This window comes from Musca autumnalis, unplaced genomic scaffold (genome assembly GCF_047663935.1).
Source record: "Musca autumnalis isolate F117 unplaced genomic scaffold, ASM4766393v1 scaffold_1, whole genome shotgun sequence".
Lineage (NCBI taxonomy): Eukaryota > Metazoa > Arthropoda > Insecta > Diptera > Muscidae > Musca > Musca autumnalis.
In genome coordinates, this window is record NW_027411644.1 from 101,861,265 (window position 1) to 101,933,353 (window position 72,089).

At 35.7% G+C, this 72,089-nt stretch overlaps 4 protein-coding genes across 4 annotated transcripts; all 4 read left to right on the forward strand.

The window, feature by feature from the left end:
* Nucleotides 1-17,771: 17,771 nt before the first annotated feature.
* Nucleotides 17,772-28,241, forward strand: LOC141403776 (uncharacterized). The gene is made up of 2 exons (XM_073986733.1): nt 17,772-18,884; nt 27,867-28,241. The coding sequence occupies exons 1-2, from the start codon at nt 17,855-17,857 to the stop codon at nt 28,049-28,051; spliced, it is 1,215 nt and encodes a 404-aa protein (XP_073842834.1). The 5' UTR covers nt 17,772-17,854; the 3' UTR covers nt 28,052-28,241.
* A 16,586-nt stretch (nt 28,242-44,827) lies between these two features.
* On the forward strand, nt 44,828-46,340 carry LOC141403763 (uncharacterized). Its single transcript, XM_073986691.1, has 2 exons — nt 44,828-45,987; nt 46,051-46,340. The coding sequence occupies exons 1-2, from the start codon at nt 44,949-44,951 to the stop codon at nt 46,242-46,244; spliced, it is 1,233 nt and encodes a 410-aa protein (XP_073842792.1). The 5' UTR covers nt 44,828-44,948; the 3' UTR covers nt 46,245-46,340.
* On the forward strand, nt 46,300-47,612 carry LOC141403768 (uncharacterized). The gene is made up of 2 exons (XM_073986705.1): nt 46,300-47,340; nt 47,402-47,612. The coding sequence occupies exons 1-2, from the start codon at nt 46,302-46,304 to the stop codon at nt 47,593-47,595; spliced, it is 1,233 nt and encodes a 410-aa protein (XP_073842806.1). The 5' UTR covers nt 46,300-46,301; the 3' UTR covers nt 47,596-47,612.
* Nucleotides 47,613-69,309: 21,697 nt separating this feature from the next.
* On the forward strand, nt 69,310-70,765 carry LOC141403771 (uncharacterized). The gene is made up of 2 exons (XM_073986719.1): nt 69,310-70,422; nt 70,485-70,765. The coding sequence occupies exons 1-2, from the start codon at nt 69,387-69,389 to the stop codon at nt 70,676-70,678; spliced, it is 1,230 nt and encodes a 409-aa protein (XP_073842820.1). The 5' UTR covers nt 69,310-69,386; the 3' UTR covers nt 70,679-70,765.
* Nucleotides 70,766-72,089: the final 1,324 nt, after the last annotated feature.

Below are 72,089 nucleotides of genomic sequence, written 5' to 3' on the forward strand. Positions count from 1 at the left end.
AAAGGATGCAAAAGAAAGAACTAAGCAACGAGCCAGGACATGAATCAGCGGCAGCAGCAACAAGTGACCAGAATTCTTCAAGTTTATCTCCTGAGGAAGATGATTCCACTAAAAGTACCAACACATCGTATGTGCCATCGTAAATTCGTTCCAGACGATAACTTATATTTAATATTGCATATGAGCCCTTCATTCACATAAATGTCCAGTGGCAACTTAAGGGCAGCTGTTTTCTCCATCCACCTTCTTATAATGTATATCTTATATACCTGATAAAGCTATAGCTATCGATACGTTGCCTTCTTATTTAAATACTTGCTTTCCAATAAGACCAAAGTTTCGCTATGCATAACACCTGGTATTTCCATTGATTTGTAACATATTTAAGAAAGTGGGAGTGGTCGGGTCTTATGGTTAGTAAACTTTACATATATATCGCATTTAAAAAATAGGAGACAGGGTATAATCAACACCTCCGAAATTTAACTTAATGTATAGCCTTTAGGAATCCAAGGGCCATCCCTGTACATCATCTGAAAATTTCATGGAAAGAAGTTTTGAAGATATAACATATATAAAAAAATGGGCGTGGTCGGCCACCATTGTCTATCGATCGGATGGTAAAAGTTCGGAGCGGTGTGGTTCGGAAGGTGGAAGTTAGAAGCAGTGTGAATCGGATGGTGGAAGTCCGCAACAGGGTGGTTCGGAAGGTGCAAGTTCGAAGCAGAGTGAATCAGAGGGTGGAAGTTCGGAGCAGTGTGGTTCGGAGCGGTGTAGATCGGAAGGCGGAAGTTCGGGCGGGATGGTTCGGTGGGTGGAAGCTCGGAGCGGGGTGGCTTGGAGGGTGCAAGTCCGCAGCAGTTTGGTTCGGAGCGCGGTGGTTCAGAGGGTAATATTTCGGAAGAATTAATTCAATCGTTCATTTCAGTTTAGCTCAAATAGCGTTTTTTATTAAATCAGACATAGAGGAGGTACCCCGACCCTCCGAAATTCAACAGAATACCATCAAACTGAAGCAAGTGTTTATGTATAGGTGAAAAAACAACAACCACATGATGTTTATCAGTCGTGTTTTGCTCATGTACACTGTGAATGAGGGAGAATGGTAAAAGCAAAACAACTCAGTGGGCGCCCGCAGTATACAGATGGGCGACCCTGGTCTATACGGAACATACAAACAAACAAACATACTAACATACACACATTGTTAGACACACATTGTCTTTTGTATATTAGACTAGCAAAATGCCCGCTACTTCGTACGCGGAAAATGAATAAACTACAAATAAACACTATTTAATATGAATGTTCACGTTCGTGAAACGCCGTTAATTTCGGACGAGCGGGCGGCGGGACCGATCTGGTAACCCTGTGTCGAAGGATCTATTTTAATATGGCAACACCCTTTGAAGATGTCACTGGTAGCAGTTTTTGTTGTAATAATTGAAGTTACAAATATAGTTGATTTCGGTCTTTTAGCGCGAAGACGCTGTTGATTAAAATTATTAAGTAATAGTTGAATTTCGTTGTTCGAGCGCGTAGTTGTTTTTGGCGCTATTGCATTAATAAATTGAATTTAAATATTGGAAAATTTTGGTTAATTAATAATTCGATTAAATTAAAATAATTTTAAGTTTAATATAAATAAACATTTTCCGGTTTTCTTGTGGATTTTCTATAATAATAAAAGGAAAGTGTTTTATTTACACCCGATATAGTTCGGTAAATAAAAAGTGTTTTCGTTTTGTCACTATTTCTTTTGCAAGTATTGTGCCTTTTTTCCTATCTTCGTTGGCTCCAGTTTTGCTCCCCGGTTGCCGCTCTTTTTTGTTGTGGGATTTTGCCCAATTTGTTTCGTATCTAAACATTGTCCTTCGAGCCGGATAAGGAGCAAGAGGAGCAAATTTGGCTTATTTTGGAGAAAAGGTATTTATTTGCATTAATTTTAATATAAATTTCATTCGTTTTATTGAAATTTTATTAAAATTAATTAAATATTAATTTGCATTAAAATTGCATTGTTGGCCGACCACCTAATACTTCTGATACGTGGTTGGTAACGCGGTTCAACTGATCGTCGTTTTGAGAGAAAAGCACTAACAACTATCACTGTTGTGATTCTTCTTCCTATTCGCTCTTTGTTTAGTTTGTTTTGGTATTTTATTCCATTGGGAATTTAATTGGAAAAATAATAATTTGTATTTAATAATAAAAACAATCGGACAAGTGGATTGAAGAAAAATTGTTATAAAAATATTGTGAAAATTTTATAAATATTTGTGGTGGTCGCTGTTGTGAAAAAAAGTGGAAATAAATTAGTTGAAAGTTTATGCGATTTTGGCATCTCATAGTTGTTGTTATAGTGGACAGACAATTTTAATAAATACGATCAGCGACTAATTCGTATTTTTGTGGAGCGTTCAAGTCACATTTTTTTTAAAGGAAAATTAAATTGCTTCAGTGCAAATAAAATTGTTTTCGTGCAATATCAAAACTACAGGTGTTTTGAATATTTTTAATTGCCAATATTTTCGATCATCCTACCTTGACAAGTTAAAAAGGAGACTTATAATAAGAAGATTTGTCATATTTCTTCCACGGATTATAACTTTTTGGAGTGCAGTTCTATCTTTTTATTGATTAGCGTGTGGCAGATGTTAGTTTAAAGCGTAGATTGGCAGTTTTACGTTCGCGTTTTCTTTGGTTTGTGAATTTTGCGTTTTGTTGTTACCAATTACATTTTTACTGTTAACAGATAAACACTAACAACTAACGTTGGTCTCCTTTTTGTTAGTTGGTTGTGTGTTTTGTTCTTTTTTTCCTTCTTACTATTATTTTTGCAAATCATTTTTATTATTTTATTAAATTAAAATATTTTTAAAAGTGAACAAGCAGAATTGAGGAAAAACGCAAAATAAAAACAATTTGTGACAGTAATCGCTAATGTTGTTGGTAAATAGCGAATATTTGGAATTGAAAACAGACGGACGAACATTTCTTTACATCTGTTATAATTCGTTTTATTCTTTGGTGCCAAATTTTGATCATCATAATTATAAAAAGTGTGTGACTGCTACCTAACTAAAAATATAGCAATTCAGTGCATATTTTTCATTTAATCCAAATAGCAGTTTTTTTTGTGTTTTTTGGATCCAAGTTGTGCAATATAAGTGAAAAGGAGACTTGTCGTAAAAAGGCGACTCCTCCTCTACTTAATAGCAACTTATTCTGGTTGTTGAAGATTCAAAGTTCCTTTGGATTTTCTGGTTTTAGGCAACTATTGACTTGCAAAGACATTTTACGATAAATAGAATTTATTTATTTGCATTTAGTTGCTTTTAAAAATTGTTTTTGTCATTCTATCGGAATTTGAAATTTCATTGAAGCAAAATGTCACAGCCAAAAATTTTCTTGAAATTTAAAAAGCTTGCCGCTCTATTCCTAGATTTTGAGCAGGAATATACTGCCATTCTTCCTAGTAACCATACGTTGTTCACAATAGAACTGAGAAAGGAAGAATTTAAGGGACTTTGGCAGAAAGTTAAGGCAGCTTATGAACAGTTGTGTGTTGAGTGTGACGGAACAGATGAAGAAACGGAAGCGTCAGCACTGTTTAGGCAATGTAGAGAAGCCTACATCGTATGCGCCGCCCAAATGGGTGAGTTATCGCAGACATTTTCAAACCAATCCGCTCTGACGTCCACACAACTCACAACTAACCAGGCAACAGACTCGTTGAAAAATATAACTTCCGGTCATCATTTGCGCTTACCGCCATGTACTACGGAGATATTCTATGGTGACTATCTCTCTTGGCCGTCCTTTAGGGACATGTTCTCTGCGGTGTATATTGACTGCAAATATATCACCCCCGTTGAAAAGTTATTTTATTTGCGCCAAAGTACGCAGGGTGAAGCCTTGGAAATAGTAAAGAAATCTCCACTCACTAATAATGGTTTTCAAAATGCTTGGGCGAACCTTAAAGACAGGTATGAAAATAGACGAATATTGGTAAACAGCCAGTTAAAAATACTTTTTAGTCTGGAATCCGTTAAAAATGAGTCGGCAGAAGGAATCAAACGTTTGCAAAGAGATATAAATAATTGTATTACTGCCCTAAAATTACATGAGATTAACATAGACAGTTGGGACCCAATATTCGTATTTTTGTGTTCCACTAAACTTCCAGTAAATACCTTGTCGCTGTGGGAACAAACCGTTAGTAATAAGACTGAGATTCCCAAATGGTCAGATTTGGATGATTTTTTAACCGCAAGGTTTCAATCATTAGAAACCGTGTATGATTTGAAAAATATACAGCCATCACATGTTGATGATTGCATTAATGCGCCTTCCTCAAGTGGAAGTATGGACCATTATGGCTCAAAGGTGAAAAAACGGTCTTGTTTTGTTTGTTCAGAAGATCACATTTTGAAATATTGTCCAACATTTTTGAAAATGAGCCAGAAAGAGAAATTTAGAGCTGTTAAAAGGAACAGTTTGTGTATAAGATGTTTTAGTAGTAATCATTTACTTAAGGATTGTCTAAGTAACTCTAGCTGCTCCAAATGCCATGGAAAACATCACACTATGTTGCATCGGGAATCACAGTCGAATTCGGATTCCAATGATGACGTGGATGTTAGGCCAAGTACAAGTCAGCAGGCAAGGGTACAGAATTGTTTTGCTAATACTCGAAGCCAAGTTTTATTGGGAACTGCCATTGTTAATATTGACGTTAATGGTGTTTTATTTTCGGCTAGAGCATTGATCGACTCTGGGTCTCAAGCAACTTTCATTTCGGAGAGGTTGCAGCGAAAACTGAAGTTGCCAGTTGAAAAGATAAATGCAAGGATTTCAGGCTTAAATAATGCTTCTGCAGGGTCATCGGTTCAGCAATGTAAATTCGTTTTAAAATCTCCACATTTGGAGAATATGGCAATTCGAGTTTCTGGTTTAGTTTTGCCGCATTTAACTGATAAGCTGCCAGGTTATTCTATAGTCGTACCAGATTCATTTTCGTTGGGTAATTTACCGTTGGCAGACCCAAAGTTCGGAAAAAGTAGCGAGGTCGATATTTTGATTGGAGGTGATATATATCCCCAAATTTTGTTGGATGGAGTTAAGAGAAATGTTTTAGAGTCACTGGTGGCCCAGGAAACTATTTTTGGTTGGGTGCTAACGGGACCAATTACCGAGTCGAATTCGCTGGCGTCCTGTTGCACTTTCGTAGATAAAATTCGTACATACAGTCCACAAATCAAGAGTTTCGAAGAAGAACGTTGTATATGGTTGCCAGATTTACGATCAGTTGATAAATTGCCGACTTTAAAGGGAAAGGGACTTAGTTCGTCCGTACCCCTATCGTTGAAAGGACAAAGATTGTCCTACTCATGTACCGTGCTAAAAGGACCTCGTTCGTCCAAGGCCTTTGTAGATAATGGACCTCGATCGTCCAAAGTTACATCGAATAATTATTCGAAAGTTGTGTCTCAAAATGGACCTAGTTCGTCCAATGAGAAAACTAAAAGTGGACCTAGTTCGTCCAATGGTACTGCTATAGGTGGACCTTGTTCGTCCAATCCTATATTGAATCGAAGTCTTAGAATGGAACCAGTTTTACCGAAGGTCGGCGTCGTGATGGGACCTACCAATTACAGAAGGAAGCCTGTTAAGAATGAAGACAAGAAGAACAGTATGATGCCAATGAATGGACCCTGCGTCAGAAGGTTGCATTGAGGTCCAATACGGAATCTTGCTGGTTGCTGAATGTATAAATTGATATTGGTAATCGTGGCGAAGAGCCACATCATTTATTTTAATTTCTTTGTTTTTTTTTTTTTTCTTTTTGTTCGAGTCGTTTCAGAATTTGTGATTCCGAAAGACTGAACGGGGGCCGGGATGTTCACGTTCGTGAAACGCCGTTAATTTCGGACGAGCGGGCGGCGGGACCGATCTGGTAACCCTGTGTCGAAGGATCTATTTTAATATGGCAACACCCTTTGAAGATGTCACTGGTAGCAGTTTTTGTTGTAATAATTGAAGTTACAAATATAGTTGATTTCGGTCTTTTAGCGCGAAGACGCTGTTGATTAAAATTATTAAGTAATAGTTGAATTTCGTTGTTCGAGCGCGTAGTTGTTTTTGGCGCTATTGCATTAATAAATTGAATTTAAATATTGGAAAATTTTTGTTAATTAATAATTCGATTAAATTAAAATAATTTTAAGTTTTATATAAATAAACATTTTCCGGTTTTCTTGTGGATTTTCTATAATAATAAAAGGAAAGTGTTTTATTTACACCCGATATAGTTCGGTAAATAAAAAGTGTTTTCGTTTTGTCACTATTTCTTTTGCAAGTGTTGTGCCTTTTTTCCTATCTTCGTTGGCTCCAGTTTTGCTCCCCGGTTGCCGCTCTTTTTTGTTGTGGGATTTTGCCCAATTTGTTTCGTATCTAAACAATGAAAATAGTGAATACTGAAAATTTTGATGAACTAACCCTATTCATTTAAGTACTGTTCGTACAACTTTTGTTCGAATTTCCAAAAAAAACCTTATCGCACTCCTACACATCAACAACGACCCACATTTTAAATTTCAGATTTATTATTTTACCCGTTTGCTAAATACGGCACAGCATTTAATTCCCCTTTAATTCGAATTTCCAAAACTGCGACATACAGTATCGGCCAAAACTAAAGCACCCCTCAGTAAATTTTTTTGAAATGATAATTTTTTTATGAAAACTGAATTTAAATTTATTTTTTATTTTTCTTTTAATTTATTTATATCTTTATAATTGAAAAATACAAAAATAAGGAGATCAGAATTTAATAAATAAAAGTTAAAATTCAAAAAACATTTTAGGTTGCAAATATAAGCGGACAAAACTAAAGCACCCCCCCATTTGAGGTACAGCAAAAACTATAGAAATCAATATTTCATTGTTTATCCTCTATTCTAGATGACACAATCACATCTTTTAGGCATAAAGGATACTCAATTATTAATTATTGCAGGCGAAATAATCGGTTTTCGGAAAATTTAGCTTAAATCCTCAAAATACTGAAAATCGGAAGTTACCGTTATATGGGGGCTACACCCAAACGTGGACCCAGGTCCACGATTTTTGATGGATATGTTTTGTGACCACTAAGAACCCTAAGTACCAAATTACAGCTAATTTAGTAGGAAAATAAATATCCGAAATACCGAAGATCGGAAGGTACCGCTATAAGGGGGCTATACCAAAACATTAGCCGATATTGTTCATATTCATCTAAAAATGATGCTATACCTCACCTCTCTCTCCATCAAACTGACAATTGCGGCAAGTAAACTCGCCTAATGTAAATTGGGACTTACTAAAACAATTGATAGATTTGTGTATCCTCTCTTCTATACGCTCTCTAAAGTGTATCTTTTATTTCCCCTTTTTTCCATATCCAATTTTCCTATATACTCAAAATCTGCAGTGTGACCATGTACTTTTATATGCTGTGCTAATGCAGTGCCTTCTTTTCCTTTCGTGATAATTTAGCCTTATGCTAAGCATTCGTTTTGTCGTTCCAAAATTTATCGTACACTTACGGTACCCATTTCCACAACCACATCCATATCTCAACCCTATACAACAACAGCGACTATAATACCAAATTTCCGAATTGCAAATCTATTTATATACCATACTAGCTGAACCCGGTGCGCTTTGCTACCCCGAGTAAGATAAAATGTAATCAAATGATATAGTTATATTAAATTTTTTAATAATTTAACGTATAAATATAGGAGATATGAAGGCGTTCTCTACCTATTCAGGGCTGTTATCGAGCTACTGTGGTATTTTTGTATGTTTCAGGAGGTAACACTCCTCCTAAAGCTTTTTCGACTATGAGTATTCCTACGTTGGTTATATACTCCTACACTATTAATTTCTCTTTATTTCGACAGATTGGATTTAGATCTATCTAATTGAATTAAATTAAGAATAGAGCCAGTTTTGAGAACCTTAAATGGGAATTGTTTTTTGCAGGTCATATACTTATTAACCTATTGTGATACCTTAAATTACACTTGTATTTACAATTTTTAATCCAACAATGCTTTAGATATATCATAATGAAATATCCCTCATAAGAAATCCTTCAAAGATATGATATTTAATAGATGTAACCCTGGTCAATTCCTTCCCAAATATAAGTACTCGGACATACGTAACAAAAACATGAAATCGACCGAAAATATATATATGAGAGCTATATTCCGATATGAACCGATCTCAATATAATTTGGCACATTTATTTGTAGACCAAATTCCGTTACACATATCAAATGTCATTGAAATTGGACATACATACATGGCGTGTTTGGTGCATAAAATACAGGAAATCAGTCGGAAATATATATGGGAGCTATATTCAAATCTGAATCGATTTCGATATAATTTGTCCCATTTATTTCTAGAACAAATTCCTTCACGCATTCCAAATTTCAGCGAAATTGGACATATATAGCGTGTTTGGTGCATCAAATACAGAAAACCGGCCGAAAACATATATGGGAGCTATATCCAAATCTGAACCGATCTCGATATAATTTGCCATCTTCATTTTTAGAACAAATTCCGTCAGACCAGGGTTTAAAAGCCAGCATCTAAAAACATTAGCATTAGCTGTACACTTCAACTGCTACACAATAATCACACACACGGCTAAATAAGCAACTGAACGCATATTTATTTTTGTACATTTTTGCTTATTTCGTTTTTTACGTCTAATCTTTTTTTCGTTAGGCATAATCGACAACCACGCTACATATTTAGCGGCTTCACCAAAAATTCACATGTCCTTTGAACGAAAAAGTGGAATTAATTATATCGTGATTTTGAATGCATTACACTGATAACCCTGATCTCAAAAACAATTGTTTGCTGAAAACATGGCTAAGCCGTTGAAACTTTGTTGCTTATTCTCTTTTCTGATATGTGTTGATCATGTGTGCTGCAAAATATGAGTATGCGTCTCCGATGCTTTTTTATTACAGCGACAATATCGAATAGCATCAGCATCCCTAACAATATTTTTGTGAAATTTGTTGCTACATGTTGCCGTTGTTCATTGTTGCTAAACATATTTCGAAGAAATTTTAGCAGGCAAAGCTGCAAATATTCGGTGCTTTTGCTAATATGGCGTTAGCATTTTAAACCCTGCGTCAGACATTCCAAATTTTAGCGAAATTGGACATATATAGAGTGTTTGATGCATCAAATACAGAAAATCGGCCGAAAATATATATAGCAGCAATATAAAATTCTGAACCGATTTCGAAAAATTTGGCACATTTATGTCTAGACCAAATTCCGTCACACATTCCAAATTTCATTGAAATTGGACATACATAGTCTGTTTGGTGCATCAAATACGGGAAATCGGCCTAAAATATATATGGGAGCTATATCCAAATCTGAACCGATTTCGATATAATTTGGTACATTTATGTCTAGGCCAAATTCCGTTGCACATTCCAAATTCGAAATTGGACATATATAGCGTGGTTGGTGCATAAAATACAGGAAATCGGCCGAAAATATATATGGGAGCTATACCCAAATCTGAACCGATTTCTATAAAATTTGGCACGTTTACTTCTAGACCACGTTCTGTAACACATTCTAAATTTCAGCGAATTTGGACATATATAGCGTGTTTTGTGCATCAATTACGGGAAATCGGCCGAAAATATATATGGGAGCTATATCCAAATCTCAACCAATTTCGATATAATTTGGTACATATATTTTTAGACCAAGTTCCGCCACAGATTAAAAATTTTATTGAAATTGGACATTAATAGCGTGGTTGGTGCATAAAATATGGAAATCGGATGAAAATATATGTATGTGGGAGCTATATCCAAATCTGAACCGATTTGAATATAATTTGGTAAATTCATTTCTACATCAAATTCCGTCATACATACAAACTTTGGAGTTTGTATTTGTAACAGTTCTAAAGATATTTGCATACAAAATCTAAATTTTTTGGAGGTACCTCCGGTTTTGATGCTATATCTCCAGATCAACACGGAATTTAAAAAAAAAATTATATAGCCTATTTTCATTCCAGGCAATGTAGCAATGTACCCTAACAATTTCGGGAAGATCTGTTCAGCGGTTTTTGCGTCTAAAAGGCACAAACAAACAAACAAACCAACAAACGTACAAACAAATTTCTATTTTATATATAGATTAAAATATTTGATTTTTAACCCCAAAAAATAATCTTCGTAGAGCACAGTCTTTGTGCAATAATTTTGATGTGAGCATGGGCTGAACGACCTGACTGACTCTCGATTAAATCTATCAATATTAAATGTTTGTAATTAAAAAAAACACAGATTCTCAAATGAAGAGTTTGAACGTTTCATTTCAATACAAAAATTTATCAAATATACAGTGACTGTCACTGAAAATGATGCAACATTAAATAAAAAATTTAATCGTTGAAACTTCGAAACGAGTTGAGATCTTTTAACAATTGAAAATATAATTTTGTAGGCTGAAAACTTGTCTTTATGATGGCATAGAAAAATATTTCATTTACAGTCCAAAAAATGGGAATTTTTTAAATGAGCACTGAAAATGATACACCACAATAATCAATATATAATTTCCAAATTGTTGACTTTTTATGCAATTTTTTAATTCGTAGTTAGTGTCCCTTTGTTGGCAATTTGGCTAGAAATTTCTAGTTTTTGAAGTTATTTTTCAAGAAATGACAATGAAATGAAATCTTTTAATTAATTCTCTTTCGAGTTGAGCTATTAGACCTAAGAGATACATTGCCGAAGTCCCACGCATCCAACCATTACGCGGGTGGTTAAGCCGACCTTCAGGCGTATTAGATGTTATTTCGTGGCAGACGAAGGCAAAGCTTGGTAACTAGTATATATTAGTGTTGGGCAATCTCGTTCATTGAGCGGATCGATCTTTTTCATTCCGTTCACCAAAAAGATCCGGGTCTTTTACTTCGTTCGTTGGTTCTTTTTCGTTCAACAATACATTTGACTGTATTATTATACCCTACACCACTATGTGGTAAGGGGTATTATGTGTTAGTGCATTTGTATGTAACATACAAAAGGAAGCGAGATAGACCCATAGTTCCTTCTAGGGATATACATAGAATCACTTTCTGAGTCGATTTATGCATGTCCGTCCGTCCGTCCGTCCGTCCGTTCGCAACATACAGGTCGCATTTGTTGACCGATTTCGCTAAAAATTGGGGAATACCATTTTTTTAGCCGTCGGAAGATCAAGTTCGAAGATGGGCTATATCGGTCCAAGTTTTGGTATAGCCCCCATATATATTTTCGGCCGATTTCACGTATTTTCTGTAACACACACGCTATATATGTCCGATTTCGATGAAATTTGGAATGTGTGACTGAATTTGGTCTAAAAATAAATGTGCCAAATTATATCGAAATCGGTTCAGATTTGGATATAGCTCCTATATATATGTTCGCCCGATTTCACGTATGCGATGTACCAATCCGATTTTAATGAAATTTGGAATGTTTGACTGAATTTGGTATAGAAATAAGTGTGCCAAATTATATAGAAATCGGTTCAGATTTGGATATAGCTCCCATATATATTTTCGGCCGATTTCACGTATTTTCTGTACCAAACACGATTTCACGTATTTTCTGTACCAAACACGCTATATATTTCCGATTTCGATGAAATTTGGAATGTGTGACTGAATTCAGTCTAGAAATAAATGTGCCAATTTATATCGAAATCGGTTCAGATTTGGATATAGCTCCCATATATATGTTCGCCCGATTTCACGTATGCGATGTACCAATCACGCTATATACGTCCAATTTTAATGAAATTTGGAATGTTTGACTGAATTTGGTATAGAAATAACTGTGCCAAATTATATAGAAATCGGTTCAGATTTGGATATAGCTCCCATATATATTTTCGGCCGATTTCACGTATTTTCTGTACCAAACACGCTATATATTTCCGATTTCGATGAAATTTGGAATGTGTGACTGAATTCAGTCTAGAAATAAATGTGCCAAATTATATCGAAATCGGTTCAGATTTGGATATAGCACCCATATATATTTTCGGCCGATTTCGCGTATTTGCTGCTCCAAACACGCTATATAAGTCCGATTTCAATGATATTTGGAATGTGTGACTGAATTCGGTCTGGAAATAAATGTGCCAAATTATATCAAAATCGGTTTAGAACTGGATATAGCTCCGATTTATATTTTACATATTCACAGTGGTGTAGGGTATCATATAGTCGGCCCCGCCCGACTTTGATCCTTTCCTTACTGGTTTTCTTTTGAAGTCGTTCGTTCTCTGCTGCATATGACTCCGTCGTTCTTTTCACCGAATCGTTCTTTTGAAAATGTTCGTTCACGAATGACACATTGTGTGCTAATGGGGGTGGTTTTGTTTCTGAACGCAGTGGTGGTGGTTTTGATATGAAAGAACCAGATGAACGATTGATGCAAAAGAAAGATATGACAGAGAGATGTGCTACTGAATGAGGTGAGTTACTGAGCGAGAGTAACTCTCTGAATCATTGTTTGTTTTGTGTGGAAATTTGTGCTGCTTTCGCTAACGCAGAGTTTGTTTAGAGTTTGACTGCAAAACCAATGCTGCTAATTTTGTAAGCAGCAATGACTCGTCCATCGGGGATCTAAATGAACGAAATAAAATAATGAGCTGGAAACGGATCCGTTCGTTCTTTTCACGGAATCGTTCCTTTGAGCCGGTTCGTTCATGAACGACGCAACTCTAGTATATATATCGCACTTTATTAGATAAATGCATATGCGAAATTATGTCAGTTAATTGTAACTCCAAACTTTTCCTTTTTGGTAATCCCAAGCAAACCCCCCCACCCCCCCACCCCAAAACAAAAAAAAAAAAAAACAAAAAACAACTATGAAAAATCATTAACGGTTAGAGTACGTACAAACAATTTAACGATATATGGAAAGTCCTGTATCAGTCAGGCTTGCTCCATATTAGACTAGTCTTTAAGGGCTTTGCCCTGATAGAGGAAAAAATAGGGTATAGAACAAAATGTTTGCAGATTTGTTTGAAAATAGTTATTATAACCATTGTTCGTAATCATGTTTACTTTTACAAAAACAAAAATTTATTTCACGTTGCATCATTTTCAGTGACAGTCACTGTACATATTCACTACACTTGATTATCTGTTACACATTTTTATTTTTCATAAAAAATTCACACTGCCTTCGAGCAGACATGCCAGCGACAACAACAAGGTGACTTCATTCATGTAATTAGTCAAAAAATTCAGTCTAGACTTCTATTTCAAGTTCAACAGGTGTTTGCGTGTCTACTTTTTCACATACAAATTTGAATAACCGCTATAACATAGACGAGGGTATACTCGGTTTGTCTTTTCGTTTGTAACAACAAGAAAGAACTTGTATATTTTTTTCCTGCGAAACATATTTCTATTTTCGATTTTATAACAGAGGTTAATTTCCAAAAATGTAGCCTATTAGAGCGAAGATCATTGTAATATTAATTTTAATTAATTTCTTGTTGGAGTCGAACTTAATGAACGAAAGTTTTTGCAAGTGAAAATGGAAAGCCGAAGATTCGAACACACACAACCACCATTATGTGACCGGTTTCGCTGTTGGTAGCAGCTCATCAGACATATCGGCTGTTGAGTGGCTTCTCTGTCATTGAACTTTTCATTTCTCAAATGCAAGTTTTTTTTTTTTTTGCAGTGATGAGCTTTTTTATCATTCAACCTGTATGACTTCCACGACAAACGCTTTTAACTCAGCCTTCGGAAGTTATGACTTTGGCTTCGAACACAAATATAAACATTTAAATTAATTAATAATTCTCTGACTAAATGGTCTGGAACAGACCATTTAATTTAGTTTAATGAGACAAAAGTTAACGACAAAATCATAATTCGATAAGTGAAAATGTTTATTCTTATTTAGAACGAATATTTTTGGTAACGATCAAAATAAATAATAAATCGTGTTGATCATCGACTTTATTTGGCAAGTCATCATTTCTTTTGGGGTCTGATCATCTCCAATTATCATCCCCAGCTTCGTCGAACTAACCGTAAGGTCAGCAGAGTTAGCCTGACAATCGAAGCATAAGCAGAAAGAAGAGCTAGACCATTTGAACTCTCGAACTTTGGGAAAAGAACGATAGGTTCACCAACCACCATATTTGTTTTTAGCAAATAATTTGGGTAAGATAACGATCATAATAAAGCTGTCTCTTTTGAATTTCTTATTCGTCATTTTGCATTTTAACTTTTACCGATTTTTGTCGGTAAGGGAAAAAAGTTATAGAATTGCACAACGGGTATCGTTTGCATTTTGTGTGTTGCAGAACTGCAGAATAAGGTAATTCTCTCGTTTCCTTTGCCTTTTCCAAAATTGTAGCTTCGATTTCCCAATCCAACATGACATCTCCAAATCACGAATTGGAACAGTTAATTGGTAAGTAATAAGCCTAATGGTAGACCAGAAGATATTCACGTGGCTTCAAGGTTTTTGCAGGGTTGCGAGATTTTAATAGTTTCGTCTTCGTATTAAACTTTCCATCAGAAATTTGTCGGTATAGGACACGCCTTCATATAGGCCACATAGAACGGTCCCTCCCGATTTTCGGTATTTTGAAGTTTGTGGCCTCAATATCGCACCGAAATGGCTGAAATTTGGTATTTAGTCTTCGATGGGGGTATAAAATATAGCAAAAGAGAATTATGAGTATAGGTCAACGTTTTCGTGTAGCCCCCATAGAAGGGTACCTACGGATTTTCGGTATTTTGAAGGTTGTGACCTCAATATCTAACTAAAATGTCTTCATTGGGGGTATAAAACTTTCCACCTGGAATTTGTCGTCTTGATATAATATAATTGTTCCACAAAAATTCCAGGCGGGGCAAGGGAGACTTCTCTCAGATCAATGAGTGCACCCCGATTCATATTAGCTCAATAATATGGGTCGTACCGTTTTTCGCCGAGTCCGAATGGCGTGTCCTATGACACAACTTGTAGAGAAGTTTTACAAGGCTGAAATACTCAGGAAATGCCGCCAACATTACTGAGTTGTATTTTGCCACCGTTGAAAATTTGATGTTGCCTAGCCGGGGAATCGAACGCACGACCTTCTGCGTGCAAGGCGGGTGTGGATACCATTGCACCACGGTGGCACCCACGCCACGTTGTGGCTTCAATAATATAATAATAATTGTTCCACAAACATCCCAGATGGGACAAGGGAGACTTCTCTCATATCAATGAGTTCACCCCGATTCATATTAGCTCAATGATATGGGACCTACTGTTTATCTTCGGGTCCGAACGGCGTGTCTTAAGGCACTAATTGAAGAGAAGTTTTACGTGGCTGAAATGCACAGAAAATGCCGCCAACATTACTGAAGGGTATTTTGCCACCATTGAAAATTTTATGTTGCCTGGCCGGGGAATTGAACCAACGACCTTCAGCGTGCAAGGCGGGTGTGCGTACCATTGAACCATGGTGGCTTCAATATCCCACCGAAATTGCAGAAATTTGTTATTAAGTATTCGTTGGGGTTTGAGTCCATTTTGTGTCAGATTATTCAAAAGGAACAAGAGGCATTTGGTATTCAGTCTTTGCTAGGGGTACAGACCATTACAACATCCTTTGCAAAAATTCCATTATAGGTCCAAGCTTTTGTTTAGCTCCAATGTAACCATACTACCCGATTTGAGGTATTTTTAAATTTTTCTTTAACCCCAATTTCTGGAATTTTGAAGTATTTATCGATGTTTTCAGCCCAAATGTAATTAGTAGACTGCGGAATCCTATGCAAATGCATGTATGGTTAGGATGGTCGTAGAGAAAATCTGATTAGACAGAAACTCGTTTTATTACAAAATAGAACGAATTAGGCCCAGACATTTTTGCATATCGTGCATATTTCGACATATTTTGACATATCTGCATAAAATGAACATATGCAAAACCATATGCAAAAATACATTCAAGGATTTGTGGTCTAAATATCCCACCGAAATGGCTGAAATTAGGTATTAAGTCTTCGTTAGGGGTATGCAACTTTACAACTGAAATCTGTCCGCATAGATCCGCGTCTTGATATAGTCCCCATAGAACGGTACCTACCGATATTCGGTATTTTGAAAGTTGTAGCCTCAACATCCCACCGAAATGCCTGAAAACTGGTATTTAGTCTTCGTTAGGCGTATAACACATTCCACCTGAAGTTTGTCGGCATAGGTCCACGTCTTCATATAGCCCCCATAGAATGGTACCTCCCGATTTTCGGTATTTTGAAGGTTGTGACCTCAATATCGACCCGAAATGAATGAAATTTGGTATTTAGTCTTCGTTAGGCGTATAAAACATTCCACCTGAAGTTTGTCGGCATAGGTCCACGTCTTCATATAGCCCCCATAGAATGGTACCTCCCGATTTTCGGTATTTTGAGTTGTGACCTCAATATCCGACCGAAATGAATGAAATTTGGCATTTTGTCTTCGTTGTAGGTATAAAACTTTCCACCTGAAATTTGTCGGTATAGGTCCACGTCTTCATAAAGCCCCCATAGAACGGTACCTCCAGATTTCTGTTATTTTGAGGGCTTTGCCCTCAATATCCCTCCGAAATGGCTGACATTTCGTATTAAGCCTTCTTTGGTGGTGTAAAACTTTCCACTTGAAATTTATCGTTATAGGTCCACGTCTTCATATAGCCCCCATAGAATGGTACCTCGAGATTTTCGGTATTTTGAAGGTTGTGGCCTCAATATCAAACCGAAATGACTGAAATTTGGCATTTTGTCTTCGTTGTGGGTATAAAACTTTTCACCTGAAATTTGTCGGTATAGGTCCACGTCTTCATATAGCCCCCATAGAACGGTACCTCCGGATTTCTGGTATTTTGGAGGTTGTGCCCTCAATATCCCTCCGAAATGGCTGAAATTTCGTATTAAGTCTTCCTTGGGGGTAAACAACTTTCCACCTAAAATTTGTCGGTTTAGGTTCAGGCCTTCATATAGCCCCCATAGAACGATACCTCCCGATTTTCGGTATTTTGAAAGTTGTGGCTGTGATTATACATTTCTCTATTTTATTTACCTGTCTGAAGACAATTTTAAACAGAAAAATTTTACACACAAACATTTTTGTACCTATTATTCAAATATTTGTTGCATAAGAAAATATGTAAAATGCATAAATTTTGCATATGCAAAAATTTATGCATTTTGCATAATTTTGCATATGTCATATGTTTCGATTGCAATGTAATCAGAAGCCAGTCCCAAAATTTGACATGAATCGGACTAAAAATAGGAGTTGCATAAAATTCCGCTGTCTAGTAATTAGGCACGAAGGGTTCACAATTTCGGAATAGCCCCTATATAACGGTTCGGATAAAGCTTTCATATATACAATATATATATTTCCGATTTCATCTTTTTGATGAGCTACAAACCCCATGTCTGTCAAATTATGCTATTATTATCATTATCATATTCAACATTATATTTTTCAAATATTTAATAGTAATGCCTTGCTTCTTTACCTACATTGTGCTAAAGTGTGTATACAATTCGACGTAACCAAATTTAGAGTATGCACAACCTTAAATTTCTCAATTTTTAAACAGATTTGTTTTACGTTTATCAAAAATTAAATACAACGCCAAATTTAATGAAACCCTGTCGTTGAAGTCGACCTGATGTTAGTTAACTTTGAAACGTCTCGGAAAACAGAACAACGAAAACGTCGCCAACATGTCTCAGATACCGGATTGGATAACGAGTGAAATATTTGAAAATGTACTACGAGAAACAGTGGCAAATTATAAAGAAATTAAATCATTTCGTGTCTTTAATGCCTTGGGTCCTGGCGAGAATTATGTTGCCATTGCCTTGAAAGTGGAAATTGAAGTGCTGCTGGACGACGATACTACACACACGCAAAATTATTTCTTAAAAGTGGCCCATGATACGGAATTGTATCATACTTTGATGTACAAATGGAATGTTTTCAATAAGGAAACCGAAGTGTATCGTGTTTTTATACCAGATTTTGAGGAGATGTATCGTGAAGCTGGTGTGGATATAAGATTTGGACCTAAGGCGTATGTTCTACCGGTTGACGAAGAATATTTGCTGCTAGAAGATATAAGTTTGATAGGTTTTAAAAATGCCAATCGTCAAAATTGCCTAGACATGCAGCACTGTAAGCTGGCCTTGAAAAAATTGGCCCAATGGCATGCTGCCTCTGCTGTTAGAGTTGAACGCCAGGGACCCTATAATGAGATTTATCTAAAAGGTTCCATTAATCCAGACGGCGAACCTTTAATACGTTCCATGTCAACGGCTGGCATAAAAAATGTCGTAAAAGTTGCCCAAAATCTGGAAAATAAACATATCTACTATGAGAAGTTGGAATCTTTGAGTGAAGAATTTCCTGAATTTTTACTGGGCAATGTTGAATACCCCAATCCGAATGAATTTAATGTCTTAAATCACGGTGATTTTTGGTGTAATAATATCATGTTTCAATATGATGATGCCAACGAAATACAAGATGTCTATCTGGTTGATTATCAAATGGCTCGATATGCCTCTCCTGGAGATGATTTGATTTATTTCCTCTTCACCTCGGTTCAGTTGGATATAAAAGTTGCCTGCTATGATGAACTTGTGAAGTACTACCACGATCATTTAATTGAAAATTTGAAATTATTGAAATATTCAAAACAGTTGCCATCATTGGCCGGTGTACATAAAATGATAATGGAATCGAAAGCGTATGGTATGTATAATGTAATTATATTTAAATTATAATTTCCCCACTAGTATACGTTTTGTTATACCCTCCACCATAGAATGGAGGGTATATTAAGTTTGTCATTCCGTTTGTAACACATCGAACTAATCATTTGCGACCCTATAAAGTTTATATATTCTTGATCAGGATAAAATTCTAAAACGATCTAGCCATGTCCGTCTGTCCGTCCGTCTGTCCGTCTGTTGTAATCACTCTAGCATCCGCAATAATTGAGATAGAGTGCTGAAATTTTGCACCCGAGGGTCTTTTTTCCATAGGCAGGTCAAGTTCGAAGATGGACTATATCGGTCCACTATTTGGTATAGCCCCCATATAACGGTACCTCCGGATTTGAGGTATTTTGACGTTCTGCGCCACATTTGCAGACCGAATTAGCTATAATTTGGCACTTGGGGTTCCTAGTGATCAACAAACTTATACCCCAAAGGATATGGACATAGGTCCATGTTTTGGTATAGTCCCCATATAATGGTACCTCCCGATTTTCGGTATTTTGAGAATTTTAGCCACAATTTTTAAGCGAACTATCTGCAATTTGACATTGGAGGTTCTCAGTGGTCATGAAACGTCTCCACCAAACATCGTCAACATAGGTCAATGTTTTGGTATGGCCCCTTATAACCGTACCTCCCGATTTTCGGTACTTTGAGCATTTTAGTTACAATTTTTAACCGAACTAGCTGTAATTTGACATTTGAGGTTCTCAGTGGTCATGAAACATCTCCATGAAACATCGTCAACATAGGTCCATGTTTTGGTGTAGCCCCCCTATATCGGTACCTCCCGATTTTCGGTATTTTGAGAATTTTAGCTACAATTTTAAACCGAACAAGCTGTAATTTGTCATTTGAGGTTACCAGTGGTCATGAAATATCTCCACCAAACATCGTCAACATAGGTCCATGTTTTGGTATAGCCCCCATATAACGGTACCTCCCGATTTTCGGTATTTTGAGAATTTTAGCCACCATTTGTAACCGAACTATGTGCAATTTGACATTTGAGGTTCACAGTGGTCATGAAACGTCTCCACCAAACATCGTCAACATAGGTCAATGTTTTGGTATGGCCCCCTTATAACCGTACCTCCCGATTTTCGGTACTTTGAGCATTTTAGTTACAATTTTTAACCGAACTAGCTGTAATTTGACATTTGAGGTTCTCAGTGGTCATGAAACATCTCCACGAAACATCGTCAACATAGGTCCATGTTTTGGTATAGCCCCCATATATCGGTACCTCCCGATTTTCGGTATTTTGAGAATTTTAGCTACAATTTGTAACCGAAATAGCTGTAACATGACATTTGAAGTTCTCAGTGGTCATAAAACATCTCCAACGAAAAATCGTCAACATAGGTCTTTGTTTTGGTATAGCCCCCCTATAACGGTATCTCCCGATTTTCGGTATTTTGAGAATTTTAGCTGCAATTTTTAACCGAACTAGCTGTAATGATCGGTATTTTGAGAATTTTAGCTACAATTTTGTCTATTCAAAAATAGTCGTCAATATAGGTCCATGTTTTGGTATATATCCCCCCCATATAAATATACCTCCCGATTTTCGGGAATTTTCAGTGGTCACGAAATTTCTTCACTAAAATTCATCAATATGGGTCCATTTTTGATATGGCTCAATTTGACTCTTGAAGTTCCCTGCAACTATAAAACTTTTCCGCCAAAAAAAATTTAAAGATAGGTTGACTCTTTGATGTAGCCCCCTTGGTGGTACCTTTCACCTAGCTAAACACATTTTTATACCCTACACCACAATGTGGAAAGGGTATTATAAGTTTGTTTTGGAAAAAATTCATGTAACGCCGCGAAATATTCGTCGGAGACCCCCAATGTGGTATACCAATCTTCATATCTCGGCGAGATAAAGCGATTTTGAGATGTGTGTCCGTCCGTCCGTCCGTCCGTCCGTCCGTGTGTCCGTCTGTCCATTATAAATTGTAATCAAACTCCAGGCCGCAATTATGGACCGATCGTCACGAAACTTGGCATGGAGGTCGGTTTCACATCAGAATAGATCGCTATTTTAATTGGTGATGATCGTGAAATATTTAGCGGGTGAAATGGACCAAAAACATTATTTTTATCCGATTTTGTAGCTGCTCTGTAGGTCGTAGTAATAGTCCGATCGCCTCGAAATTTTAAATAAGGTAAGAGTATATGACAAAGAAGAAGCTTGCAATTTGAGATAGTGATCAGATAATATTTAGAGGGTTAAATGGACCACAACTTTTGTGTGAAAATTGTGAAAAGTTTTAATACACAGCTTATATCTTTTTTCCTGGAAAAGACATTGCGGGCAAGTAAGCTATACTTGGAAGAGGAACGCTTGACCTTTCCATTGATGCCAATAACGTTGATTTACGTGCTCAGATAACAGAGCTACAGCCTAATATATCCAGTTTTTTGCTTGAAGTGTAATCAAAAACACACCAGATGTCGCAATTATAGCTCAATAGTCACGAAATTTTGCACGAGGTAAGGGTTTCGGTCGAAGAAGATGCCTACGATTTTGGATGATGATCCGATATTATTTAGCGGGTGAAATGGACCATTACTTTTTTATAAAATATATACAAATTTCATTTTTGCTCCATATTTTAATTCCTGGAGGGCATATACCGGAAAAGTAGCCTACATATGGAAAAATAATTACTGATATTTCCCCTGATGCAAATTGCAATAATGTGTCTCCTAGATAACGGGCCTACTGCCTAATATATAATGGGTTTTGTGTAGAGAACCACAATTTCCTCTCATACTACAAATTGTCTCAATCATGACAGAGAAATTTTAAGTTCAGTTGTCCAATTGAATTTTTATACAAATATTGCAGCATGGGATCGCTTCGCCCCCTATTTTATACCTTTAGCCATTAGGTTAATACAAAATATACAAAATATGACCAAAGATGTCCCCATCGAAAAAATGATTTCAGACCCCAAGTATGTTTGGACGAAATTTGTTTCATACAATTTGGAGTCGATTTAGCCCTGTCCGTTCATCTGTCTGTCTTACTGTCTATCTGGCTGGTGCGCACGATAACTCCCGAACGGATCTACCGATTCGAACCAAATTTTGCACTTCGTATTTTTTGCCCAGACTTAGTTTAATTTCCTTCAGGCACCTCCCCCACAAAAGTTAAAACATTTTCTGAAAAATTGTGTGAACGATAACTGTCGAAGTGCGAAATCGATTTGGTCCAAACTTTTCATATATTATTATTCCTTCCAGATATAGATCGGGTAAGACTATATCGGTCCACACCTTCGAGTACCTCCCACACAAAATTTGGAAAAGTGAAATTGAGGAGTCCTATCGAATCGTTTTGATTTTTTTAGCAGATTGTCCTTGCGGCCCCCTTTACGATGGAACAATTGCAATGGCAAGTCCATACCTCCAGAGATTATGGCCGAAAAGGTCCAAGAAACACCGAAAAACAAGCAAGAAACCTAACTAAAATGGCAAATCCGCAAGATAACTCTCAAGGGGATTTTCTGATTGGTCCAAATTTTGCACATCCTATTATTTCATTAAGTAATGTATCAGGTTGGAATATGGACTATATCGGTCCCGTCCTTCGAGTACCACCTACACAAAATTTGGGAAAGTACAGTTTGAGGATCAGTCTCGAATCTATTTGAATTGTTTGAAGAAGGTTCTTTTCACGGCACCTAACGCAACGGTACAATTTTTCCGGAGTAAGTCCATACTTCCTGAGTGAATGGTCCAAAATTTCCAAAAATAATTCTGAATCTATGTCAAAAATCAGAAGATAGCTTACTACAATTAATTTGGTATAGCCTTACATTACGATACCTACAAAATACAAAATATATATATTTTTTATACGGCATAATTATTGTGTTTGCTTCCTTTTTGGTCAGATGCTGAAGGTACATACATATATCACCGTTAGCGGAGCTGACTTATACTATCTTACTTGGTGTGTAATTGAATATGAATAATCTTGGGATTTATACATTTTGAATTTCTATTCCTTATTAGCTATTTCAATCGGTATAAAATATGTATATAACCACAATGAACTATTTTAGAAATGCCCTGAAAATCACGAAACTGCGTGCATTACCAAGCATATGTGAGGACGATAGGTCTTTAAAAACCCACAATCAATGTGAAATTTCCAATTTTGGCATATTGTTAGAAATGAAATATAATTTATATAATTGTTCCACAAATATCACAGTAGGGACAAGAGAGGCTTATCTTATACCAATGGATTCATGTTTTGTAATTGATATGTGACGTATTTTTTATCGCCAAATCCAAAAAATGCCACTTGTAGAGAAGTTTTTCATTTCTGAAATACTCAGGAAATATCGGCAGCATTAAAAAGGGGTATTATGCCACCGTTGAAAATTTGATGTGGCCAGGCATGGGAATCATACCCGGACATTCAGCGTGCAGAGTGGTTGCACATAGCTAATTCCTAGAGGTTGTGGTGTAGGGTATCACATGGTCGGCCCCGTCCGACTATAGCCTTTGCTTACTTGTTTTAGATTAGATTAGATAACACTGTGCAACAAAATGGATGTGAAAGTCTGGGGCACGGAAAATTCCTCTTGGGGAAGAAAGGCCTTGGTGAGTATATTATGAACCCCGAAGGACAGATCCGCCGTGAGTCGAACTTCCAAGTTAAGGCGTGATGAAATTTTTGTTAGAGACCCTGTGGGCCATCAGGAATTAGCGTTATATCTTTGTTCACTGTTGCTTAAGTGCTCTACAAAAACAACAAACAAAGATATAATGCTAATTGATGATGGCTTACAGGGTCTCTTGCAAAAACTTCATCACGCTATAACGCGGAAGTTCGACTCACGGCGCATCTCTCCTTCGGGGTTTTTAATATACACACACCAAGGGCTTTCATCTCCACAAGGAATTATCTCTGCCCCCACATTTGTGTTCACAGTGTAATTTAAGCAATGGTGGGAGGAAGTAGGAGTCTATCCATTGTCGAAAAGTTGTTCCACTTAAAATTGTGAAAGGACCCTAGTTATTGCATTTTAATTAAGACTATTTTATGGTGGAGGGTATAAAAAGTTCGGCCCGGCCGAACTTAACGACTTTTTACTTGTTATAGTTCACATGGGTCATATCTTATTATACCCTCCACTATAGTAACGCATTGAAATAACCATTCCGTCCCTGTAAAGTAGATATACATATATGTATACTCTTGATTAGGGAAAAATTCTAAGTGGTCTATGCGTGCCCGTCCATCTGTGGTAATTGATATAGTTCGCTGCAATTTTTGGAAAGATATGTCTTTTGTTTGCAGACATGTCAAGTTCGAAGCTATATCGGTCGTTTAGGTACATTTTCAGACCGAATTAGCTATAATTTGCATTTAGGGTTCACAGGGATTATGCACTAAAAATTGTGGTCATAGGTCAACGTTTTGGTATATCCCTCATCTAACGATACTGGTCGATTTCAGGTATTCGGACGTTTTTAGTTACATATTCAGACCGAATTTTATAATTTGGTATTTGGGGTTCCCAGTGATACAGAAACTTCTCCACCAAAAATCGTGGACATATCCAGGGATTGGGAAAGCCCCCATATAACTAATTAGCTGCAATATGACATTTGGGGTTCTTAGTAGTCAGTCCCCTAAAATGTTTGCATATATGTCATGTTTTGGTATGCCCCCATATAACGATACCAACCGATTTCAGTTATGTGAAAGATTTTATGTACATTATTTGTATGAATTTGATCCAATATGGAATTTAGGGTTCGAGGTACCCAAAAAAAACTTCTCCACCTAAAAGTGTAGACATGAGTTTACGTTTCGGTATAGCCCACTTATAATGGTAGCAACCGATTTCAGGCATTTCGATATTATTATCTACATTTTCGGCATAAATTGGCTTTAATTTGCCATTTCGGATTCCGAGTGGTCAACAAAATTCTCCATTACAAATTGTGGATATAGGTCCACGTTTTAGTAAAGCCCCTATATACCAGTACTGTCTGATTTCAGGTATTTTTAAGTTTTAAACTACATTTTTGGTTTAAGTTGGCTGTAATTTAGTATTTAGGGTTCGTAGTGATCAAAAATGTTTTTGCCAAAAGTTATGGACACCAAATTGCAAAATTTTAGCTTACCGATTTATCTAAAATTAGGTTCCCAGGGGCCAAAAAACTTATCCACCAAAAATTCTGGGCATTTGCATTTTTGTAACAGAAACAAAAATAAATTTGTCCATATAAGTTCAGAATATTTCAAGGTGTAAACATTTCGGCCCTCACAAACTTAACTCCGTTTTTACCAGTTTTTATGCTTACACCACACTGTGGTAAAAGGTATTATGTCACTGTGGCAAAAAACAAGCAAGTTCATTTTGAGGATATACTTAGAATTACTTTCTGAGTCGATTTATGCATGTCCGTCCGTCTGTCCATGTATTTTTGTTCGCAACATGCAAGTCGCATTTATTATCCGATTCGGCTTAACATTGGAGAGGACCATTTTTGGGATCATTGGGTGAAAATCGGTTTAGATTTGGATATAGCTCCCATAACTACATATTTTCGACCGATTTAATGTATTTGACGCACCAAACACCTTATATATGTCCGAAGAACTTTGGAACGTGAGGCGGAATTTGGTAAAAAAGCAGGTATTATATTGAAATCGGTTCTATATTGATCCATTATATTAGAATATTGGTGGCGTTTTTATTGGGATAGCTGTTGCAATTTTGTTTGTTATGGTTTTAGACCCCAAGTATGTTTGGACGAAATGTGTTTCAGATAGTTTGGAGTCGATTGAGCAATGTCCGTCCGTCTGTCTGGCTGGAGCGCACGATAACTCTGGAATTGATCAACCGATTCGGTCCAAAATTTGGCTTTCGTAATATGTTGTCAAAACTTAGTTTAAGTTCGAAGATGGGCTATATCGGTCCACTCCTTCCGGTACCTCCCCCCAAAAGTTCGAAATGTTCGGAAAATTTGTGCGCACCATAATTCTTGAAGGGAGGACCCGATTCGATCCAAACTTTGCACATTGTGAAATTTCTACCAGACTTAAATGAGGTTCCAATATTGACTCAATCGGTCCAGCCCTTCGGGTACCTCCTACACAAAATTTCGGATAAGTTCGCTTTAAGACCTGCTCTTGAATCACTTTGATTTTTGTTGAAGCAACTTGCATTCACTGACCTCCTTTACGATGGTACAAGTTTTTTCAGGGGCAAGTAAATACTACCAAAAGTTGTAAAAACCCTTATGGCACCATTTGTAGTGGCTGGAGCGCACTTTAGAACTCGAACTGGTCAACCGATTTGGTCGGAAGTTTGGCCTTCGACATATTTTGTCTAAACTTAGTTTCAGTTCGAAGATGGGCAATACCGGTCCACAACTTCCAGTACTTCCCCCAAAAATTTCGAAAAATGTCACTAAAATAGTATGCACGATTTTAGTGAAATTTTTTAAATTTTGAACTTAGTAACCAATTTGGTCCAAACTTTGGATCTTCTAATATTTTGTCTAAATTTAGTTTAACTTCCAAAAATGGTCCATATTGTTCTAGCTTCGGAACCAACAAAGTTGTAATCAGCTACTTGTTGTCATTTGATTCACCATTTTATTAGCTTTCTAATGATATACATATACGGTTAAAATCGGTTTCAATATCAGAATATCCGGTTCAAAAATTTAGATAACCGGTTCTATCCTCCAATCAAATTTGTTATTAACGTGTCCGTCATTACAAGAGCTATTTATGGTAATTATTTCAGAAGCACCACAAACCAATAACGAATATGCATAAAAACAAAGCATAGTTTTCTGAACAAAAACCGGGTAAATTTCAAAAAGGACCATGAAATCGGGGAAATATCGATTGGTCATCAATGAGAACCGTACCTAAAATCTTCTGAACAACATTTTTGTAGAATATTTGGATGCTGTAAAATCTCGTCTTGTGGTACTTTCACTACGGTTCAGGAAATAAAGGACGAACAGGACGTGAAAGAAATTGAGTTAGAGGGATGAAATATTCTACAAAAAGATTCACCATCCGATTTGACTGAAGATATGTAATGTCAGAATGAAGCTACAATAACGCTTTAGAGAGATATAAAGCCATTTTCTCAAATATCAAGGGCCCAAAATTGAACCATTAATCACGCAATATCTCGGAAACTTGACCTATGGTGAAAATTTCCTTTTGGGTTCTTACTACAATCACCAAAGGCTTTCATCTCCAAAAAGAATTTTCTATCCACTGACTTTGAGTCCCATTTTGTAGCACAGTGTCATTTATCGATATTTTCCGAAAAATTTGCAACTTCTCAAGGCCATAACTTCCTGAAGGAGCGTTCCAATGCTTTTGCGATATACTAAAGAGTTCTTTATTATTGTCTTGGCTACAATTGTTGTCTTTGTGTTGGATCGAAAATCTCAGTGGTTTGGTTGTTATATGCCAAAATATGCAAAAATCCTTGAAAAAAAAAACTTCAAGTCAAAATCCGGGGGCTCGATTTTCACCGTAGACATATGGTATAGTTGACTTTTTTGCTCAGTACAATCCCAAGAATCAGAAACTCCAGGCGCCCGATAACACTTTTTTCCTTCCAAACAAATCGCCCCGGCCTACTTAGGGTATATCTCTGTCGCCAAAGCCGACTAATACTTTTTTACTTGTTTAATTTACAGCTCATATCTTTTAATTCACCAGCATGTATACGATTATTCATCATGAATCGGACAGACATGAATATTGGGTTTCGGGCCATTTTTATGTTACAAATATAAAAACTCGTGTTAAAAGGTTTATGGCTTCTCCATTTTAGTTTTATTATTTTCTCAACAGAGTATATTAATTCCATATAATTACACTAAAGCAATAGTGTTATCACCTTTTTTTAAAAATATTAATTTCACACCTTATTTCCAGGTACATTCGCAGCTTTCAATATAATGCCCACAGCTTTGGCTGATCCTGTAGATTCAGCAACATTGGATAATCTGGTAAACGACTCAGAGCACAATGCTAAAGTTTTTCAACAGGAACGTGTGAAGAAACATTTGGAGTTGGTATTGCCTTGGATGTACTACAAAGGATTTTTGGATTACAATTAATTGTATAGTTTAGATTGTTATTTTAGATGTATGAATTTAGTGTTATTTCGTTATGGTGTGATGACTTAAAATTGAGTATTAAATGCAATAATTAAATGTATAAATTTTATGAAAAAGTGTGTTTTTAATTAAAAACGTTTAAGTAGTATTTAATTTATGATTATAAAATACAATTTATGATGTTACTTTATCCTAATTTGTTTGACTTCATCCTGACTACACCAAAATGAGAACTGATTTTAATTACTTCTATATAAATTAGACTACACCATTTTCACATGCAATTTGAAGAATTTCAGTTGTAATTTGATTATTTCATTTGAAATTCGAAACATTTCACTTGTAATTTGAGAATTCCAATTGAATTTCGAATCATTTCATTTATAATTTGAGAATTCCATTTGAAATTCGAATTATTTCATTTGTAATTTGAATTTTTTCATTTGTAATTCGAATTATTTCATTTGCAATTCGATTTTTTATTTGTAATTTGAATTTTTCTATTTGTAAATCGAAGTTTTTCATTTGGAATTTCAAATGAAAAAAATTCAAATTACAAATTAAATAATTCGAATTTCAAATGGAAAATTTCAAATTACAAATGAAATAATTCGAATTTCAAATGGAATTCTCAAATTATAAATGAAATTCATAATTCGAAATTCAATTGGAATTCTCAAATTACAAGAAATAATCAAATTACAACTGAAATTCTTCGAATTACATGTGAAAATGGTGTAGTCTAATTTATATAGAAGTAATTAAAACTAGTTGTCATTTTGGTGTAGTCAGGATGAAGTAAAACAAATTAGGATAAAGTAACATCATACATTGTATTTTATAATCATTAATTACCAAATTACCAAATGCAACGACTCTTTTAATAGGGCGACACTTTTTCATGACGCTAATATTGATCTGACTTTACAAACTTTATGTGACGAGAGTCACTAAAAAACCTTCTGGCCTAGGCAACACGCAGAGTCGCCAGGCGTCATTTGAAATTTTTTGGACAGTTTTTAGCGTCCATAAACGTTCGTTGTGCCAGCCAAAATTAAGCCGTGCATGAACGGATAATGCAAGATCGCCATGCTAAGTACCATGAGATAGAGGCATCCTTGGGCATTTATTCCACCAACTAACATTTGATATTGCATGAACGCTTGGCGCCAAAAATGGGGGTTTTCTCGTCGGATCCCGTGTTGGTCAGTGCAAGAAATTTCGAAAAAAATACGCTGTGCTTCAAAAGGCGTTTATAAGGTGGATCCAGATGACGACTCATGAACCTATGCGTATGAGCCCGAAAACTCGCAGCAATCACCAGTAGATGCTGTAAAAGCGTTCAAAAACCATATTTTGGAGTTGTCTCAATCAAGCCACTGTAAACAACCCAACACATGGTCGTATGTCAAACTGACCTAAGTACTTAGGCTAAAAACTGTTAGACTTTCCAAAAAAATGTCAAATGACGCATGGCGACTCTGCGTGTTGCCTAGGCCAGAAGGTTTTTTAGTGAACCTAGTATGTACTCGTATATAAATAAAACTCTCATTTAGAAAAGTGTTGAAATATGTTACATTGAATTATTTTATTATTTTGTATTTTTTTTAGTTAGCACGTTTGATTCCAGTATTATTGTACTCATATTTTATTTGAATTTTTTTTATAAAACAACATAACACACAGATGCATTGTTCTCAGAAACAATTCATGTCAATATTTGAAATTCCTTTCTTTATTCATTAAATCCATTAAATTTTTCAATCAATTTTGTGACAGTATTACACATTTCTACTCGTATAGTAGCGATCTTTGTTGTTATACATGAAAACAATAGAAATGTGTATATTTGTGAGTAACAGTTCAAAATGAGGTCAGTATAGCAGTAAATGGATTGAAAATTAATAAGGCAGTATGTGATAATGTACTTGTGAAGAACCTGACCGACTGACTGCCAATTATCTGAAAATGTTATGGCGACACTACAACACCTCAAAGTGACACTCTGTATTACAGCGATCATGAAACAATACATCGGATTGTTCTGGTTTTGCACTAAGCTTAAAACAAAAATTACTCGCCCCCAGTTTCAACCCGGCCGATTAGAGAATATTAAGGTATTTCAATAAAAGCTAAATTCTAACACATCAGCCTTTTCTGAGTCCATGCCCCGACAGAACACAAGGACAAGCTGACCCAATAAATTTCCTAGAAAGAGCATATGACCTGATCTATGCGATTTTAACGCCAAATTCGAGAACGAGAACATCTTTAGCCCATTTGTCGAAAAAATATATCTCCATCACAAAATTTTATGACCACGGACAGAGGTGGAAGCGAGTCGATTTTCGGTCGGCGTGGCTGCCATATGAACTGAGCGAGCGAGTCGAAAAACGGAGTCGGCTTCGGATATCCCAAATTACTAAATTAGTTCAGAAAATGTACCTTAAATGTCTTCAATCGCGGCAAATTCTTATGGGTCCTACATCAACATGTTGAAAATTTTTGGTGGAGATGTGTTATGACCACTGAGAACCTCAAAGGTCAATTTAAAGACAATTCGATCCCTAAATCACCTAAAATCTGGATGTACCGATTGGAGGCTATGAATATATGAGAACAATACAAACATTTGGTCCTTTGTTGAAAATTTTTAGTTTTGTGACCACTGGGAACCACAAATGTCAAGTTACAGTTAGTTCGGCTAAAAAGAGTAGATAGAATCCTCAAAATACCGAAAATTGGGAGGGCTATACCAAAACATGGACCTATGTTGACAATTTTTGGTAGAAAAGGTAGTTCCGTCAAAAATGTAGCTGAAATCCTCAAAATGCAGAAAATCGGGAGGTATCTTATATGGGGGCTATACCACAAAACAAGAACCTGTGTTGACAATTTGTGGTGGAGAAATGTTGTGACCACTTGGAATCTATAAATGTCAAATTACAGGTACTTCGGATAAAAAATTTAGCTAAAATCCTAAAAATACCTAAAATCGGCAGGTACTGTTATGTGGGGGCTATACCAAAACATTGTCCTATGTTTACATTTTTGGTGAAGATGTTTTGTGATCACTGGGAACCTCAAATTGGTCTTACCAGATTAATCGTATAGAAGAAAGTGAGAACTGACATAAAAAGCTGTAAATACAGCAGACAACCGTGGCACAGTGGTTTCCTTTTATAAGAACGTGCGTCAGAAATATTTTTATACATCGGCAGGTCAAACTATTTATACCCTCCACCACGAGTTGTATTAAAGTAAAATGGAGCTAATAGTTTTCTTAAGCTTATGAAAGTATTAAGCTCTTCCGCCACGCTAATTGAAGAACATCACTTTATTTTAAACAAGATTTAATACCAATGAGACATCGACGTTTTCTACCCACTCCGAAATGCAATGTTACAGTCATTCCATTTGGACGATGCGTGTACAATAGGGCGTCTAATTTTTTTGTACTCTTACCTCTTAAATTTTTCCATTTAATCCAAAAACCTTTTATATGAAATTTGGCGATCGGTAAACGTTAACCGGTGCCACTCGAGCTATTTTGCCATAATACTTTGTATGGGACCAACGGTGCATTTTCACGAAAAGTCTCTAAAGGTCGCAGTTAACGTCCAATCAATGAAAAAACTTTACCAGTTCAATGTTGTTGTTTTGGGTCGCCCTAGTGTAAAATCTGAAGGTACCTTTACCCCCTGTTTTTATACCCTCCACCATAGTATGGAGGGTATATTAAGTTTGTTTTTCCGTTTGTAACGCATTGAAATACTCATTTGCGACCCTATAAAGTATATATATTCTTGATCAGGGTAAAATTCTGAGTCGATCTGTGCACGTCCGTCCGTGGTAATCACTCTAGCATCCACAAAAATTGAGATAGGACGCTGAAATGCGGGAAAATGCGTCTTTTGTTTGCAGGCAGTTCGATGATGGGCTATATCGGTCCACGTTTTGGTATAGCCCCCATATAACGGTACCCCCCGATTTACGGTATTTTGACGTTTTTAGCTACATTTTCAGACCGATGTAGCTATAATTTGACATTTAGGGTTCTTAAGTGTTAATAAACTTATATAACAAAACTAGTGGACATAGTTCCACGTTTTGGTATAGCCCCCATATAACGGTACCCCCGATTTACGGTATTTTGACGTTTTTATCTACATTTTCAGACCGATGTAGCTATAATTTGACATTTAGGGTTCTTAAGTGCCAATAAACTTATATAAGAAAACTTGTGGACATAGTTCCACGTTTTGGTATAGCCCCCATATAACGGTACCCCCGATTTACGGTATTTTGACGTTTTTAGCTACATTTTCAGCTATAATTTGACATTAAGGGTTCTTAAGTGTAAATAAACTTATAAAACAAACGTTGTGGACATAGGTCCACGTTTTGGTATAGCTCTCATATAACGGTACCGCCAATTTTCGGTATTTTGACGTTTTTAGCTACATTTTCAGACCGATTTAGCTATAAATTGACATTTAGGGTTCTGAAGTGTCAATAAACTTATATAACAAAACTAGTGGACATAGGTCCATGTTTTGGAATAGCCCCCCTATAACGTTACCGCCCGTTAGGGTTCTTAAGTGTCAATAAACTTACGTAAGAAAACTTGTGGACATAGGTCCACGTTTTGGTATAGCCCCCATATAACGGTACCCCCCGATTTACGGTATTTTGACGTTTTTAGCTACATTTTCAGACCGATGTAGCTATAATTTGACATTTAGGGTTCTTAAGTGTCAATAAACTTATATAACAAAAGTTGTGGACATAGTTCCACGTTTTGGTATAGCCCCCATATAACGGTACCCCCCGATTTACGGTATTTTGACGTTTTTATCTACATTTTCAGACCGATGTAGCTATAATTTGACATTTAGGGTTCTTAAGTGTTAATAAACTTATATAACAAAACTAGTGGACATAGTTCCACGTTTTGGTATAGCCCCCATATAACGGTACCCCCGATTTACGGTATTTTGACGTTTTTATCTACATTTTCAGACCGATGTAGCTATAATTTGACATTTAGGGTTCTTAAGTGTTAATAAACTTATATAACAAAACTAGTGGACATAGTTCCACGTTTTGGTATAGCCCCCATATAACGGTACCCCCGATTTACGGTATTTTGACGTTTTTAGCTACATTTTCAGACCGATGTAGCTATAATTTGACATTTAGGGTTCTTAAGTGTCAATAAACTTATATAACAAAAGTTGTGGACATAGTTCCACGTTTTGGTATAGCCCCCATATAACGGTACCCCCCGATTTACGGTATTTTGACGTTTTTATCTACATTTTCAGACCGATGTAGCTATAATTTGACATTTAGGGTTCTTAAGTGTTAATAAACTTATATAACAAAACTAGTGGACATAGTTCCACGTTTTGGTATAGCCCCCATATAACGGTACCCCCGATTTACGGTATTTTGACGTTTTTATCTACATTTTCAGACCGATGTAGCTATAATTTGACATTTAGGGTTCTTAAGTGCCAATAAACTTATATAAGAAAACTTGTGGACATAGTTCCACGTTTTGGTATAGCCCCCATATAACGGTACCCCCGATTTACGGTATTTTGACGTTTTTAGCTACATTTTCAGCTATAATTTGACATTAAGGGTTCTTAAGTGTAAATAAACTTATAAAACAAACGTTGTGGACATAGGTCCACGTTTTGGTATAGCTCCCATATAACGGTACCGCCAATTTTCGGTATTTTGACGTTTTTAGCTACATTTTCAGACCGATTTAGCTATAAATTGACATTTAGGGTTCTGAAGTGTCAATAAACTTATATAACAAAACTAGTGGACATAGGTCCATGTTTTGGAATAGCCCCCCTATAACGTTACCGCCCGTTAGGGTTCTTAAGTGTCAATAAACTTACGTAAGAAAACTTGTGGACATAGGTCCACGTTTTGGTATAGCCCCCATATAACGGTACCCCCCGATTTACGGTATTTTGACGTTTTTAGCTACATTTTCAGACCGATGTAGCTATAATTTGACATTTAGGGTTCTTAAGTGTCAATAAACTTATATAACAAAAGTTGTGGACATAGTTCCACGTTTTGGTATAGCCCCCATATAACGGTACCCCCCGATTTACGGTATTTTGACGTTTTTATCTACATTTTCAGACCGATGTAGCTATAATTTGACATTTAGGGTTCTTAAGTGTCAATAAACTTATATAAGAAAACGGTACCCCCGATTTACGGTATTTTGACGTTTTTAGCTACATTTTCAGCTATAATTTGACATTAAGGGTTCTTAAGTGTAAATAAACTTATAAAACAAACGTTGTGGACATAGGTCCACGTTTTGGTATAGCTCCCATATAACGGTACCGCCAATTTTCGGTATTTTGACGTTTTTAGCTACATTTTCAGACCGATTTAGCTATAAATTGACATTTAGGGTTCTGAAGTGTCAATAAACTTATATAACAAAACTAGTGGACATAGGTCCATGTTTTGGAATAGCCCCCCTATAACGTTACCGCCCGATTTCAGGTATTTTGACGTTTTATGTCACATTTCTAGACCGAATTAGCCATAATTTGATATTTAGGGTTCTTAGTGACCTAAAAACTTATATTCGAAAAAATTATGAACATAGGTACATGTTTTGGTATAGCCCCATATAACGGTACCTCCCGATTTTCGGTATTTTGAGATTTTTACATACAAGTTTTAACCTAATTAGCTGTTATTTGAACATTTGACATTTGAAGTTCTTAGTGGTCACCACACCTCTCCACCAAAATTCTCTGAAATTTTGGGAAAATGCGTCTTTTGTTTGCAGGCAGGTCAAGTTCGATGATGGGCTATATCGGTCCACGTTTTGGTATAGCCCCCATATAACGGTACCCCCCGATTGACGGTATTTTGATGTTTTTAGCTACATTTTCAGACCGATGTGGCTATAATTTGACATTTAGGGTTCTTAAATGTCAATAAACTTATATAACTAGTGGACATAGGTCCATGTTTTGGAATAGTTCTTAAATTTCAATAAACTTATATAACAAAACTTGTGGACATAGGTCCATGTTTTGGAATTGCCCCCATATAACGTTACCGCCTCATTTCAGGTATTTTGACGTTTTAAGTCACATTTCTAGACCGATTAGCTATAATTTGATATTTAGGGTTCTTACTGACCAAAAAACTTATATTCGACAAATTGTGAACATAGGTCCATGTTTTAGTATAGCCCCATATAACGGTACCTCCCGATTTTCGGTATTTTGAGAATTTTACCTACAAGTTTTAACCGAATTATCTGTAATATGACATTTGAAATTCCTAGTGGTCAACAAAAATTGTCAAGAAAGGTCGATGTATTGATAAAGCCCCCATATAACGGTACCTCCCGATTTTCAGTAATTTGATGATTTTAGCTACAATATTAAACCGAACTAGCAGTAATTTGACATTTGAAGTTCTTAGTGGTCACAACAGCTCTCCATCAAAAATTGTCAACATAGGTCCATGTTCGGATATAGCTACCATATAACGGTACCTCCCAATTTTCAGTAATTTTGCAATTTTAGCTTCAATTTTTAACCGAACTAACTGTAACTTGACATTTAAAGGTTGTAGTGATGCAGATGTATCAACAATTTTGAACATAGCCCCAATATAACGATACTTCCCGCTTTTCGGTACTTTGAGGATTTTACTTAAAATGTTTAACCAACGTAGGTTCATGTTTTGGTATAGCCCCAAAACAAACCTCCCGATTTTCCGTACCTTAGCTTTATTTTTTGGACGAACTTTCTGTAATTTGAAAATTAAAAGCAAACAAAATTTGTTCATTTAAGTTCATATTTTCGTATAGCCCACATACCTCCGAACTAGATGTTAATGACATTTGAAGTTCCCACGTTATGTACCGATTTTTGGTATTTTGAGGATTCTAGCTGATATTTGTTGGGTGGCACCGTGGTGCAATGGTATGCACACCCGCCTTGCAGCCTAAAGGTCGTGTGTTCGATTCCCCGGCCAGTCAACATCAAACACTTTTCAACGGTGGCAAAATACCCCTCAGTAATGTTGGCGACATTTTCTGAGTATTTCAGCCTTGTACAACTTCTCTACAAGTAGTGTCTTAGACACGCCGTTCGGACTCGGCGATAAACAGTAGGTCCCATATCATTGAGCTAATATGAATCGGGGTGCACTCATTGATATGAGAGAAGTCTCCCCTGTACCGCCTAGGATGTATGTGGAACAATTATATATAGCTGCAATTTTGAACCGAAACTGTCCATGTTTTATTATAACCCCTATATAACGGTACCTCCCAATTTCTAGCCCACCAAAAATTGTCAACATACATAGTTAGATATAGGCATTTTATGTACATTATCTGACATTTTAACGTACCCACTTAAAGTTGGGGACAGGAATGGAAACTAATTATTCCATTTTAGTTCAGAATATTTTATGGTGGAGGGTATGAAAAGTTCCGCCCGGCCGAACTTAACGCTTTTTTTCTTGTTGTAACTATTTTTTGTTCGTTCGTCTATATTCGTAATAATTAAGCATCCATAGCTTAGTCCCTAGATGACATACATACCTAATTCTTCGTAGACTCGTTCTATATAGTTAAGAATTCCTCATTCAAAAAATCAGTGTTCCACATTTGCGCTAAGGCGAGTAAATCAATCTACAAAATTTGACAATTCGTGTGAGAACAATATTTTTTTTTTACAAAACAGAGGGTTATATTAGGAAAATACAAAAATGTGAACCGATATTGATCATTTTCTTAGTGGAAACCGAAAATTATGTTATACTATCACGATGGACGCCAAAAAGTATGGCGAAAATTTAAGTGAAATTTAGCTATTTTTTATTTTATTAATAAACATGTGTAAGAAATAAACTGTTAACAAATATATTAATAATATTATTTATTTTTTACACATAAATGTTTGTTTTATTTAAAATGTTGTAATAAGTTTGGTTTTACAATAATTTACGTTTTTTGTATTCACCTAAAATGAGTAACAAACAGAAGATAAACTTAATATACCCTCCATTATATGGTGACATTTTAGTATTTTGTAGACAGAATGAATAACTACAAAAAAAGAAAAAAATCTAAATTTGACTGTGTCTTCTTGGATTTAAAGTGCATCTATGTATGTCTAATATGTCTATTTCGTAAATCAATTTGAATAAATTTTGAATTTTATTTTTCTACGCAAGACAATATTGAAGCTTAATGCAACGTTAACAACATAGTATATAGAATCAATCTGAAAAATAGCAGGATTATTAATTTTTTTTATAACAAAAATTACTGCTATTAATTTATCAAAATGACAGACATGTTACGCCATATTTCTTAACAAGTAATTATTTAAATATCTTAATCACTCGCATTAGAATTAAGAATATTTTATGTGCATATTATTAATTAATGATATGGTTAGCAAAAATTTTATTAATACTATGTATGAACGGAATAGTAAGAGTCACGTAAGATTTTCAGTTTCTCCCCAGTAAATAATTTGTTTATTCTTTCAGCTATAACGATACTTCTTAGTAACTACAGTTGAGCAATTCACAATAACAACTATGATGCTATGGATGACAATTGACGTTTTGCAAAAACAATTTACGTATGATTTTTAAGATTTCGTCTTATCGAACCATTAGGGCTACGTTGATCAATGAAAAATAAAGCCTATTCTTTTCATTTTTCTACCCAACGTTCGTTGGAATTTTCCAACATCTTCAGCGGTAACTTTTATAAATAGATAACTTTTCGTCAGTCTTACATCTACATTTATTCAATTGTACAAAAAAATTCAAAAAGGTGAAAGAAACTTAAAATAAAGTAAGAAAAATTTACGCTGCAACCAATTATACGAATTGGAATGCAAACAAATAATTAGAAGATAACATACCAATCTACAAGATTGGCTGATTGATATTTTCATAGGTTTTACCAGTTTTGAGATATAGAGGTTCAGATCAAACTTTCAGATTCTTTTCTTAGGTTTTCACGATTTTGCTTGGAAACTGCAAATTCTTTCGAAATGGGACTAAAAAATATGTTGTAGCTGTAAAAATTCTCTACAAGATTGGCTTTCGTTATTTTTTCCTAGCTTCTACCATTTTTGAGATATATAAGTTTAAGTTGGGAAATTGCAGTCATGACATTGTTTTATAAAGAGACGATACGGTAAGAACCTCGAATCTTGAACCTCAATCTTGTAGAGAAATTTCATAGTCCCATTTCGATAGGACTTGCGGTTTCCAATCAAAATCGTGAAAACCTAAAAAACCCTTAAAAATGTCAACTTGAATCGCGATTTATTTAAAAAGCGCTCCGGCGATTTTTTTGATTTTTGATTTTTCTCATTTAGGACATTGTAGTTTCAGAAACCGCAAAAACATCCCAGGTGTAAGCACCTTCCATTTAAATTTGGTTCAAGAGCACTATCTTGTTTGGTTGATTTACTGGTTGGATTACTATCCAAAAATGCACTTAACGGTGATTTTGAGTGTTGTTGTCGGCACTATTAACATTATCGCTTAATTGACTTCTGGAAGTGATGAAATCGAAACTCTGAATTGGTTCTTCCTTTTTCATAATTTTTCATAAGTGTGCGATTATCGCAGAAAATCCAACAATCGCCTTCAAGGGACGTTTTGGTCACTCAGTCGATAGTAAAGGTTTGTATGACTTCCGGAAGTGACGAAATCGAAACTCTGAATTGGTTCCGCAGACGTGACACAATTCTTTCCGCCTTTTTCATAATTTTTCATAAGAATGCGATTATCGCAGAAAATCCAACAATCGCCTTCAAGGGACGTTTTGGTCACTCAGGCGATAGTAAAGGGTTGTATGAACTAAGCTATGTATTTACTTACAAACATGCATGTGTCTATTTTGTTTAGTAAACTGCGTATTTCGTTCATGACATTTTGTTAATACATCACAGAAAATCTTACATTATTTGTGTTCCAGAATCTGCAATATATGGTCTGTTCCAGAACTGCAAGAATCTACTAATTTTTACTACTTTTAGTCCGACAATCGTTTTGCTGTCGTAAAACAAAGGTTACGTCGGATTCCAAAACAAGTTATGTGGGTTATCTGTCGCGAATTATTTAAAACATAAATGTTTTTATATATAGGTATATAGTTTCCAGCTCTATTTTGTACTAGAAAAGCGTTTTAATACTCGTTAAACCAAAAAAAATCACTTCTCTTCTAGCATTTTATTTTGGACAAATGTTTTTCCGGTGTCTGATTGGATAACACGAAATTTTTGATAGAGCGCTTGTAAATTTTTGCCAATTTTTTGTTATCTTACTTTCTGAACAAATTTATATGGGGAAGCAATTTTAGGCAATTTGCTCTCTTGTCAGTTTTACTAAAAAAGTGCTGGAACGAAACAATTTTTATAAATAAATATAAAGATATATTAGTTATGTCCTCGAAACTGTTTTCATCTGCTAACGGCTTCTGTAAATACAAAATATGGAAGATAAAGTCAAAACATAGTGATTTATAAAGAAGACTAATTAGATATTTTATCAAAACATGCAAGTTCAACGCACAGTGAGTGACCCAAACAATTATTCGCACGAATTTAGCCGATAACCTTAGGTGCTAGTGCTATTTTTTATATAATTTTATTTTGATTTTTTGTTAAATTAAAAATTTCAAATAAATTAATTTGTACTACCATAATGATTTTGAAGATTCGTTGGTAAATAAGTAAATATATTAAATATTAGTAAATAAATAATCACAAGTAAGAAAGGGCTATAGTCGGACGGGACCGACAATGTGATACCCTACATCGAATTTTCAGAATTTCTGTCCGGTGATTCTGTGTATTTTGAGAGTGAAAAGTTTAAAATGAATTGATTTGAACATGTGCGATAATTGTAATCGGTATGGGAATATTTTGAGTGCCTAACATCTTCAACTACATAATTTGCGTCAATATATTTGTATGCACTATGGAGCTTAGGCACATTAGAAATATGTAGTTGCCTTTTCAGACTACACACTAATGCATCCACGGACTGACCGACATGCATAGCTAGAACATTTTGTATTATCGGTTATCGTTGTAATTTTCATCAATGTAAACACTTTGAAGTTATTATGATTTTAACAATTGCTCTGTTCCAGAACCTGCAAGAAGCTACTATTTTTTACTACGATAGCATTTTTTTCTTTTATGTTATCGGAAAAAATAGTAAAAATTAGTAGATTCTTGCAGTTCTGGAACAGACCAAATTTCTTTATTATTATGGGGACATTTTGTAGTATGGAAGGAAATGTAGGTTTTTACACACTAATCGAAAAATAAAGGAACCCACTAAATGGCGACCGCATTTGATGGGGTTGTACACCACCATCGAGAGTACCTTTGAAAAGAAGATGTGTACACTAGTTGAATGCATTGACATCGTGGGTGCCTTAGATATTTTCCAAGCGGAGCGGGGCTCCTAGGGGTTGCAGAAAGGCCGAATCAGCTCCAATTCTTGTGTACAACGTAGTATTTCGAGTAGAGCCTAGATCTTACATCCAATGAAATTAGAATCAATTCACAATTTGTCTGGGTGTTTTTAATCACTGCGGAAAATTTGTTTGTGACTGTCCTTAGACCCGAATCCAAGCATTCAGGGATTCTAACAATTGCATACAGGTAGGTGGCTTCTGTGATGGTATAATCCAGAGAATTTCACCATAGGTTCACACTTTCGTATACGTTTCTAAAAATTTTTATATTCTATCCCTAGCAACAGAAGCAGAATATAACAAGTAAAAAAGCATTAAGTTCGGCCGGGCCGAACTTTTCATACCCTCCACCATAAAATATTCATTCCTGTCCCCAACTTTAAGTGAGTACGTTAAAATGTCAGATAATGTACATAAAATGCTTTATTCGGGAGGCCCTTTTTATGGTGCCTATATCTAACTGTTGACAATTTTTGGTGGGCTAGAAATTGGGATGTACTGTTATATAGGGGTTATAATAAAACATGGGTCTATGTTGAGAGTTTTTGATGGGAGCCTTAAATGTCAAATAACTCCTAATTCGGTTAAAAAATTTAGCTAGAATCCTCAAAATATCGAAAATCGGTACATAACGTGGGAACTTCAATTGTCATTAACAGCTAGTTCGGAGGTATCTGGGCTATACGAAAATATGAACTTAAATGAAAAATTTTTGTTGCAGAATTTTTGTTGACTTAAATTTCAAATTACAGAAAGTTCGTCCAAAAATAAAGCTAAGGTACGGAAAATCGGGAGGTTTGTTTTGGGGCTATACAAAAACATGGACCTACGTTCGGTTAAACATTTTAAGTAAAATCCTCAAAGTACCGAAAATCGGGAAGTATCGTTATATTGGGGCTATGTTGAAAATTGTTGATAAGATGCGTGGTGACCACTACAACCTTCAAATGTCAAATTACAGTTAGTTCTGTTAAAAATTGTAACTAAAATGGCCAAATTACTGAAAATTGGGAGGTACCGTTACATGGGAGCTATATCCGAACATGGACCTATGTTGACAATTTTTGATGGAGAGGTATTGTGACCACTAAGAACTTCAAATGTCAAATTACTGCTAGTACGGTTTAACATTGTAGCTAAAATCATCGAATTACTGAAAATCGGGAGGTACCGTTATATGGTGGCTTTCTTGATAATTTTTAGTGGAGAGGTGTGGTGACCACTAAGAATTTCAAATGTCAAATGTTCAAATTACAGATAATTCGGCTAAAACTTGTTGGTAAAATTCTCAAAATACCTGAAATCGGGCGGTAACGTTATATGGGGGCTATTCCAAAACATTTAAGAACCCTAAATGTCAATTGATAGCTAAATCGGTCAGAAAATGTAGATAAAAACGTCAAAATGTCGTAAATTGGGGGCTATACCAACACGTGGACCTAGGTCCACAACTTTTGTTATATAAGTTTAGTTACACTTAAGAACCCTAAATGTCAAATTATAGCTTCATCGGTCTGAAAATGTAGCTAAAAACGTCAAAATACCGTAAATCGGGGGGTACCGTTATATGGGGGCTATACCAAAACGTGGACCTATGTCCACAACTTTTGTTATATAAGTTTATTGATACTTAAGAACCCTAAATGTCAAATTATAGCTAAATCGGTCTGAAAATGTAGCTAAAACCGTCAAAATACCGTAAATCGGGGGGTACCGTTATATGGGGGCTATACCAAAACTTTTGTTATATAAGTTTATTGACATTTAAGAACTCTAAATGTCAAAATATAGCTAAGTCGGTCTGAAAATGTAGCTAAAACCGTCAAAATACCGTAAATCGGGGGTACCGTTATATGAAGGCTATACCAAAACGTGGACCTATGTCCACAACTTTTGTTATATAAGTTTATTGACATTTAAGAACTTCAAATGGCAAATTATAGCTTCATCGGTCTGAAAATGTAGCTAAAAACGTCAAAATACCGCAAATCGGGGGGTACCGTTATATGGGGGCTATACCAAAACGTGGACCTATGTCCACAACTTTTGCTATATAAGATTATTAACACTTAAGAACCCTAAATGTCAAATTATAGCTACATCGGTCTGATAATGTAGCTAAAAACGTCAAAATACCGTATATCGGGGGGTACCGTTATATGGGGGCTATACCAAAACGTGGACTTATGTCCACAACTTTTGTTATATATGTTTATTGATACTTAAGAACCCTAAATGTCAAATTATAGCCAAATCGGTCTGAAAATGTAGCTAAAACCGTCAAAATACCGTAAATCGGGGGGTACCGTTATATGGGGGCTATACCAAAACGTGGACCTATGTCCACAACTTTTGTTATATAAGTTTATTGACACTTAAGAACCCTAAATGTCAAATTATAGCTACAACGGTCTGAAAATGTAGCTAAAAACGTCAAAATACCGTATATCGGGGGGTACCGTTATATGGGGGCTATACCAAAACGTGGACTTATGTCCACAACTTTTGTTATATATGTTTATTGATACTTAAGAACCCTAAATGTTAAATTATAGCTAAATCGCTCTAAAAATGTAGCTAATAACGTCAAAATACCGCAAATCGGGGGTACCGTTATATGGGGACTATACCAAAACGTGGACCTATGTCCACAAGTTTTGTTATATATGTTTATTGATACTTAAGAACCCTAAATGTCAAATTATAGCCAAATCGGTCTGAAAATGTAGCTAAAAACGTCAAAATACCGTAAATCGGGGGGTACCGTTATATGGGGGCTATACCAAAACGTGGACCGATATAGCCCATCATCGAACTTGACCTGCCTGCAAACAAAAGACGCATTTTCCCGCATTTCAGCGTCCTATCTCAATTTTTGTGGATGCTAGAGTGATTACCACGGACGGACGTGCACAGATCGACTCAGAATTTTACCCTGATCAAGAATATATATACTTTATAGGGTCGCAAATGAGTATTTCAATGCGTTACAAACGGAAAAACAAACTTAATACCCTCCATACTATGGTGGAGGGTATAAAAAGAATATAGTGGCTGGAGTGCACTTAGCACTCGAAGTGATCAACCGATTTTGTCCAAAATTTGGCGTTCGCAATATTTTGTCCAAACTTAGTTTAAGTTCGAAGATGGGCAATATCGGCCCACAACTTCCGGTACCTCCCCCCAAACATTAAAAAAATGTCACTGAAATGGTACACGCTATATCTGTTCAACGGATTTGGTCCAAATGTAGTTTTACATCGAAAATGGTTCGTATCGGTCCTTAGGATACCTCCATAGGATGATCCTTTGGAAAATTATACCGATGCTTCTCTTTGTGGTCCAGCTTACAGCGATATTATGGTTTTCGTGGGCAAGTCCATGCTTCCTGGCATAGTGGTCCAAAATATTGGAAAGTTCAAATGTCAAAAAAGGGACATTTTTGGGAAAAGGATTTTGGTTTTGTAGCCAGTATTCAATCTGTCCGTAAATTAAAGTTTCAATTCACATAAGCTGAGGGTAGATATCTGTCGGCAAAGCCGACTTACGTTCTTCCTTATTTTTAATTGTTTTTTATTTTTAACTTATTAGTAAATGCATACATCCCATAACCAAATTACAGCCAATATTGTCCAAATGTGTAGATAAAAACTCTAAAATGCCTGAAATCGGGTGGTATATATGGGGGCTATACCAAAACCTGGACATATGCCCACAATATTTGGTGGGAAGTGTCTGTACCATTGGGAACTCCAAATGCCAAGTTACAGCTAATTCGGCTAAGAATGAAGATAAAATCCTCAAAATACCTGAAATCGGGTGGTAGCGTTATATGGGGTTATAGGAAAAATTGACCCATATTAGTTTGATTGGTCAACTGCAACTGTGTTAAAAATGATTTACTAGATTTGAACTAAACAGACAGGAAACAAAGCAACATACAGAAGTATGCTTTGTTCTTATCAATTTCATCCAGATAATTCCAGCTGTGCTGTAATATAACTGTGGTCAATTCGAAATTCATTAAGCAGATAGCTATGTAAAGATACTTAATAATCTGTTTGTGAATAATTTGCTCAAAGTGTTTCCGCAAGATAACACAAAATTGCAAAATTTATTTTTTGTTAGTTACTGATTATAAACTCATACTACTTATATGTTATTGTAAGAGATAAAACCTTTTGAGTGGATTGTCTCATATGCACTCATCAAATATTAACCACGGAAATGTTGTGAATTTATTTTTTCAACAACAATGCACTGCAATGCTGTATCGCGTTCAGTCGACTTACAACTTAATAACGCATTGGATGTAGTAACTCGGAACGGAAACAGCAATCAAAAAACAAACTCGAAATAAAAATGTCTTCCGAAATGGCAATACCTTCATGGATAAAAGCCAAAGAATTTGTGAATCTTCTATCAAACCACGTTAAGGATTTTAAGGCAATTCAAAAGTTCAAAGTTTGTCCAGCTTTGGCTCCAGGAGAAAATTATGCCACAGTTATGCTTAAAGTTCACATTGATTGTTTGCTAACCACGGGTCAAGTGAACAACTTTACTTTGATGTTAAAAGTACCGCACAACAATGATTTGTATCGTACCGAAATGGTCAAGTGGCACATGTTTGTCACGGAGGCGGGAATGTATCGCCAAATTATACCCGCATTTGAGGAAATGTTTCGTTCGAAAGGTGTACCGGTACGATTTGGTGCCAAATCATATGATTTGCCCACCATTAATAAGGAGTATATTCTTCTCGAGGATCTGACACGCAGAGGTTTTCGAAACGTTAAGCGCCAGAATTGTCTGGATATGGATCATTGTAGGAGTGTTTTGAAAAAAATAGCTCAACTTCATGCCGCCTCTGCTGTATGGGTTGAAAAAAATGGAATTTTTTCTGATCTCTTCTCTAGAGGCATAGTTCGAGAAGAAGGAAAGGTGCTTCTGGGTGGCATGTTTAACAGCGGCCTACAACATTTATTAAAAACTACACAGCAAATGAAAAGCTGTGAAAAGTTTTATCCTGAGCTTAAGAAATACGCCGATACATTTATGGTCGAAATATTCAAACAAACCGCCAGAGATGATAATTCCTTTAATGTCCTGAATCATGGTGATTGTTGGTCTAACAATATTATGTTTCAATACGGCGACCAAGGCGAATTAAAAGAAACCTATTTTGTGGATTTACAGCTACCGTCTTATGGTAGTCCAGCACAGGATTTATTATATTTCATTTTGTCCTCAGCCCAATTGGATTTAAAAATTAAACATTTCGATGAAATGATTCGTTATTATCATGGACATTTAATTGCAAATTTGAAGCTATTGGGTTATTCCAAACCTTTGCCATATTTACGTGATATTCATCAAATGATTCTGAAGGGCAGTATTTGGGGTAAGTGTGATGAAAATATTCATAAATTCTGTTTTTTCTCAAAAAAATAAAACCTATTTTTAGCTATGATTACGGTCCTCATAACCATGGCTGCTGTACTGTGTGATACCACCGATTCAGCCACAGTGGATAATTTTGTCAGTGATTCTGAAGACAGTCAAGAATTCAAGCAGTTGCTTTTTAGCAACGAACGTTTCAAACGTCATTGGGAAGTCGTCTTACCCTGGCTATACTATAGAGGTGTCTTAGAGGTTTAAGTTAATCTACATATTATAAATAAAAATAAAAATAATAAAAATAAAAATAAAATAAAAATGTCTTCCGAAATGGCAATACCTTCATGGATAAAAGCCAAAGAATTTGTGAATCTTCTATCTAACCACGTTAAGGATTTTAAGGCAATTCAAAAGTTCAAAGTTTGTCCAGCTTTGGCTCCAGGAGAAACTTATGCCACAGTTATGCTTAAAGTTCACATTGATTGTTTGCTAACCACGGGTCAAGTGAACAACTTTACTTTGATGTTAAAAGTACCGCACAACAATGATTTGTATCGTAACGAAATGGTTAAGTGGCACATGTTTGTCACGGAAGCGGGAATGTATCGCCAAATTATACCCGCATTTGAGGAAATGTATCGTTCCAAAGGTGTACCAGTACGATTTGGTGCCAAATCATATGATTTGCCCACCATTAATAAGGAGTATATTCTTCTCGAGGATCTGACACGCAGAGGTTTTCGAAACGTTAAGCGCCAGAATTGTCTGGATATGGATCATTGTAGGAGTGTTTTGAAAAAAATAGCTCAACTTCATGCCGCCTCTGCTGTATGGGTTGAAAAAAATGGAATTTTTTCTGATCTCTTCTCTAGAGGCATGGTTCGAGAAGAAGGAAAGGTGCTTCTGGGTGGCATGTTTAACAGCGGCCTACAACATTTATTAAAAACTACACAGCAAATGAAAAGCTGTGAAAAGTTTTATCCTGAGCTTAAGAAATACGCCGATACATTTATGGTCGAAATATTCAAACAAACCGCCAGAGATGATAATTCCTTTAATGTCCTGAATCACGGTGATTGTTGGTCTAACAATATTATGTTTCAATACGGCGACCAAGGCGAATTAAAAGAAACCTATTTTGTGGATTTACAGCTACCGTCTTATGGTAGTCCAGCACAGGATTTATTATATTTCATTTTGTCCTCAGCCCAATTGGATTTAAAAATTAAACATTTCGATGAAATGATTCGTTATTATCATGAGAATTTAATTGCAAATTTGAAGCTATTGGGTTATTCCAAACCTTTGCCATACTTACGTGATATTCATCAAATGATTCTGAAGGGCAGTATTTGGGGTAAGTGTGATGAAAATATCATAAATTCTGTTTTTCTCAAAAAAAAAAAACCTATTTTTAGCTATGATTACGGTCCTCATAACCACGGCTGCTGTCCTGTGTGATACCACCGATTCAGCCACAGTGGATAATTTTGTCAGTGATTCTGAAGACAGTCAAGAATTCAAGCAGTTGCTTTTTAGCAACGAACGTTTCAAACGTCATTGGGAAGTCGTCTTACCCTGGCTATACTATAGAGGTGTCTTAGAGGTTTAAGTTAATCTACATATTATCTATACGCGCACGTTACATGCTAATCAGCGATTGTAAAGCAATTACACACCTATAAAGGTGTCACTCGAAACTGGATGAGACGTTCATTGAATTTATAGCACAGAATAAATTAATTGTCACCACAGAAAATGTCAACTAAAATATGTAACATGAATGGAAATGTTCGTAACTAGTGAAATATTTATTTTTAATTCTGATTGTTTGATTTGATTTGTTATACAAATAAAAAATATAATTATTATCATTTAAACAGTGGGATGCCATTGATTGAGTGTCAAGCCTTTGTCTCTAATATTAAAATTATTTGGATGGAACAACTCTTCCAGAAGGTATCGGTATAGACCAAACATAAAGAACATGCAATATAATAATACGAACGGCGCACAGAGAGATATTAGATATAGATTTCTTTCAGCTTTCCGACACATTAAAAGCCACGAAATTCGTTCCAGCGGTTGCAAAGGAATTTAAGGTCAATTTTTAAAAATTTGAGTTATTTATATTTTGCACCAAAATATGAGTGTTTTTGAGTTTTCATATGTTCTAGATATTTAAAAAAGAAAGATCAAACCCCAATAAATAAACCATAAAAATACAAAATATTAATTTTTTTTTTGGAAAAGAATTTTTAAAAAATTTGAGGCTTCATAAAACTCTTATAAAAAAATTAAAAAATGTCAATTTGTGTGAAAAACGATTTTTACCCATGTAATTCCAAAAAATTTAAAAAAGTGTTGAACGGGCGGAACTTGACGGATACGGGTTCTAGTCCACTAAACATGGCATTTCACTAAAATTTAGTACCTGAGGAAAAATAAAATAGCTCACTTCCTATAAACGCTACGGTAATTTATTAAAACGACTCTAAAAGGCATCAATCCTATCTACCTAACAAAACAAGTGAGCCAATGCTATAGTAGGGTCGGAGCCGACTATGTGATACCCTACACCACTACCCCTGTGCATAAGCTTTTGACTGGCAAAATTCAAAATATTAAAATTGGGTTAGCTTAGCGCCTTTGCTCTGAATGTCTTCATTAATACAGGTCAATTTTGTTGAAACGGATTTAACTGCCTCGTCCGTACAACTCAAAAAAATGGAAAAGTGGGATGTACGCCAACCATCCATAGGCTTCTTCATCTGTGAGACCCCATCAACCTCCAACATTTCTTGAGGAATCGATCAAAATTCCGAAATGTAGTGTGATTGCACAAAAAATGGAAAAAGGGATGCATTACTGACTATTGCGATATCTCTGTTGTTTGACCACCTATGACAACCTACTTCACATCGTTGTAAAGGTGATATTTTCTACTTTCCTTGTCAGGTTTTGCTTTCGATATACCTCTTACAGAAGAGAGATATTTGCTTTGAAATAAAACGTTGGCTTTTTCTCCAAATAAATTTGTTTTGGTATGTATTTCCGACTATTGCGATAGCTGCGTTATTTGGCCACCTACGCCAACCTGCTTTACATCATTGTAAAGACGGGATTTTCTACTTTCATAGACAGATTTTGTTTTTGGAAGGTCCCCAACCAAAGCTTTGTTATTCGTCATTATTATTAAAATCGCAAAACTGAATAGTTGGGTTCTATTATCGGCTATTGCGATATCTTCGTTGTTTGACCACCTACGACAACCTACGTTACACCGTTGCAAAGGTGATATTTTCTACTTTCATTAGTTTTGATATACCCCACATAGAATCGCAGATATTCGCTTTGAAATAAAATGTTGACTTTTTCTCCAAATAAGTTTTTTTTTCCCATTCCGACCCCTGAGTATTATCCGACCATCACCAAAATCAATAGGCTTCTTTCCCTCCGGGACCTTCATTAACACCCAAAATTTGGTGACGATCGGATTAAAATTGCGACCTGTAGCGTTATTACAAAGTTTAGATGAACAGACGGACGGGCAGACACACATAGCCAGATCGACTCAGCTCGTCGAAACATTAATTTTGGTATATATATGTATGTATGGGTCTACGACCATTATTTCGATGCGTTAGAAACTTTTTGGCCAAAACCAACTTATAATACCCTCCCCACACAGTGCACGGTGCTCTTGAAACAATTTTAAATGGAAGGTGCGTACACCTTGGAAGTTTTTGCGGATTCTGAAACTACAATGTTCATAGATTAGAAAAATCAAGAAACAAAAAAAATCGCCGGAGCGCTTTTTAAATAAATCGCGATTTAAGTTGAGATTTTTAGGGGTTGTTTAGGTTTTCACGATTTTGCTTAGAAACCGCAAGTCCTATCAAAATAACACTAAAGAAAATATTGTAGCTGTGAAAATTCTCTATAAGATTAATTTTTATGGTATTCTTGTTGGTTTTACCATTTTTGAGATATAGAAGTTCAAATTGGGACAATTCAAACTCAATTCAAATCTGTATCGCCCCCTTATAAAACAATGTCATGACTGCAAATTCCCAACTTAAACTTATATATCTAACAAAATGGTACAACTTAGGATTAGTAACTTAAGCCAGTCTTGTAGAGAATTTTGACAGCTTTAAGATTTTCTCAGGTCCCATATCGATAAAACTTACCGTATTCAAGCAAAATCGCGAAACCCTAACAAAAAAACCTAAAAATGTAAACTGAGCTTCTTTATCTCAAAAATGGTACAGGCTGGGAACAAATGATAAGCGTCAATCCTCTAGAGAATTTTCACAGCTACAACATTTTCTTTAGCTCCATTTCGATTGGACTTGCGGTTTCCAAGCAAAATCGTGAAAACCAAAAATACACCTAAAAATGTGAATTTTGACCGCGATTTATTTAAAAATCCCTACAGCGACTTTTTCTTGTTTTTGGATTTTTCTCATCTATGAACATTGCTGTTTCAGAATTCACAAAAACTTCCCCTGTGTAGGCGGTTTTCTTCAAAAGTTAGTTAAGGCGCACACTTCATGACATTGTTTTATAAAGGGGCGATACAGTCAGTGCATTGTCCCAATTTGAACTTCTATATCTCAAAAATGGTAAAAACAACGAAAATACATTACAGGTCGATCTTGTAGAGAATTTTCAAAGCTACAACATTTTCCTTAGTCCCATTTTAATAGGACGTGCGCTAAAAATGTCTACTTAAATCGCGATTTATTTAAAAAGCGCTCCGGCGATTTTTTTTGTTTCTTGATTTTTCTAATCTATGAACATTGTAGTTTCAGAATCCGCAAAAACTTCCAAGGTGTACGCACATTCCATTTAAAATTGTTTCAAGAGCACCGTGAGTGGTGTAGGGTATAAAAACAATAAACGCAATATCTGTTATAGTTTCTGAGAAATAGCTGTTTCGTTCTTCAGAAATTTGCAAAAATTACGTATTTTCTAAAATTGGGAAACATTTTTCGTCTTTAGGAGCACGCCACTCCCACACCTTCCAATATTTTGATCTAATTTTTTGCTTTCTTTTTCAATATATTTACTGTCGAATACCATATATAAATTAAAAATCGGTAACAACAAAAATGGGGGTTTTAGACGGGAAAATCGATTTCTAAACCACTGTGCGACATGTTTTAACACACCATTTGTAGAGAAGTTTTACATGGCTAAAATGCTCACGAAATGTTGCCAACATTACCGAGGGTATTGTGCCACAGTTGAAAATTTGATGTTTCCTGGCCTGAGAATCGGGCACCAAAAATAGAACAAGTAACTACTATAAATTATTGAAGTAAAATGGAATAATTTCTTTTCCTTCATGTAAATAGTTTTAGGTGGAGAAGTTGTTCGACCACCTATCGTATCCTTATATACGGGCTATAACAAAACATGGACCTATACTGAGGATTTATCCTGTATAAGATTTATGACCACTACCGTTATATGGGGGCTACACCAAAACATTGACATAGTTCAGTCAAATAACGTAGCTAGAACCCTAAAACTACGTAAAATCGGAGGTACCGTTATGTGGGGGATACACCAAAACATGGACCTGTATAAACAATTTTTGGTGGAGAAGTGCTGTGATCACTAAGAACCTCAAATGTCAAATTACAGCAAGTTCGGTTAAAAATTGTACCTGAAATCCTCAAAATACGTAAAATCGGGAGGTACCGTTATGTGGTGGCTATACCTAAACATGAACCTAAATTGACAAATTTTCGTGCAGAAGTTTTGGGACCACTTGGAATCTGTCATGTCAAATTACAGCTAGTTCGGTTAAAAGTTGTAGCTAAAGACCTCAAAATAAAGAAAATCGGAGGTACCGTTATATAGGGGCTATACCAAAACACAACAATTAACAGGTAAAGTTTTTTCATCGATTGGATCATAATTGTGGCATTTAGAGAATTTTGGAGAAAATTCAACTTTGGCCCCATTCAAAGTACTATGGAAACAAAGATCGCTAGGTTGGCACGGGTTAACCTTAACCGATCGCCATAAAGTTTCATATATAAAGTTTTTTTAATCAAATAAAAAATTAGGGGTAGGAGATAAAAAATGTTGTTTCTCTAGTGTACATTAGAGTGACCCAAAAAACAATTTTTTTTTGGATTACCTACCCCCCAATTTTTTTCCATTTAATGCAAAAAAAACGCCATTCTGTGGCGAAGTTTACCCCGTACCAACTTAGCGATTTTTGTTTCCATAGTAATTTGTTTGGGGCCAAAGGCGAATTTTCACGAAAATTCTGTAAATGCCACAATTATGGTCCAATCGATGAAAAAACTTTACCAGTTCATTGTTGGGGCTAAAAAATGAATCCTACAAAAATTGCGAAAATCGGATGGGTTAAGGGTATAGCTCGGTTAGGCCGATTTAAGGTATTTTGGGACCTATATAGTTATACCGAGATTTGATTTACACAATTTTTGAAAGATTCGTTTTTTAGCCACAATAATGAACTGGTAAAGTATTTTCATCGATTGGACCATAAATGCGGATTTTAGAGAATTTTTGTAAAAATGCACCTTTGACCCCATACAAATTATTATGAAAGTAAAGATCGCTAGGTTGGCACGGGTTAACCTACACCACTACCCCTGTGCATAAGCTTTTGACTGCTAAAATTCAAAATATTAAAACTGGGGTAGCTTAGCGCCTTTGCTCTTCATTAATAGAGGCCAATTTTGTTGAAACGCATTTAAGTACATCGTCAGTACAACTTAAATAAAAAAATGGAAAAGTGGGCTGTACGCCAACCATCAATTGGATTCTTTCTCTGTGAGACCCCCATCAACCCCGAAAATTTCGCGAAGATCCGATCAAAATTCCGACCTGTGTGATTGCACAAAAATGGAAAAAGGGATGCATTACCGACTATTGCGAATAATATCAGACCTTTACCAAAATGAATAGAATTTTCCTCTGTGGGACCCCCATTAACACCCAAAATTTCGTAACGATCCAATCATAATTGCGACGTGTAACGTGATTACAAAAAATTAAAAAATTGGATGTATTACCGACTATTGCGATATCTCCGTTATTTGGGCCACCTACGCCAACCTACTTTGCATAATTTTAAAGATGAGATTTTTTACTTTCATATCCAGACTTTGCTTTTGGAAGGTCCCCAACCAAAGCTGTGATATTCGTCATTATAACTAAAATCGCAAAAAAGAAAAGTTGGGTTCTATTAGCGGCTATTGCGATATCTTCGTTGTTTGACTACCTACCTACATCCGTTAGAAAGGTGATATTTTTTACTTTCATCACCAGGTTTTCCTTTTGGTATACCCCTTATGGAAGCTGAGATATTCGCTTTGGAAAAAAAAACGTTGATCTTTTCTCCAAACAAGTTTTTTGCCCATTCCGACCCCTAAATATTATCCGACCATCACCAAATAGGCTTCTTCCCCTCCGGCACCCTCATCAACACCCAAAATTTGGTGACGATCCGATGAAAATTGCGACCTGTAGCGTGATTACAAGGTTTAGATGGACAGACGGACAGATCGACTCAGCTCGTCGAGACAATCATTTTGGTATATATAAGTATGGGTCTACGACCATTATTTCGATGCGTTACAAACTTTTGGGCAAAACCAACTTATAATACCCTCCCCACATAGTGGTGTAGGGTATAACCAAGTAAAAAAGCGTTAAGTTCGGCCGGGCCGAACTTTTTATATCCTCCACCATAAAATATTCTGAACTAAAACGGAATAATTATTTTCTTTCCTCTCTATATTTTTAGGCGGAGATAATTTGTGATCACTGATACCTAAGTAAGGTAAAAAATCATAAAAATATATTCAATCGGTCGGGAACCTTATATAGGGCTATATCAAAGTGTGGACCTATGTATTTGGTGGATAAGTTTTGTGACCACTGGGAACCTCAAATGTCGAATTGCAGATACTTGGGTCGAAAATTGTAGTTATAATTCAAAAAACCGAAAATCGGGGGGTACCTTTATATGGTAGCTATACTAAAAAGTGGTCCGATATAGCCCATCTTCGAACTTGACCTGCCTATGGAAGAAAGACACTCGGGTGCAAAAATATAGAGCTCTAGCTCAATTATTGCGAACGTCAGAGTGATTACAACAGACGGACATGGATAGAATTGTCTTAGAATTTTATCCTGTTCAAGAATATATATATATACTTTATATGGCCGCAAGTGATGTGTTAAAAACAGATGTGTTACAAACAGGAAAACAAAGTTAATATACCCTCAATACTATGGTGGAGGGTATACAAAAACATATGTATGCCGGGAAATAAAACATACAGGGCAATCATGAATAAAAATTCCGTGCGGATTTGTTCTCCTTCCCCAATTTTTCAAATTTTTATTTCCATATTTTGTCCAAAAAGGGAACATTTTTGTAGATTCTGCGAGAATATTTGGTAATAAAGTGATTCTACACTTTTTCAGATGTAATTCGAATCATTTTGGTTGAAATTCGAGAATTCCATTTGTAATTCGTAACATTTCATTTGTAATTCGAGAATTTCAATTGTAATTCGAATTATTATATTTGTAAATCGAATTATTCTATTTGTAATTCGAATTATTCCATTTGAAATTCGAATTATTCCATTTGTTATTCGAATTATTCCATTTGAAATTCGAATTATTCTATTTGTAATTCGAATTATTTATTTGTAATTCGAATTGTTTTATTTGTAATTCGAATTATTCCATTTGTAATTCGAATGATTTCATTTGAAATTTCAAATAAAATAATTCGAATTGCAGATAGAATAATCCGAATTTCAAATGGAATAATTCGAATTACAAATGGAACAATTTGAATTTCAAATAGAATAATTCGAATTACAAATAGAATAATTCGAATTTCAAATAGAATAATTCGAATTACAAATAGAATAATTCGAATTTGAAATGGAATATTTCGAATTACAAATAGAATAATTCGAATTTCAAATAGAATAATTCGAATTAAAAATAGAATAATTCGAATTACAAATGGAATAATAATTATCTCACTAACCACTACACGACATGTTTCTCACTTCGTGGTGATGCTCATCAGGTGTATTAAGTGGGGACCGTCTATGCCTCTTCCTTTAATTATTTTTCCATTGCAAAAATCGTCTGATCATTCAGCTCATCTCGAAAGAGAAAAACAACAAAACGTCTTCAATAAATATTTATATTTGCTTGGCTGTTATTGTTATTAATTAGAATTGCCAGGTCGATTAAGACCTTTTTTTATACAACTGGGGTAACTTTATAACTAAAGGGAAGTAAATGCTGTTATCGATCAAGTAGATAGTGCTTACCGAGACAGATAACATTTTTTTGTTCTTAGCTACGTGGCCGCCACTGTAGCAGATAGCCCTCTCGGCTGTCGAAAGCAGCGAAGCAGAAGCACACTCAATTCAAATTGCCCACTTGTTGAAAGAAATCATTGAGAGTTTAACTCACAACTCTCGATTTTGTAGTCAGACACACACGCTCTGTGCCACTGAACTCATTACGTAGTAATGGGTAAAATAAGTAGTAAGAAAAGTCTATAGTCGGACGGAGCCGACCATGGGATACCCTATACCACTATCCCTGGACAATCGCTCTCCACAGAACTTATTTTCAATGATTGTGAAAATTTAATTATCAAATATCAGAGATGTAATCTATAATACTTATGACCAAAACCAAAAAGTTATCTAGCATGACAAAGACATTTTTGTAGCAGGAAAGGAAAATTTAGTTCACACAAACTAAAATGTAATGAAACCCAATTATGTAGTACTACTACTTCCGTTGTTTAACCGCTACGTTATTGAAATTTTTACCAATTTCACACAAAAGTTTCAGTCCATTTAACCCGCTAAGTATTATCTGATCTTTACGTTGGTTTGTACGCTTCTTCTTTATCATAAACTCAAACATTGTTCAAAATTTTGCGGGTTATTATTTTGACCTACAGAGCCGTTACAAAATTGGTTAAAATTTTGTTTTTGGTCCATTTCATCCCCTGAACATTTCACGATCATCACCAAAAACTTATCATTTCTATTCCCGCCAAAAACAAACCTCCTTAAAAAATTCGTTACAGTCGGTCAATAATTGCGGCCTAAAGCTTGTTTACAAATTTTAATGGACGGACACACATCGCTAAATCGCTTTATCTCGTCAAGATATGAATTTTGGCATACCAAATATGGGGTCTAGGACGAATATTTCGTGTTGTTACATACACTTTTGGAGAGACAATATGTAGCATGGGATAAAAATGTGGTTCTCTACACAGAACCCATTATATATTAGGCAATAGGCCCGTTATCTAGCAAACACTTTATTGCAATTTACATCAGAGGATAGGTCAGTAGTTTTTTTCCCATATGTAGGCTGCTTTGCGAAATATATATGTCCTCAAGGAATTAAAATTTCGACCAAAAATAAAATTTTTATATTTCTTACAAAAGTAATGGTCCATTTCACCTGCTAAAGAATATCAGATCATCATTCAAAATTGTAGGCATCTTGTTCGACCTATACTCTTACCCGGTGCAAAATTTCGTGACTATTGATGTATAATTGCGACTTCTAGCGAGTTTATTATTACACTACAAACAAATAACGGAATATATTAGGCTGTAACTCTGTTATCTGATCATGCACACCAATATAATTGGCATCAATTGAAAGGTCAAACGTTCCACTTTCAAGTATATCTCACTTGTCCGGAATGTCACTTCCAGGAATTAAGATATAAGCTGTATATTGAAATTTTTCACAATTTTCACACAAAAGTTTTGGTCCATTTAACCCTCTAAATATTATCCTATCGCCATCTCAAATTGCAAGCTTCTCCTTTGTGATATACTCTTACTTTATTTAAAATTACGCGTTGATCGGACTATTATTGAGACCTACAGAGCCGCTAGAAAAATGGATAAATATTATTTTTTTGGTCCATTTCACCCGCTAAATATTTCACGATCATCACCAATAAGAATAGGGATCTATTCTGATCTGAACCCGACCTCCATACAAAATTTCGTGATGATCGGTCCATAATTGCGGCCTGGAGCGTGTTTACAATTTATAATGGACAGACGGACGGACGGACGGACTGACGGACGGACACACATCTCAAAATCGCTTTATCTCGTCGAGATATGAAGATTGGTATACCACATTGGGGGTCTCCGACGAATATTTCGCGATGTTACATGAATTTTTACCAAAACAAACTTATAATACCCTTTTCCACATTGTGGTATAGGGTATAAAAAGGATGATGTTAGTTACTACGCTTATAACTCAAGAACGGCTGAACAGATTTTGACAATTCGCACCAATTCGGAACGGTCTCATGGCAGAAAAGGATAAAACCTAAAAAAATCGCGAAAAATTTGCAAAAATATTTTTTCAATAAAGTCAATTTTTCTACAAATTTCTATCGAGCTTCGAGTTTGGAATAAATCTTGGCACTTATTTGGACAATTTTTGGGGAAAATTGTATTTGCACCTACTGTGAGGGTCCATTGTACGCCTCTGTTTTGTCAATTTTTGAAAGTTGTATAGAATTTTTTATTCACTTTTTAGGAAATTAACAGCGAAAAATGGTTAAAAGGGCTTAGTTTAGAGTTTGTAAAGATTAGTGGTGGTTTCGGTCAGATACCGATTGAAAAGACTAAGATGATAATGCCAAAAGTGGTTTCCACAGTTTTGAGGAAAAAGGTACAAATCCACAAAATTTGTGGGTTAATTACAAACGGCCAAATACATACATACAAACATACATATGTACATTGGTACGGTTAGTACACTGTACGTATGTCATTCGAAAAAGGATGATAGAAGATAAGGTACAAATCCACAAAATTGGTGGGTTAATTACAAACGGCCAAATACATACATACAAACATACATATGTACATTGGTACTGTTGGTACACTGTATGTATGTCATTCGAAAAAAGGATGATATTCAAAATTGGAAAAAACAAGAAATCGGAGGTACTGGAGTTTTTTGGTCGAATTATCTGACAAATATTCTTCATCGGCGACATAATTAGTTGATGATATTAATTTAACTATGTCATGTACGTCGAAATTCAATATAGGGTGACCAAGTAATCGACAACAGTCACGTGTTAGTCTGACAAGACTTCAAGCATCCGAAACACACAAAAAACGGCAACTAATAGAATAGCTCTGTCCATGTTACCAGAGCCATTGCATCTAATACCGAATTTGCAGTGCAAGTAGAATTCGGGAGATCATATTAAATAGAGAAGTCAGAAAAAATAAGTAAAAAAGCGTTAAGTTCCACCATAAAATATTCTGAACTAAAACGGAATAATTATATTCTTTCCGGTCCACAATTTTAGACGAAGATATTTTGTGACCTCTGATACCTAAATAAGGTAAAAAACATAAAAAATGTATTCAATCGGTAGGGAACCTTATATGGGGCTATATCAAAGTGAAAATCGGGAGGTACAGTTATATAGGGGGCTATACCTAAACATGGACCTATGTTGACAGTTTTTGGTGGAGATATTTTGTGATTACTAGAAACCTCAACGGTCAAATTACAGGTAGTTCGATCAAAAATTTTAGCTAAAATACTCAAAATACCATACATCGGGAGGTACCGCTATATGGGGGCTATACCAAAACATGGACCTTGACTGTTTTTAGTGGATATACTTTGGGAACCACTGGGAACCCCAAACCTGAAATTACAGATAGTTCGGTCAAGAAATGTAATTAAAATCCACAAAATACAGAAAATCGGGAGGTACCGTTATATAGGGGCTCTACCAAATCATGGACCTGTATTGACAGTTTTTGGTGGAGATGTTTTATGATTACTTGGATCCTCAACTGTCGAATTACAGTTAGTTCGGTTAAAAATTTTAGCTAATATCCTCAAAATACCGACAATCGGGAGGTACCGTTATATGGAGGCTATACTAAAAGATGGACCTATGTTGACGGTTTTTGGTGGAGATGTTTTGTGACCACTGGGAACCCCAAACGTGAAATTACAGGTAGTTCGGTCAAAAAATGTAGTTAAAATCCCCAAAATACCGAAAATCGGGAGGTATCGTTATATGGGGGCTATACCAAAAAGTGTTCCGATATAACCCATCTTCGAACTTGACCTGCCTATGGAAAAAAAGACGCTCGGGTGCAAAAATATAGCGCTCTAGCTCAATTATTGCGGAGGGTATAAAAACAGACGAAGGTGGTTACCTGATAACGATCGGATCAAAATGGGTAAATAGGTTAAAATGGGTTAATTGATTAAAACGCAAATTTAAATGAGCACTATATTCAGCATTAAATTCAAATTCACATTCAATTGCTTGAGTGAAATATCGTGTTCAGTGGTGGAAACAAGAATTGCAGAAAACCATCGATTATGAAACGAGTAGGGCGTTATGATATTACGCAAAACGTGTTATTTGCTATTGTCAGTTTATAGAAGAGAGAGTCGAGGAAAATAGAAACACTTTGCCTCTCAGTACCTTTTCCCTTCGTCAAACTGACAATTGTCGGAAGTACAATAGTCTAATATGCATCTGCTTCAAAGATCGTCCTAAACAGTTCAAAACAAAGAAATATTTGCCATTGAACAAGGTGATACCAATAATAGTATTATTGGTTGGAACCAAAGACATAAAGTTCTGTACCTAACAAACTGCGAGACGAAGTTCGCCGGTTCCCCTAGTATCATAATAAAACATAATTCTTAAGAAGTCTCTCAAAGATATAATATTTAATAGCTGTAGCATTGGTCAATTCCTTTCCACCTATAATTACTTGTGTATATAATAATGACATCTACTGACTTCTAAGTCTCTTCAAAATTTCATTGAAATGGACATACGTAACAAACACAGGAAATCGACCGAAAATATATATGGGAGCTATATACCGATATGAGCCGATCTCGATATAATTTGGCACATTTATTTTTAGACAAAATCCCGTTTCACATACCAAATTTCATTGAAATTTAAAATACATAGCGTGTTTGGTGCATAAAATACAGGAAATCGGCCGAAAATATATATAGGAGCAATACCCAAATCTGAACCGATTTCAATATAATTGGGCACATTTATGTCTAGACCAATTTCAGTCACACATCCAAATATCAGCGAAATTGGACATATATAGCGTGTTTGGTGCATCAAATACAGGAAATCGGCCGAAAATATATATAGGAGCAATATCCAAATCTGAACCGATTTCGATATAATTTGGCACATTTATGTCTAGGCCAAATTCCGTCATACATTCGAAATTTCAGCAAAATTGGACATATACATATAGCGTGTTTGGTGCATCAAATTCAGGAAATAGGCCGAATATATATATATACATATATGGGAGCTACATATATCCAAATCTGAACTGATTTCAATGTAATTTTGTACACCTATTTCTAGACCTAATTCCGTCACACCGATGAACCGATTTGAAAATCATTTGGTAAATGTATTTCCACATCAAATTCCGTCACATAAATTTGGAGATTGTATCTATAACAGTTCTAAAGATATTTGCATACAAAATCTAATTATAAGAATTTTAGATAAAACAAGCTTGCGAAAAAAATTACTTTGTTTTAATAAATTATTGTGCCAGACAGGTATGTATTACATTTAAACGCAGTACATTGACAGTTACATACTTACGTCTATCTAATTGAAGATGTTGTGCACTGTTAGTAAATCCATATAATTATTTGAATACAAGCACAACAACAACAATTTATTAAAATGAAATCATTATGATGCATTGATGTAAATTGCTTGTTTGTAAATAAAAAGTTCATCATCTAAGCGCTGTGGTATCAAGAGTTATATATGCATGTATGTATGTGAAATGACAAATATATATTGAGAAAAATTTCAGGTGAAGCCACAAGAAACAAAAATTATAATGTTTGTGGAGACACTGCTCAAACATGTTGGAAGTACGGTTCATCCGGGAAACATACATGAGCTCAGATTACTATGTTGTTATACCCTCTACCATAATATGGCGGGTATAATTAAATTTTGCATTTCGTTTGTAACATTTCGCATTTCGTTTGTAACACATCGAAACATTCGTCGGAGACCCTATAAAGTATATATATACTTGATCAGCATAAAATTCTAACTCGAAATGGTTATGTCCGTCCGTTAAAATCAAGATACAGCTCGCAATTTTTAAGATAGAGCTTTATAATTTGCACACAAGTTTCTTTTACTCCTAAGATATTTGGTATTGAAAATGGGCTATATCGCTCCACTTTTTGTTATAGCCCCCACAGAACGGTTCCTCACGATTTTCGGTATTTTTAAGGTCTTAGCCTTATTATAACACCGAAATGGCTGAAATTTCGTATTTAGTCTTCGTTGGTGGTATACAACTTTTCACTTTAAATTTGTCGGTATAGGTCCAACTCTTTAAATAGCCCCCATAGAACGATACCTCCGATTTTCGGTATTTTGAAGGTCGTAGCCACAATATAGGTCCACTTTTCATTAGACTGATTTTAACTCAAAGAGAAAAAATCGATGTCGGAATTTTTAAACGGCGCCCCCCCCTAAAATGTTTAGTTTTGTTCGATTTTAAGATTACCAACGTTTGAGGACAATTGGAATATGTTAACACGTTCCATATGGGACTAACGGTGAATTTTCACGAAATTGCTTCAAAGGCCGTAATTATTGTCCAAACGCAGAGAAAATTTTAACAGTTCATTTCTGTGGCTAAAAAATAATCCTACAAACGATTTTGAAAATCGGCTGGATTCTGATATAAGGCTATATTATAGGGCCCAAATTATCTAAAATTGGCCAAATATACTATTGGAGCAATATCAAAATCTTAATTGATTTTTGTACGAATCGTTTTCTAGCCATAGGTAAGAACTGGTAAAAATGTATAATCGATTCTTTGGTCCAACACAAATTACTATGGAAGCTTTGAGACCCACTTTCTTCCTGAAATTCGCCGGTATGGGTCAACGTCTTCATATAGCCCCATAGAACGGTACCTCCCGATTTTCGGTATATTGGAGGTTGTGCCCTCAATGGCTGAAATTTTGTATTTAGTCGGGGGTACAAAACTTTCCACATGAAATGTGTCGGTATGTCCCCCATAGAACGGTACCTTCCGATTTTCGGTATTTTGAAGGTTGTGGCCTAACCATCCAATCGAAGTGTCTACAATTTTGCATTTATCCATTGGTAATATACAACTTCCCGGCAAAATTTGAAGGAAGGCGTTCCATGCGATGACGAGATTTCATGGCATCTTTTGCATTGTTTCAAACGCTACCATTTCAGCTGGAGAGCAATTAATTGCATCTTTTACCGAAGTTCTTAACCCTAGCAATACTAAAGGCAAAGACCTTGTCCATTGAGTTTTGTTGTGGCATATCAATGCGGATTTAAGAGTTCTGTGAAGACGTTCAACTAATCCGTTCGATTGTGGATGATAAGAAGTCGAATGTTTTAATCGAGTTCCTAACAACTTTAATAGATTCCGAAAAGTATTCGATGTGAACTGACGTCCTCTGTCTGTGTGAACAATATCTGGTGGACCAAAACGAGATACCCAGCCATTTAAGAAACTTTGCGACACAGTTTCCGCTGTAATATTCGGCATTGGTATTGCTTCCATCCATCGGGTAAATCGATCAATGCAGGTAAGAATATAGCGATGACCATCTGATAGTGGAAATGGACCAACTATATCTAAGTGCACATCAGCAAAACGTCGCGATGATAATGGAAATGTCCCGATAGGACTTTTTGTATGGCGGGTTATTTTTGATCGTTGACAATACTGACAAGATTTCGTCCACTGTACACAATCTCTTTTCATGAAAGGCCAGCAATAACGTTCAGTGACAAGTTTTACGGAAGATCTTGAACCAGGATGAGATAAATTGTGTAAACCATAGAATATTGATTTTCGCAATTGAACTGGAACATATGGTCTTGGATTATTAGCTTGAGAGACGTCACAAAATATCTTCGTATTTGAGGCAGGAATTGTAATGAGTTGTAAATTCATTGATGTTTCGGATTTTAACAAATCTTGAAGTTCTTGATCGCTTTGTTGAAGTTTTGAAAGTTCTTCAAAATCCAATAATGATAATGATTCTACACGGGAAAGTGTATCTGCAACGATGTTTTCATTACCCTTAATGTACCTCAAATCCGTTGAAAATTGGCCAATAAAGTTTTATTGTCGTAGTTGACGAGGGCTTGCTTTTTCGGGCTTTTGAGAAAAAGCGTAAATTAATGGCTTGTGATCAGTATAGATTGAAAACGAACGGCCTTCTACGTAGTCCCGAAAATATTTAACAGCTTCATAAATCGCTAATAGTTCTCGGTCGTAAGTACTATAGCGTTGCTGAGTTTTGCTTAGCTTCTTGGTAAAGAAAGATAATGGTTGTAACTCACCATTTATTCGTTGTTCCAAAACAGCACCTAAAGCAAAATCTGATGCATCTACTTTAATGGATAATTCTGCATCACTAACGGGATGAAATAACAACACTGCATTTGATAGGCTTGACTTACATTGCAAAAATGATTTTTCCGCTTCCTTAGTCCAAATAACAGGTCGTTTATCATTTTTCACTACATTCTTGAGAAGTTGGTTTAGTGGGGCTTGTTCTGTCGCTGCATTAGGTAAAAATCTTCTATAAAAGTTTACCATTCCGAGAAAGCGTCGTAAGTCCTTTATAGTCGAAGGCTTAGGGATACTTACAATTTCATCAACTTTGCTTCGAATGGGTTGCATTCCAGTTGATGATATTCGGAAACCAAGAAAATCGATTTCACTATTACCGAAAGAACATTTACCTTCATTGACGACAATGCCATATTTCTGAAACCTCTCAAAAACAATCTTCAGATGCTCCAAATGTTCAGCAGGCGATTTTGAAAATATAAGGACATCATCAATGTAGACAAATACAAAAGGTAAACCACGTAGTACTTCATCCATTAAACGTTGGAAACTTTGGGCGGCATTTCGCAATCCAAACGGCATTTTGACAAATTCGTACAAACCAAATGGAGTAGCGATGGCAGTTTTTGGTACGTCGTCAGGAAATACAGGGATTTGATAGAACGCGCGCGCCAAATCCAACTTTGAAAATATGCAGCTACCGGCTAAGTTAATGTTGGCATCAGTGATAAAAGGTATTGGATAACGATCAGGTACCGTAATTTTATTTAAAAATCGGTAATCTCCAACACATCTCCACTCACCATTTTTCTTGGGAACCATATGAAGAGGATTCGACCAATTACTACTTGATGATCTAATAATCCCATGTTCGAGCATATACTCAAAATCTTTTTTGGCAATTTTAAAACGATTTTGATCTAAGCGCCGTGGTTTTGCATGTACGGGTGGTCCAGTCGTTTCAATATGATGATATATTCCATGTTCCGTTTTAATTCCAGGAAGAGTGGAGGCTTGATAGACATCTGGATACTTCATTAACAATTTGTTGTAAACAGATTCATTTTTCACCAAAGTTGTTATGCCTAGTGACGGAGATTTAGAAATTTTCGCTGAAACTTGCAGATCAGTTTTGCCATCAATCAATGCTTTACGCTTAAGATCAGGAAGAAGATGAAAATGTTTTAAAAAATCAGAACCAATAATGGGTTTTGTAACATCTGCTATAATAAAGGTCCAAGAAAAATTTCTGCGTAATCCGACATCTAAATGCATAATTTTCTGACCGAAAGTACGAATTGAAGAACCATTTGCAGCAAAAATTTTAATACCACAGTCTGACGTTTTTGAAGTCTTGAAGCTCGGAGGAATTACAGACACATCGGCTCCGGTGTCAATTAAAAAATCTCTGTTGGAAAGCTTATCTTTAACAAAAAGGCGACACGAGATACCACTGTAATCTGGAATTGTCGCAACTTCCGAGTGGTCCTCTAGTTTTTTGAGAAAGAGCATGGGGACACGCATTTTGTTGCCTTTTCAGCAAACCGATTATGGTACCAACACCAGTCTCTGCGTCGTGACTTACTTCTGTTACGCGACTTGCTGTTATTACCTGTGTCTGAACGAGTCTGAGAGCGGTTTCTAGAAAAGTTGTTGAATTTCTTTTCTAAAGCTTCAATTTGACGGGATATTTTGGTCAGATCAATATTGCCAGCTGCAGCAGTTACTTCATAAAGTTGTGGCGAACGTAGACTCATGATCTTATCTGCTTGCAGCGCTAACGAAGGCAAATCACTTACTTGACTTATTGTTAAAATAGACCGAACATCTTCTGGAAGTTGTTCCAAAAAGAGTGTCTTGAGAACAGCGTCATTTAATTGACCAGAAGCAAGATTTTTCATAATTTGCAGCAAATGCGATGGCTTTTGGTCTCCTAATTCTTGATTTTTCCGCAGTCTGCGGAGTTTTGATTCCTGAGATTCGGAAAATGTTTCCATAAGGCGATTTTTAACGGCAACAAATCTACCATCAGCTGGAGGGGATTCCAAAATATCACAAATGTGAGGAAGAAAATTTGAATCGATATTTGCTACAACATATTGGAATTTGGTCTCATCGCGAGTGATACCAGAAATGGCAAAAATAGCTTCAACCTGCATAAACCATAGTTTTGGATTTTCTTTCCAGAATGGAGGCAGCTTGTGGACACTAGAAGCAACAACATTACGGGCTTGAGAATTTTCATTCCGACCATCTGCTAATTGATCCGAATTTTCCGAGGGCATTGTTACACTAGTTTTGTATTTGGTTTTTGTATGCAACGATTTAAAACGCGAGGTCACCAATTAATGTGCGAGGTATATGTGTTTTTTAATTGAAACAAAGGCACATTTATAAAAAAGTAACAAAACGTATATTTGGTTCGAATGAAATACAAGAACTGAAAATTATAATTTCAAAATGAAAAAAGTATTTTTTGTCAATTTAAAATTCAAAGAAAAGGTGATGTAAGTTTACAAGTACAAACATTGTAAAGTATGCACCTACATTTCAACCGAAGTTGTTGTTGTTTCTAAATGAAATCGGCGAGCTATTTTCAAATCTGGTCACGGTTTTTCTCCATCAGCTCTTGTTCATGAGATATAGCTCAAAATCGGTTTTTACGAGTTTCACCCAGAATTTCGTTATTTTCGGATACAAACAAATATTTTTTTGCGGGTTTTTCGACACTAATATATTAAGAAGATGTTATACGCTCGATACAAAAAGTTTTTTGAAATAATTGTGGCATATATATCAAAAAATAAAGAAAACATACGATGAATCTTGTAAAAATTGCATATTTTGAGTACTTTAAGCTGTAATTACGTCATCGGGGGAAGTCATAGGAGCTTCATATGGCATTCCGGATATGCTCAGGGTGTCTACTATATAGTCCTGTATTCAAATATATAATATAAAGTTCATAGCGCCCACGATTCAAAATGCAAAATTACAGCCAATTCGGTTAGAAAATCTGGCAAAAATCGTCAAAATACCGAATATCGGGAGGTACGTTTATATGGGAGCTATACCTAAACTTGGACTAATATTGCAAATTTTTTGCAAGGAAGTATGTTGTTCCCCCAGAACACAAAATGCAAAATTACAGCCAAATCGATTGAAAAATTTGGCTGAAATCGTCAAAATACAAAAAATCAGCCAGTACCTTTATATGGGGGATATATCCAAATAGGGGCCTATCTTTTGGGCTCGTTATAAAGCTATGTTTAAAATTTCGAGGCGGTAGCTCGATTGGAACTATTATTGACACTTCTTTCCATACAAGTGGGACCACTGTTCCCCGGAAATTTATAAGATTAGCCCTCATAGAACGATACCTCCCGATTTTCAGTATTTTGAAGGTTGTGGCTTGAATACCCCACCTAAATGGCTGAAATTTGATATTTAGTCTTCGCTGGGGTTATAAAGCTTTCCACATGAAATTTGTCGGTATAGGTCCACGTCTTCATATGGTCTCCATAGAAGGGTACCGCCCGATTTTCGGTATATTAAAGGTAGTGGCATCAACTTCCATCCGAAGTATCTTAAATTTGGCATTTAGTCTTCGTTTGGGGCATAAAATGTTCAACCTGAAATTTGTCGGTATAGCTTAACGTCTTTATATAGCGCCCATAGAAGGGTACCTCCCGATTTTCAGTATTTTGAGGGTTGTGACCTCAATATCCAACCGAAATTGCTGAAATTTGGCATTTTGTCTTAATTGGTTCAGGTTTTGATATAGCCGCCATAGAAAGGTATCTCACAATTCCCAAATTTTGAAGGTTTTAGCCACATTATTAAGTTTTTAGTTTTCGTGATCGATACAGATTCAAGTTTTGATACAGCCCCATTAGAAAAAGTATTGTGGTTCTCAGGTTAGAAGGTATAACGATACCGCTCGATGTCACTGTAGCGGGGTGGAGGGTAAAAAAAAGTCGGCCCGGGCGAACTTATCGCCGTTCTTACCTGTTTTACCGTTTTTTTTTTTTTTAAATATTACTGTTGTTCACTTTTAAAGTGCTCCAAGAATAGCACAAGTAACCCGAATGATCGAAACATACATACATAGCACAGTGGATCCACCCATTGGCCAATAATAAAAAAATGGATGTCAAAATTTTGGTACAACATATGGCAACTCTGACAGCTATGACATGAACATTTTTAAAAATATATCGACACCTCCAAATAATAGTATGCTAAGTCTAAAAAGTGAGTTTTGCAGGAGAAGCTCTCAAAGTTTGGAAATTTTTTTGAACTTCAGTACTATGCTAAGTCAATATTTGTTTATAACTTCTGTTCGGATTGACCGATCATTACCAAAATTAGACAGAATTTAAGTTAAAGGACGTTCGACACCTCCAAATAATAGTTTGCTAATTCTGAAAAACGAGTTTTGCAGGACAAGCTCTAAAAGTTTGGAAATTTCTTTGACATTCAGTACTATGCTAAGTAAATATTTGTTAATAACTTCTGTTCGGATTGTCCGATCATTACCAAAATTTGACAGAATTTAAGTTAAAGGACGTTAAATATAAAAATGTAAAAAACTTGAAAACATGCTAAGTCGACTTAGCATACTATTATTTGGAGGCGTCGATATTACTTTTTGTTTCATTCGAACGCGATCTTCTTAAGAATTGCTTCAAAAGTCGGAACATTTGACTAATATTTTTTTGTTGTGAGTACAACCCATATTTTAAGTGCAAGTAAATATATTCAAAATATCGCGAAACTAATACGTATAGCAAAATATTATAGTGGATTTTGAAGGAGGAGGTAATAGCTTAATTTTCCTTAAAATATAGTGTGTTAGCGTGTTGTGGAATTCTAGTTAGCTGTATATTTTCTTAGTGTATTTCGTAATTCCAGTTCGATCATATACATAAATTTGACCTAAAGTTTTAGTCATGATGCCCACCAGTGCCCACCTGTGCCCACCTAGGGAATAATTTACCAAAGTAGGTGATGGGTTTAAGATTATTCAGTATTAAATTCAGCTGCCATCTAGTGCCAGACTATAAATGGTGGGTCGCTGACTAAAGTTGCCCTAGAATATGTTTCTATGGATATATTAGCGTATAACTCTGCTATCTGACCACGTACATTAACATAATTGACATCAGCGGCAAGATGAAGAAATATTCTTCCAAATTTGTCTTACGTTGGCGGTACGTGCCTTCCAGGAAGAACGCTATAAGATCTATATTACAAATTTTATAAATTTTCAGACGAAAATGTTAATTTTTTTTAGTCCGCTAAATTGGTTGGATTTTATTTTATTTTGAAGATCGTTTTGTTTCCCTAAGCCTATTTTTGCATTATAAGATAATCGGGACCTTTGTTCATGTCATTTTGTATTAACAGCATAAAACAATTCTTACTGTATAACCCCTTCAGAGGGGAAAGGGGGGAGAATGTTATGCTCGTGGTTTTTTAAAACACTCTTCGCAGCAGCACAAAGCTGTAACCAGCGCATTGGCTTTATTTTTACACTCCAAATATTTTTGGCCACTTTCTCCATACAAGTGGATCCACTGTGCATAGGTGAGAAAACATGATGCCATTTTTACTTGCCAATAAAATGTGTGTGTGCTTGTTTCTTGAAAGATTATTTTTCCGAGACGCTGTACATTATCTCATTCATTCTCATCTACATAATACGAAATCTTAATCCGAAATATACTTGAATACCACCACACGCTATGCAGATAACTTGTGAGATATTTGTTTGGCATTTGCACTTTATACATTTAATTATAGTCTCAGTTTGCTTCTTAAGCTATACACAACTGGTTCGTTCAGCTCGGGTATCACTTCCCTAATACCCAAAACCATAAAAATGTCCGAAACAACTTTTCCCGTTCCAACATGGATACGTAAAGAACTTTTCGATAAAGTACTTCGTGAAAATGTTACAGGATTTAAAAAAATAGAACATTTTAAACTGTGCCCAGCCTTGGCACCTGGAGAAAATTACGCCACAGTTATGTTAAAAGTTCACATCGACTGTCTATTGCAAACGGGTAAAGTAGAGAAGATGACATTCATGTTAAAAGTCCCGCATGATACAGAGGTGTATCGCAATCATTTAATCAAATGGAATATGTTTGCAAAGGAATCTGGAATGTATAAGGAAATTGTACCGGCATTTGAAAAACTTTATCGCCACAAAGGTCTTGAGGTACATTTTGGCGCCAAGGCCTATGACCTGCCAGTGACGGAGGAATATATTTTCTTAGAAGATCTTACACGCCGTGGTTTCCGTAATGTTCAGCGTCAAAATTGTTTGGATTTGGAACATTGTCATGGCGCTTTAAAAAAGCTTGCGCAATTCCATGCAGCCTCAGCAGTTTGGGTGGAACAACATGGGCAATTTGCGAAATTATATTGTGGTTTGCCAAGCATGGAGGGTATGAGTTTAATGAAACCAATACTAATTAGCGGATTAGAACACATTTTAAAAGCACTAAAACATTTAAACAAATCAGACGCATATTCGACAGAGCTACAGCATTTTGGAGAGCACATTGAAGAAGCTCTATTGCAGGAAAATGAAAAGCATAATAATGATTTCTTTGTACTAAATCATGGTGATTTTTGGGCCAATAATATCATGTTCCAATACAACGAGCTGGGGGAATTAAAGGAAACCTATTTTGTTGATTATCAGCTACCTGCTTATGGATCACCAGCTCAAGATTTGTTGTATTTCATCGTTTCTTCAGCTCATTTAGATTTGAAAGTAAAACGTTTCGATGAATTGATTTGCTTTTATTATGAAAATTTAATACAACATCTGGAAATTTTGGATTACAAAAAGCCCCTACCTTGTTTGCGTGATTTACATCAAATGATAATAAAAGGCAGTATTTGGGGTAGGTCTTTGTTATCACATACATATGTTGCGATTAACAATATTTCCCATATGTACTTTCAGGTGTAATTGCAATGCTCGTTACCATGGCAGCGGCTTTGTGCGAAACTACCAGTGAAGCTTCCATGGATAATTTAAGCCACGATTCACCAGAGAGCCAAAAGTTTAAAGAGCAACTCTATACCAATAAACGTTTTCTCCAGCATGTGGACGCTGTCCTACCATGGTTGTTTAACAGAGGGGCATTTGATATTTGAGTACTACGTTATTAAAAAGCTGCTTCAATTAAATTATTATTACGTAATACATACTTGATCTAATAAATAAAAGAGCTTAGTGATAAATGAGTGACTTACTGAGTGACTGAGTTAAACGGCTGAAGCTAGAATCTTGAAATTTTGGGTGCGGGTTGTTGCTTGTGTGTAGGAGTGAGATAAGGCTGGGTTTTTGAAATTTCGGACTAGAAGGGAACGAAAAGTACTAAAAGTTACTAAATAGGGTACCTTTTGTATTAGGCAAAAGGGAAGAGTTAGAACTCTGAAATTTGGAACGGGGGTCAGTCACCATGGAGAGTTAGAAACGTGTTTTGGAAGTTTGACCGATAAGTGTATGAAAAGTAATAAAACATTCTAAATTTATGACCAATTGTATATTTTGAAAGGATATAGATAGATACACGCAGGAAAATATATGTTTGAAATATGTTTGGATCCAAAACAAATATTTGGTTGAGGCTGATTGCAAACAAATATATGTTTGGATCCAAATATAATTGTTTGGGTCCAAACAAATATACATATGTTTGCAACATTTTGTAACATATCTCAATTTTATATGTTTGGGTACCAACATATTTTTTATGTTAGAACATATTTTTTATGGGTGGAGAGGATTTTTGTCAAAAAGAGTAACAACAGGGCTCTCGCAGCTGCGGAATGCTGGTTTATAATAAAGAGCTTTGTGCATGGTGTAATAGGAGACGCAGACGTTTTGTGATGTGTATGCGTAAAACACGTGTGTTTCGTGCATTGTTGTTGTTAACCAACGTAGCAAGCAAAGAGGAAAAGAAAAAAAAGTGCTATTAATTATGTTGGCCTTTTATACCCTACACCATACCCTACGCATCGAAATAATGGTCGTAGACCCATACTTATATATACCAAAATGAATGTATCGACGAGCTGAGTCGATCTGGCTATGTGTGTAATCACGCTCCCGGAGCGGAAGAAGCCTATTGATTTTGGTGATGGTCGGATAATATTCAGGGGTCGGAATGGGTAAAAAACTTATTTGGGGAAAAAGTCAACGTTTTATTTCAAAGCGAATATCTCCGCATCTATAATGGGTATATCAAAAGCAGTAGAAAGTAGAAGTAGAAAATATCACCTTTACAACGATGTATAGTAGGTTGTCGTAGGTGGTCAAACAACGAAGATATCGCAATAGTCGCTAATACAACCCAACTTTTCATTTTTGCGATTTGAGTCATAATGACGAATAGCACAGCTTTGGTTGGGAGGATATTCTATGAAAGTAGAATATCCCACCTTTACAATGATGTAAAGTAGGTTGACGTAGGTGGCCAAATAACGGAAATATATCAATAGTCGGTAATACATCCCATTTTTTAATTTTTTTCAAAATCGCGCTACAGGTCGCAATTTTGAT

Bases quoted from the DNA above. Each gene is read 5' to 3' on its own strand.
- LOC141403771 (XM_073986719.1), top strand. From the start codon at position 69,387: ATGTCCGAAACAACTTTTCCCGTTCCAACATGGATACGTAAAGAACTT. The intron at 70,423-70,484 runs GTAGGTCTTTGT...ATGTACTTTCAG, and splicing joins AATAAAAGGCAGTATTTGGG to GTGTAATTGCAATGCTCGTT.
- LOC141403776 (XM_073986733.1), top strand. From the start codon at position 17,855: ATGTCTCAGATACCGGATTGGATAACGAGTGAAATATTTGAAAATGTA. The intron at 18,885-27,866 runs GTATGTATAATG...CCTTATTTCCAG, and splicing joins AATGGAATCGAAAGCGTATG to GTACATTCGCAGCTTTCAAT.
- LOC141403768 (XM_073986705.1), top strand. From the start codon at position 46,302: ATGTCTTCCGAAATGGCAATACCTTCATGGATAAAAGCCAAAGAATTT. The intron at 47,341-47,401 runs GTAAGTGTGATG...ACCTATTTTTAG, and splicing joins TCTGAAGGGCAGTATTTGGG to CTATGATTACGGTCCTCATA.
- LOC141403763 (XM_073986691.1), top strand. From the start codon at position 44,949: ATGTCTTCCGAAATGGCAATACCTTCATGGATAAAAGCCAAAGAATTT. The intron at 45,988-46,050 runs GTAAGTGTGATG...ACCTATTTTTAG, and splicing joins TCTGAAGGGCAGTATTTGGG to CTATGATTACGGTCCTCATA.